The sequence below is a fragment of the Ustilaginoidea virens genome, chromosome 5, assembly GCF_000687475.1.
Source record: "Ustilaginoidea virens chromosome 5, complete sequence".
Classification (NCBI taxonomy): Eukaryota; Fungi; Ascomycota; class Sordariomycetes; order Hypocreales; family Clavicipitaceae; genus Ustilaginoidea; species Ustilaginoidea virens.
In genome coordinates this window covers 41-60988 of record NC_057320.1, presented here as the reverse complement: position 1 = coordinate 60988, position 60948 = coordinate 41, and the positions used below count along the sequence as shown (strand labels likewise).

Genomic DNA, 60948 nt, shown 5'->3' with positions numbered 1-60948 from the left:
GGTAGCTTTGCATAAAGGTGGTGTGAATACTTATTACATTTCGGTCCTAGTTATCCGGTATTGGATAAGATGACCCATTATACTCCGTACATTATGCGGGGTTAATTGACTATTTCGCTTATCAAGATTTTACATAAAGTCCTAATGGAGCCTTCAACTTGCGAGTTGGTGGCTAAGCCGGGAGCTCCTCATCATAATGAGGCAACGAAGCAAGTCGCACTCTTCGCCCTTTCGATGCAGTTGCAATGCACTTAGGTCAGTGATTCTCGTTATATCGATCCAACGACGAGTTATTGCAAATGCCATCTCTCATGCTGAATATCTACAGGTGCGCCACGTGCAATCCAGCAGTCGACTGACCGGGGAAAGATAGTAATCCCTGCTGGCCCTAGCGTGGGCCTGATTCAGAACAAAGGGCTGGCTGACTAAAGCAAATCATGGCATGTAGGCGGCTGACACAAACAGGAGCTTAAGACTTTACTTGATAATGACGACGAAAATCGGGAAAGTCGGATGCAGGCTGGGGCTTTGCACTAGACTGGAGTCAAGCCGGCTACCTTAAGGTATGACATGTGACGGGAATTCAGGGGGAAAAACGCGACCAAAACGTCAACACAATGCGTGCAAAAGGCCCCGGCCAATTTATTGTTTTGTTCTATCCAGTGGCACCGGCATCCACATTTAAGCGCGCCTGCATGTGACCAGTGGACACTGACGGCTCGGCGACAGGGGGCATGAATTGACCAATCACAGCGCTGTACTGCCTGACCTTTTCACGATCGAAGCAACCAGACTTTTTTCCATTCTGCTGCGTCATCGTCGACGCGACGCCCTACGGCAGACATCCAGACGAATTACCAGCGAACGGCGAATCAAAGCCTGGATGAGAGTCGCCGGCCTCTTTTCAGAAGAAGATTCAGCTCCTTCCCCCCCCCTTCCTGCACATGGCTTTACTTCAGTGTTGGTCACATCGCAGCTACTGCCAGCCGCCGCGTTCCGCTGGCCCGTACCACGGTTTCCACTTTGCCTCGTCTTCCCCACCGGGAACCTTTGTTTTTTTTTTTTTTCGTCCATCGCCCGAGGAGTTGAGATGGAGCAGATCAGAAGAAGCCCACTCTTACAGCCAGTCGAATCGCCTCGAAACATGAACGGTGGGGTGCCTTCTCCCATCGTATAAGATCGAGCCAGCCCCCTTCCCCCGGCGCCATCTTTCAAAGTCCGGAGTATTGTCACTCTTGCGTTTCGAGGTCCTTTGTCTCGCCATCTTCTGTGGGCTTCTCCTCCGACGTATCTGACCATGGAAATCCAGCCCACCAAAGAGGCCGACATCCAGGACGTCAAGCTCCAAGAGCCCAGTCTGGTTGAGGAGCAGGCGCAGCGTCCGAGTTTTTGGAAGGCTGCTCTTCCCGTGTTTGCTTGCGGCGCCGGTCTCTTCTCTGATGGGTACATCAACAATGTTCGTCGGGCTTTCATGGGCTGAATCATCTGCTGGCGCTGACGGGTTCACCAGGTTATTGGTTCTGTAAACACCGTGCTCGGCATTCAGTATGGCTCCCTGTACAGAGATTCCGAAGCCGCCAAGTACGTCGCCGACATTGCGTTTGCCGGCACCGTTGTCGGACAATTGGTCTTTGGGTACCTATCTGACGGCTGGTCGCGATCGAATTCCCTGGTGGCGTCGACGGTTATTCTCATCGTCTTCACAGCTCTTGCTGCGGCTTCGTACTACAAGGGCGACGCTATCGGCATGTTCAACATGCTTGCGGCGTGGAGGTTTTTTGTAGGCATCGGTATCGGAGGTACGACACCACAGCTCGACTGCTGCAGCTGCAGGTTTCAGGAACTAATCGTTTCACCAAGGCGAATACCCCGCTGGTAGTGTTGGATGCGCCGAGTCGACCAGTGGTCTCAAAAAGGGCACACGGCACAGATGGTTCATTCTGTTCACCAATACCATGATTGACGTTGGTTTTGTATTTGGAGCCTTTCTGCCCTGTGAGTCGACTTGTTCCCCGCGTTTGGCTGCTCGAGTGCTCACAGTTGGCAGATGTGATTGCCGCGGCTGCCCAAAACACAAACTACAGCACCATCTGGAGGACGAGCTTGGGCATTGGCGTCGCCTTTCCTCTGGTCCTTCTCGTGCTGCGATTTCGCCTCAAGGAACCCGAAGAATTCAGCCGCGAGGCGATGCGCAAGAAAACCCCCTACTGGCTCGTCCTAAAGTTCTACTGGTTCAGACTGCTCTGTGTCAGCATGGTCTGGTTCCTCTACAACGTGAGTCTATGGCGCGCTTGCCTTTAGCCCTCCGGTGTGGTTCTAACGACGGGTTGCCGCAGTTCTCCGTGTACGCCTTCGGTATTTATTCGTCGTCTATCCTCAGCGGCATCTACAATAACACCGCTCCTTTGACTACCGTTTTCGGATGGAACACCGTCATCAATCTGTTTTACCTTCCTGGATCCATCATCGGCTCCTTTATCAGTGACAAGCTCGGACCTAAACATACCCTCGTTCTCGGCGTCACCGCCCAGTCTGTTGTGGGATTCATCATGGCTGGGGTCTATGAAAAGATTTCCACAAATATTGCCGCCTTCGCCATCGTGTATGGCATCTTCTTGTCCTTAGGCGAACTCGGACCCGGCAACAACATTGGCCTCTTGGCTGCCAAGACGTGCGCGACGGGCGTGCGTGGCCGATACTATGGTCTTGCTGCCGCCATGGGCAAGATTGGCGCCTTTGTCGGGACTCTTGTTTTCCCATACATCAGGGCTGCTGGAGGGAACGAGGTGGAGTCGGCTCAGTACCCTTTCTGGGTTGCCTCTAGTCTCTGCATTCTTTCGGCTATTATTGTCTTCTTTTTCATCCCCAACATTGGACAGGACACGATCGCGGATGAGAATGTGCGATTCCGAGATTACTTGGAGAGCCAGGGCTGGGATACAACACAGCTCGGCATCGCAGCTCACGACGCCGAAGCTGCCGCTGCGGAAAAGAAAGCCAACGCTAGCGATAAGCAGGAGTAAAGGAGCCGTAAGTTGGGTAATACTGTAATTTTGATCTAATATAGTGATGTAAATAGCTGCTAGTATAGTCTTTTAGTAGTGGCTCTTATCTGCCTTATTTTCTGCCTTTTTTTACACCATCTTATTATACCGCAATAACACAACGCAACGCGACACAACACGCCACACCATAAAATAATAATATTTCAAATACTTAAATATTTTTAATAAAACCCTTTTTTTTATCCGGGGGCCGTCTGCGGAGAGCTTTTCGTCTACAGCGGGCTTCTGCTTAAAAGCGTGGCAGAGTTTCGGTTTCTTACCGCTTTTATAAAGCAGAATCTTTCCGCCTAGGTATATTTTATAGTGCACTATAGACTAGTAGAGTATGGCGTAGCGCTACTTTACTATTTTATTCACTAATTCCCGATCGATTTTTAACTAACCAGAAGGAAGGTAACGGTTATGTCTCCACCGTGTCGATGCAAGAGCCGCATCTCGCACATGCCCTTTGACTAAGGCGGAAGAGCTGCAGTCATCGCTATTATCTATCTCCCGGAAAGAAGGGTCTTCGTAGTTTTTCATTCAGATTTCCGACATTAGGTACATCATCTGTGTTGCGGCGTGGAATGACATAGAGAGCCTCGATGCCCGGTTGCGATGCCACACTTGCCGAATTTCATCCCCTGACACGTTTGTATCGCGCTCTTCTGGTGGACTTTTCGAGTCACTAATCGCCAGTCGTGGTGGCTTTCTTGTACTCGTTCTGCTTCTCCTCTCTTTCCTAACACGATGCCCATCGTGACGAAAAGACGAGATTCTTCCCATTCGGAACAAATAAAAGCCACTTTAGTCGGATCGCCGAATGGGATAAGAATAGCTGTTGGCTAGTAAACTGACGTCTGACTCTCTTTCTATAGAAATAGGGCTGGCGAGTTTGACAAGCCGATGGGTAACCTACTACCCCATGGTAGTTTATTTATGAACAGTACAGACAAATCATGTGAACCAAATGGCAATGTAAGTACCCCCGTGAAACAAAGGTTGGTCGAAATTGTCTGGAGGGACATTCTAAAGAAATAAAGCAGGCGCTTTGCTTGATTCGACGGCCCATCGTTTATTTCCTTCAAGTACCATACAGGTGGGAGTCAAGGGTATTATCAAGTACACCGAGAAAAAGCAGTTGGACTTACTGGTCGTTGTCGAAGGCGCCGCTGCGGCTGACGGCTAGGCCCTGCCCTGATTTGATGCGGAAAAGCCAGATCTTGAAATCTTCTGTCTGTTCATCAGCCTGTTGGCCTTTTTCCTTTTCATTTCCCTTACACACCACTTTCATCCTCGTTTTCGCCATTTTCACCACTTCCACCGTCGCAATTACCACCTGGAAAGCTTTTATCTCGAAATGACAAAGAGAATGAAGAGATGTTAACATTTCTGCCTGGATTTTGCCCGCAGAGATCCGTCGTATGATCTTGGAGGAAATCGTACGCCAGAGGCATTGCGGCTGGGCATCTCGCGCGGCTAACTGCGAAGAGTGGCAGACCACCATCGAAGCAAGCCACTTGCGCCGACTTGTATTACTGGTGTTATGCCCAGGAAAATTTGAATACACACTCTCCCAACGACTTCAGGCTGCTGACCAGTAGATTTGCCCCAGCATTGAGCTTCCAAGATATACCGGCCGCTTCTGTTAAACGCCGAATCGATGCCTTGAGTATATCGGAAAAGCTTTATTATTAGACCTTCTGTACCAAAGCTCTTTTGTATTCCTAAGCCCTGGCAACCTGCAGGTCGCTTGACGTTGGAGTTGCGCCCCTATTCACCACGCGACTCGGAACACTGGTTTAAAGGTCACCACGTTAGACTTGAATATGAAATTGTCAAAAATTTAGGCAGGCAGCGATGACATGACCCGAGGCATGGCTGGGTTGATGGCTAGAAGGTCAACACCCCTCCTGCACGAGCTGTTTGACGAATTCTCTGCTTCAACCTTCCAAAGGATATCCCGAAAGTTGATGCGGTTACGGGATTTTTAGTCTGTCGATAAGTTGGAAGTCATATTTCTTCAAAAGGAGCCTAACTCTTGCGGGAAATACTCCCTCGGCTGAAGAGTATAGCCTATGAGTCATGGGGTGTTGACAACTCGCTGTGGAACCTTGTGTTTTGAAGGGTACGTTGATATATTGCCTGTAGGTTGGGTACTTACTAGCACTTAAATAAAGTCAGTGTCTGTTGTCCAAGAACTATTGCTAAATCTCGTAAATAAAAAACCCGCTTTTGGAGGATTGATATGATCAGCCTAAATCAGCATTACTTATCGACCAAGAAAGTTCCTCAAACGAGATTTCTACATTATTACAGAAGGTTAGTTTAGCTGCACTTAATATTTCAGGGCTGGAAAGTATGGCAGTCTGGGACAGTAAAGAACAAGAATGCTATGCGAGTATCTATCAGAAGAACAGGACGAGTGTGAAAGCTGTACTTGTATGGCGTGGTACCTGGGCTATGATTTGGATGAGTCTTCGCAGTAGGTTGCCTCTACTTACTACCCCACTGTGCATATTGGGCATGAACTAATAAAAGATTCGAACATCAGGTGCCATGTCGATGCCGTCTACTATTGGCGCTTGCCAGGTGGAATTATATATTTATCATTACTGCGGCAGGTACGCTGGGAAGGGATGATGCAAGGGATGGCTAACTAGCGCATGTGCCTCTTTTGAGTTGAGTTTACGCCAGAGACGACATGCCGTCTGGCAGTCGTGTTTATTATTCTACGGCGATACAGGAGGGTAAAAGGCGTACCTGATGACACGGCCCAGGTGAAGAGCACTGACACTTGGCGACGGAGGAGAGAATATTCGGGCGATTGGGTTCACCGTACCTTTAATCACACTGCTCAGTTGCAGAATTTAATCTACATAAATGGTGGTGCGGCTTGGTATTTTGTAATGTTTACTGTCAAGGAGATTTGCTGCTGTGCCTCTCTCGTCCGATGTTGGCGGTCGGCTGCCTATGTATGTACCGCAAGCTGGACGACGGCGAAATCACGCGAAAGGTGCCGTTCTGTCTCCGTCGTCAGCATTGTTCATAATGTCTCTCGCCCTTCCTCAACCGCAAAGCTTAGGGTCCTGTTGTTTCCTTGTTGTACTAACTAAGGCGGCTGTTGAAGGAGGCCAGACATGGAGAACACGATCATTAGAACGACACGAGTGCATAGACAGGTTTTTGAACCAAAATGTGACGCCTGACTAAGTGCGGATTTATTTATTGGGCTTTATAAACTGCGACTCACCCCTACGCTTTTGACATGTGTGAGGAGCTGGGATACTTGTCCACTCGAAGGAATCTCTGTGACAGGTCATATATGTGATGTGCACACCGGTATCGGTATACCATAGGCGATAGGAAAAAGTGGAGGGGCTCTTGCTTACTTGAATATTGGTAATCCTAAGAGAAAAGAATATTTGCGCGATGTTTGCTGGCAAATGTAATGCACGGGTGATGTGGCACTGTGTGTGTGGTGCGCGGTTGTGCCGACGCTGGCAGGAATTACCGGCGTGATTTCCGCGCTGGGTAGTGAATCGGCACTACGCAACAGAGCAGCTATACCGAAGCATTTGTGTGACCATCCTTATCAAATAGGTAATGACAATCGGGCCGTGGGAATGTGGCTGCTTGAGGTATATTGAAAATGTTTGGTATCTTGAGCGATAGAATGGCCTACCGGCCAGCATACCCCAGCCTCTGGCTATGATTCTCCCTCCTTGTCTTTAATAGGAAGTAGATGAGAAAAGCCCAACTCTCACACGGGCGTTTCTTTGCGACCGTAATATGTTGCACGCCTTCAACTGTAGCTTACGATTTGCTTTTCACTGTTGGCGATCGCTGGGACAGGCAAAAGTACGCCAAATCCACAGCGAGGATTGCACTGAGAAGCCCCTTGCAGCAGAGTATATAATCAGTCATCCTCCTGGATCTTTGGGCAAATGGATGAGACACAACTCAACCCCAGTCTTTTCGACCCCCGTCTTTGAACAACTACCATTACTTTTTCCCACCTTGAAAAGCCGCCATGGTTAGAATCGAAAGTTCTACTTCTACTCTTGTCAACTCTTGCACGTGGGAATCGAAAATTAACGCCAAAGGGGAAAGAGACTTGTATCGCAGGGACTGCAAGCAGGAAAACTGCCCGTCGTCAGATTATTACAAAGGAGGCAAGGAGTGACTGAAATGGTACGCTATGTTATAATCGGTAGCATTGCATGTGATGGTAATGGTTCTAGTCGTTGATATAACTGGTGGGGGAGGTAGGGTGCGTGGTTGGACCTCTTGAGTTTTTCTCTATCTAGCCCCGAAGGATTTACAAGCGAGATATTTGTTGACGGTATGAATGGTATCGCTTGTTGACTGGTGAACCTGCTATGAATCGCGTTGGTCCTATATTTGCAAATCGGTTTCCTTTGTGGGTTAGCACTGACCACCCCTAGGGTGTTGCCCCTCTTGTCAATAGTCTCACCGCTATTGGTGGCTTTTCGTGCCCCATATCGTCTTGATCAATTACCAACACTCTTTGCTTTGACAGTTGTGCATATCTTGATTTGGGCTTGGTGAATGGCTGCGTGGATCAAAAGGTGGCACAGGGCTTTTGTTAGAGCCAACAGAGTTGACCGCTGGAATTCAGCTTTTCTGCGGCTGCTGTCTGATTGGGTGCACCCTGGCCTCTGCCCCGATTTTACAGAATATCCCGATTCCGGGGTCCGAGACATTCAAGCCAATAACTTTATCCCCAATCAAGTTGTACTCGAGTATATTGCGATCGGTCAAGGCTTTCTCCCCTTGGCTTCAATCGTTGGTTTCACTCTTTGACTTCATTCCTTTGCTAGTCGCAGCTTTACAGTCCCGCCGCCGCGCGCTATACCAACATGACACCCCAAAACCCACGCTCTATTACTGTTCTAACTGGCCAGACCTTGCCAGCGGGACAGGACCCTCGACAGTTCGACTGGCGGTCGAATCGCTACCTATGCTTCGAAGTATACGACGGCTTCGATGCTTGGTCCGGTCGACTCCAGTGGCAAGAGCATCGCAAAGACTGGCCTGAGGACGGCGTTCAAGCCGACCTATCGAAATTCGACGAACTTATTAAGCTCCTTCGCCCCATTCCTAGGGAGAAAATATACCCCGAGTTCCCAACTGAGGAGCTGACCCGGTACGAGCCTCAGCAGCAAGGGAACGGCCCAGCTCCATACCTCAAGGCGCCCAAGCCAGGCCACTACCAGGACGGCAGCGACGACCTAGCTTCGCGGCTGCTTAATGAAGCCATGATCTATGAGAAGGTTTTGAACAATCCGCACCCCAACCTAGCCAGCTATCTTGGCTGTGTTGTGGAAGAGGGCCGGATCGTGCGCCTGGCACTCAAGAGGTATAACGAGTCGATAGATGACCGTTGTCAGCGTGCGTCGCCGGACGAATTTACTCTGGGGCAGCGGATGGCTTGCATGGACCAGATTGAAGCGGCAGCCGAGCATCTGCACTCGCTGGGGCTTGCGCATAACGACATTAGTCCATCCAACATTATGTTCGACGACGATGGGCGGCCGGTTCTCATCGACTTTGACGCTTGTGCTCCGCTAGGCGATCCTCTTGCCAAGGGAGGGTTAGTCACTGGCTGGAAAGGCCCTATAGCTGGCGAGGGACTCGAGTTTAAGCAGTCGTCGGCTATATGCGACAAGCTGGCTATTCAAGAGATCCGAAAATATCTTGCCGAGGGATTAGAATAGTACATAGGTGCGGGAAGCGGTAGCGGCAAATGAGAGGAGGTACTTTGAAGCTCCCGGAGATGTCAAACAGCGGGAACGACGTGCAAGGCCACTTCTATTTGGTGGTAAATAGGTAGATCTTTGGCCTCGGCGCTAGAACTACCCCACATGCCGCTCTGATGTTGTCATGCATGACCGCATCTAGTCTCGTCATGGTGCCGTTTACGGCGTTCAATTGTGTAAGGTCGGTATCAGGAACTTCTGGACCACGGCTCGAGTCCAGGGCGGGAAAAGACATGGAGTCTTCTGCAGCAGGAGGGTTGCTGGAGACTGGTCGCTGTGGGGTGAGCGGCTGGACCAACATCCTCAAACAGCGCAGTCGTCGCTTCCGTTGCCGGAGCTACAAACGCATCTTTGTACGTCAATTCCTGCTTCATGAGGCAATCATTTTGACTGTTGCTTTAAGCTTTCCGACCACAGCTAGACTCAATATCTCGCAGTCTCCAATAGCTTTGGAGCTTGATGTTCCATCCTGGATGTGAAATACCGCCCACCGCCTTAGCAGGCCCTCCGAATTTAGATCGAAGGCCCTCTGGTAGCAATCCAAAGAGATACCTACAGTATCAGTATATCAAAACCCACCTCGCTGTTCTCACAGCCAGCCGGCCCATAGCTTGCAAAATTGACTTACCAACAGCTATATGTCAGGGAGGTCGCCTTGAAGTTTTTTGCGATATGACTGTGCGGAACGAGTATTTGGCCTGGGGAGTAAGGTTATATAGATCAGGACAGTTAAATCTGCCATCCACCACCAGAGATAACCCCAGAAAGCAGTTATACTCGAATAGACTATTACAGCGTTACGTTCGACCTCGGGTGCCGGTTGACTATCCTGAATTAGAAGTACAAATAATCATCGTCGAGATTGAGGAAGACTATATGTGGAATCTCAGGTTGGGTAGCAGAATATCAGGGAACTAATAGTCCAAGTTGTGCCGAAGTGCTGTCAGAAGAGGATGGCGCACAAGACCGTGATCAAGGCTGGGAGTGAACTCCGCTCAGTGAGATAAAGCCGCTGTGGCCTGTACTCCACAACGGCAGGTCGGATGAAGCCGCGAAGGTGGATCTAGCCGAGTAACTTCCGGCCGATACGCACTCCACTCCTTCCAGGATCTCCCTCGGCTTCCAATAGCCAGCTGCCACTATCGCGGTCATACCAGACGCCGCAAATCTGATAAGCGCAGGTCTAAACGAAAAAAAAAAAAATTAAAAAAAAAAAGAAAACAGAAAAAATGGCTCACTATCACGTGAGTCCCTGGGTAATCTAATTAAGGCTGCGTCTGCCATGATCGACCCTTATTCGCTAAGCCTTGACAACGCAAGACGATTCATCCCGTCTGACTGAGGAGCGAAGACAAACTGAGCACATTGTCTGGCATAGTGAAGCGATGGACCAGCGGATCATACCACCAGCCCCCAAAGTGTAGCAGGCCGCCGCCAAAGTCCATCAAAGAACGTACCTTCTTAAGTGGGATGGACATCGCCGCCCAGGCCCTCGGCCACGTCATCTCTTAGGAGCCCAAAATCGCCGTATTCCAGTTTCTTGGAGAGACAAGCCTCTCTACCGTCAAACACGTGCGTCGCATTCCCCTTTGTGTCTGTGAAGTGTACGCCGAGTTTGCGGACACCGCTCAGCGTAACGCCCCCAAGGAGCGCCTTTCTGACAACCTGGCCCTGCCGGTAGTATTTCTTCGGCCTTTTCGTATAAGTATCACCGTCAGCGACGCGCAGCTTCTGCTCCCTGACTCGACCTGCCTGAGCATAAGTGGACTCGAGACGAGTTTCGGGAATCGAGTCAACACCCGGTGTCATCTCTACACGACTCAAGCCTTGCCTCCCGCCGCCGTAGGCACATAGCAGACTGCGTCCGTCGTGTCCCACTCTGAGCAGGGTTCGGCTCATTGCATCATTCTCATATCTGATCTCTTCACCTGCGTGATTGATCCCAGAGATAAGTCGCCTGTTTGTGTCGTACTTGTACTACCAGCGGGGTTTCCGGTCCTTGTGCCGATTTTTGGTGCGAATTGTCCACACTTAACGATGTTGCCTTGTGAGCTATATATGCGACGCTCTACGTCCCCGGCGGCATCTACTATATGCGATCAGCCTTCCAACAGCAATGTGCTCAAAATTCTTGCGCAGGCCATTCTCTTTAGGAAAAGACATAGCTCGGTCAGCAGCCCTGAGCCACGCTTTTTACGAGCTATATATAGTGGGAGTAGGGGCTGCCGTTACAGCGGTCATAGGGGCGTAGCCGAGGCGGAATTCAGCGATTATCGCCCCAAATCCAACCAGACGATATCCCCTGCAACAATAGGCCCGATTGATGGTTGGAGCGAGACGCTGCGTGCATGTCACGTGCCGCGGCTACCAGACTCCTTGTTGACTCTGGTGTCGTGATTCTCCCAATTCCGCAGCCTTTTTGCATCCATGGAATGCCCGAGCATCATCAGCTTCATGCCTTCCCTGGTCCAATACGTCTTTCATCCGAGTTAGAGTCGAACTACGGAGTAGACTTGCCAATCGAAGCGACCAAGTGGCTGCGCCTCTTCTTTGAGTGACAAACTGGCCATGGCTACTCCGTGCATCTCCTTTTGAATACCCTTGCATGGGTCCCTTTGCGACTGACTGTCAGCTTCTCATTACCACGCTGTCACTGATACAGGGGTCGGGCGCACCTCATCGTTTCGAGCGTGTCGTCACTATTATGTGTCTTGGATGTTCTCTTACGATGAGCCCGGCTGAACGTGAAACCCAGACCACCTTTGTGCTCGGTGATGTTCCGAGCCAGTCTCGAGTCTTCGGACCTTGGAAATGTGCAGCGCCACTACATGGGGAGAACCAGGAGCATTGTGTCATCAATATCCACCATAACTGGGCTGAGGACCAGCCCGCTGATCCTTGCATGCCTCACGCCCGCTCTTCGTGATATCAGACCAGCGCACCGACTTTTCTTCTTTACTAGTCGGTCCAGGCGTACTCCGTGGTCTGCCCTCATCGTGCTAGACCTGACGAGAAGCGCCCAAACATTATCGCTCTGTGTGTCTCCCATCATCCATGCGCCCGTGCTGCAACTCGAAACCCCCATCCTGCCCGGCCGTGTTTGTCTATTGTCTCGTCACCCCCCTCGCTGCCCACCATGCCCGCACGTATTATTGGACGATCCATAGCCAGCATGCATCTGACCGGCGACTCTAATAACGGTCTGTCAGTTATCACCAGTGTTAGAAACCCGAGCAAAGGAGGACCTGGTGCCGCAGGCCTCAAGCTGCATGTGCACGTGCAACTGAGCTTAATTCGAATCATCACTCATCCCTTTCCTGCCAGCTACCGCCCCAGCTGCTAGGAACGTTTGCTCCTTTGCCAACAAGTACATAAACCTCGTTAGCCATCCGGCAGTTCGTCGTGATTAAGTCGCTTCCATCTTTGCCCTTTCGATATAATTTGCATACTAACAAGACAAACGCCCCCCTCTTTCAACCGCTCTTGTCGGAATATTCGTGAGACTTAAACGAAGAAAAATGAAGTTCCCGGCTATGCTCATTGTTGCCTTTGCCATTGGGGCTCAGTGCACTTCGTCGACCACAGGTACCTCCACTGTGACAAAAACGTCAGCAGCGACGGGAAAAGCCACGTACGTGCGGTACCGCAGAAACCTAGACTTTGCTAGACGCAACAAGGCTGATCATCGTCATAATTCTTAGAACTGGCACGACAACTGGCACCAGTGCTTCCAAGACGTCGGCCATCGCTACGACTACTACCTCCCAGGCTGGAGCTGGAACCAACGCTGCCCTTCCGATAATGGTTTTTGTGGTCGCTCTTGGTGCCTACATGGCGTAGATGGCTGTCGTTCAGATTTGCTTGAATGTCGAGTTTATAACCTTTGCTATCTTGTGTTGTCGCAAGGATTGGTATGGTCCTCATGGTCTGGTTCCAGGGACCTGGAGTGTTATTGGGCAGCAGAACTTACTAGATGCTTGTAAGCTGTGATACTCCATTGCTTACCGTACTAATATATTTAAACTTCATTTGTGATATACCCCTGTTTTGACTCTTGATGTCTTGCCTTGACCAGCATGCGCATCACACACGAACTCCTACGGCAGGCCCTTTATTTATATAGGGACTGGTACAACAGCCACAAGCCAGTAATTAGATTACACAGTTGTAGTACTGCATATGGGGGGAGGTAGAAAAACAGCTTTCACCAAGACAATAGCTATGGTTGCTGGTTATGACTTACTACTAGTGCATTTTGCCGCAGGCACTTGCAATTTCCGTGCTTCACGAAGGAGTAGTTATTCTAGACTACTACATACAGCGAGCGGAAAGAGGAGCATAGCTGACTGCAGTTTGGGTCCTGTGTCCTTGACTGGTGGATGCTCTGAACGATAAGGTGTCAACATATCTTCCCCGTCAAGCTACTTAGTAGACAATTATTGGCGGATCTGAGGAGCATTCCTCCCGCTGCAGAAAAATTAGACGCTCTCCTACCCCTTTACGTCAATCCTTAAAATACAACCGCTGCCGAAATATCGTTTGATCATGGAGACTTCACCAGAGATAATGCCTTGCCAGGTGACCGCCCGACAGTTCACGGCCTGGTAGCCTCTGCATTGCTACGCGACGGCATCTATAAGAATCAATTAGAGACCAGAATCTCCAACCTGGAGAAGAAACCTCGTTCGCGTCGCTTATAACAACCAGCTGGTCCACTTCTCCCATCGACCAGTATGGAGCGCTGGATCTTTCTATGGCCGCGGACGGACTTGCCCTTCGGTTTGGATCGTGCTATCTCCTCCTGAAATCCAGGGTTCTCGCTCGGCCAACGTTTACGTTTTGCAGGGTCGCAAGCAGATCCCAAGTACAAGGGCATTATTGACGAGTTTGACGCTATTCTTGCGGCGATTCTGGGATGGCTCGTTTACAAGGGATTCCATGCTAGAATGTACTTGTATTCGGCCGAAACAAGTCATTGGCCGTTTGTGCACATTGCACGAAACGGTTCACCATCGAATGGGTTCCATAGGTAGGAACTTGGGTCACAGGGTGGAAGCACAGATTCAAGGGGAGATCCGTCTAGACCGTGACGTGAATGCCCTTTTTGCGAATGGTTTGTTTCAGTATCTCAAAACTGGGTTGCTTCTTGAGAAACTCTGGGTTGAGAAGGTTTCCGGTCCGCTATGATAGAGGCTATAGGTCCCCTGTTGTGTCTGTTCCTGTCGATTTCAGGGGAACAAGCGTGTCTCTTTAGCGAAATGGATGGGAGTTGGGGGCCGTGTCGATACTGCGTTGATTGGATTCAAGTTCATTTGGCACTTTCTTGTAAAAAACGGATGATGATTTGGCAGAGAGCTATTTTCTTCCGTTTCAGCATATGTAACAAAGTCCTCAATGGCATGACACTGGCCACGCCGAATCGGTGTATAATGGTTGTCGATCCGTCAGCCGCCTCCTACCCGCAACACGAGGATATTCTATTGGCTATATATTGTAATACACACTTCAGCCCCCCCAATAGATACCAATTTCATGCACCTGCGGCATGATAAGGTCCCTAAAGTGGGGTGGTGCGCTGCTCGGTCGCGGCAGATATATAAGCGGACTTGACTGGGAATGTCTTGCCGGGAGTTATCATAACAAGCACGGCTTGGCTCTTGTCGTCCCTGCAACCGCCCATTCTAGCCTCAAGAATACAGCCTCAATGAATCCGAAAGGGAACGAATATTCTGGAGAAATACCCATTGGCAAGAGCAAGTATGATGAAACGAATGCTACAAAGAACGATAAAGCTCCTCTGGATATCAAGATAAATGATGCTGCGGGCGGTACCAACCACAATCTCAGGAAACCCGCATCGGTATTTGATGTCATTACGCATACGATTCATCTTCAGGATGATCCCAACTTGCCAGCCATCACTTTCCGCTCCGTTCTCATTGGTAGGCGTTTCCGCTTCCATTTTTATACATCGGCTGATTGTATTTGCTCGAGATGCAGGTCTCGTCCTATCAATATTTGGGGGTGTATTATCCGGAATATATTATTTTAAGCCCCAGTCCATCGCTATTCCACCCACCTTCCTGGCCGTCATATCCTTCATTCTGGGGCAAGCCATGTCGCTTGCTATCCCGCGCTGGGGTGGCCGGCTGGGCAGCTTTCTCAATCCCGGGTCCTTCAACATCAAGGAGCACCTTGCTATCATTATAATGGCAAGCTCGGCTAGTTCTGCGGCACTGGGCCTCGAAATCGTGGCTGCAGAGAGGCTCTACTACAACAAGAGGATGAATGCCGCGCTCGCATTCTTCATGTTGATTTCGTCGCAGTATTTGGGATACGGGATGGCTGGCCTCATGCGGCGTACCATGGTGTATCCCAGCGCCATGATATGGCCGGCAAACTTGCCGATCAATTCCATGCTTGAGAGCCTCCATCTGAAGCTACCAGAGAATAGAAAACCGCTGCGCGTTTTTCTCTATGTCTTTGCAGCGATTTTCATCTGGGAACTCTTCCCGCAGTGGGTATGTCCGTTGCTCACTGGGGTGAGCGTCTTTTGCCTGGCGAATCGCAACAGCACCGTCTTCACCAATGTCTTTGGCGGAGCCGAAGGCAATGAGGGATTGGGGCTCTTCTCTTTATCGTTCGACTGGCAATACATCTCGGGAGGCCTGTCGCCATTGTATTTCCCAGTCAGTAGCCTGATTAGTCAGGGCATCGGGGTATGTGGGTGCGTCATTCTTTTCGCGGGCATCTATTACAACAATGTCTGGGATGCAATGAGCTATCCATTTCTCTCCCAGCTCATTTTTTCCAACACTTCGAGTGCGGAGAGTCCCGTTCAATGGAACCAGACCGCCGCCATCGGCCCAGATGGCAAGATCAACATGGATGCCGTGAATTCATTGGGCTTGCCTAGCTTCTCGGCGTCCAACGTCCTCAACATTCTGTTAACTAACATGTGTATTGCGGCAGCGGTAACTCACCTGTTTCTTTGGTACCCCGCCGAGATAAAGGTTGCTTTTGCATTTCTAAAACCGAAATGTATACGCGATTCGGTACGAGGCCTTCCCGGATGGCTTTCTAACCCAGCCGCTAACCGCCGAGAGGAAATGGAGGACAATTATGATCCCCATTATGCCCTCATGAAGTGTTACAAGCCCTGCCCTGACTGGTGGTATGCTGTCGTTCTTTGCTTCTCAGTTACCTGCGGTCTTATTGTTGTCTACAAAGCTGAAAGTACACTCCCGTGGTGGGGATTCTTGGTTGCTGCCCTTGTTGGCTACTGTCTTCTTGTCATACTCGGGTCCATGCAAGGTGCTACGGGAGTTCCTTTTACCATTCAGTCGATCGTCCAGATGATTGGAGGCTACATCCGGCCGGGATACCCCGTGGCCAACATGTACTTTTCATTGTACGGGTACAACGCACTACTGCAGGGCAAACTGCTTGCGCAAGATCTTAAACTTGCCCAGTACGGCCACTTGGCGCCGCGGATCACCTTCTCAATGCAAATGCTGGGGACCTTGGTTGGTGCCATAGCCAACTACGTCATCGCCAACAGCATCATCGATAACCAGGCTGATATCCTGCGCAGCGTTCAAGGCACCAACATCTGGTCAGGTAACCAAGCCCAGCAGTTTAACGCTCAATCCGTCACGTTTGGCGGTCTGCCGCATCAGCTCTTCAGCGTCGGTAGCAAGTATCAGTGGGTTCCGCTGGCCATGTTGCCTGGCTTTCTCGCGCCTCTACCCTGGTGGCTCGCCCACCGAAAGTGGCCCAACCTGGGCCTCCATCACGTCAACACCCCCATCATTTTATTCTACATGTGCTATTTAAATGTTGGAATCAACTCTTCCCTGATGATGTTCTTCATCGTCGGATTCACGTCGCAGTGGCTTCTTCGTCGGAAATATCCTAACGTTTTTTTGCGTTATAACTACTTGATCTCGGCGGCTTTAGATGGTGGGACCTCAGTCATGGTTTTCATATTATCATTTGCTGTACTCGGTGCATCTGGTGCAGCAGTATCATTTCGTAAGTACTAATCGCACGTTCAATACTTGGTACCGCAGATAGACTGACACTCGACTCTAGCAAACTACTGGGGCAAACCCTCGAAGGGGTTTGTTGATTATTGTTACAAGTCTGGGTCATCTTGATGTCAACGGATCCAATTCCACGCTATAAAAGCCGTCTTCAACATTTTTCCCGCAGACTTGGTGTCGGCATTTAGTCAGATTACCCGACTCGTTGAATGAATTCATCTGCACCATTCCTATGGCGCGAACCACCATTGCAGATCTATTCAGCGCCCATTAGCAATCGTTGCGGTCCTCACGAACAATCACATTCCATTTTTGGTTCGTAAATATTTGACCGACAGTCAACCAGCCCTTTCTAGTTTCCGTTCTGCAAACATCGTTAATTCTCTCGGCGCCCAGCGCAATCTCCGCAAAGGTAGTCAAGTAGTGTTCGGTAAAATCCTGAGAAAAATAATGAGCGGTGAAAGTAAAGACGAAAAAGGGAAGGATGTGGCTCTTACATCTCTGTCGTTGCACCACCAGATGGAAGCCTTGTCACCACAGCTCACGCGCCCGCAGGTCCCGGGACCAGCAGGCAGATGAGGCTTTCCTTTGATGGATCGTAAGTACTTGATTCCGCCGGTGACATAGTTTGTCTTTGCCCACTGCCAGTTGTAGGGGCCGCCACCACAAATGAGGTCCCCAAAGTCCCATTGGTAGCGTTTGGAGAGAATGTCTATTTCAGGGGGATCCAGTTTGAAGGCTGTATTTCGTTTCTGGACTTCTGAAATAACGTTTTCTATGGTTCCAGTGAAATTCTGATGCTCTTGGCCGGGGAAAACCTCAATCTGCCATGTTATATCTTGAGTTTTGTATCCAGGAATGGGAGGTTTGAGCCCAACAACTTCCTATGGCAAATGTCAGCTCTACAGCTTCTTCCTATAGTGGGAGCTTTTCACAAGACCTGTATCAAAAGAGGGACAATCAGTATAGAGTTCCGACTGAACATTTTGTCGATCGTTTAGGGCGTTTGAATCTCTTCTGATCAAGTAGCGGTGCTGGTATTCGATGGGTTCCTGCCACAAGGAAGAGATGGAATGACATCTTTAAATAGAATCGACTGGGAATTGCGCTTCACCGTATTAGAGCACGGCCAGAATAGCTTGCTAAAGCGCATGGCAGAAGCGCCTCAAGCTTTGATGTCTTCCCAGCGTTTGTTTACAAGCACTGACCTACAAGCGCCCATTAAATACCAATGCCAAGGCACGAGACAATAGCGCGAGAACTCAGCAAATAAGCAGCCAAATGGAAACATCTCGTGTCTGGAGCGCCCGCCCCGCTTCTACGCCGCACTACCCCGGTATATATTTTGTTCGTAAGGGGTGAGTAATTTGCGCAAGCTGTCTAAAGCTTCCAAGTCACGGCATTGCCTTTTTTCAGGCCATTTTTTTAAACCAGGCTTTTGTTGACAACAAAACACGCAAAATAGAGGGTTGCAACAAACATCGGGTGTTCTCCATGAACATCTGGCTGCATTCCTGTTCCTTGGCTAACAGACGTAATGTATTATCGGAGTTCATTCTATGGCGACTTCTATGTGGGAGAACGACATTAGGAAGTGTTAGAATCTTAGCCAGTTAAGTATTCCGTATTCTTGAGGGGCATGCATCGTAGTTGAAATATACCAAAAGGCTTATTTATGTAAAGCTTCAAACCGTCTTTATTTGTCGCAGCTCTTCTACTACGCTGCTCGCTTTTTTTATCTGATTTCCCAAATAGCTGGGAAATTGCAAGCCTATAGACGTCCTTTTGTTCAAGTTTTATGAACTGTACATGGTTATATTTACATGACCAACTTTTGCGCGTACAACCGCAGCCGTATGGCCTTAAAACCAGGCGTATCACTTCGTTGAAACCTTGCTGAAATAAGTAATGAGTGCTTGCTCGCTTAGCAATATCGTCCTGGAGTGCTCTAACGGCAACGCCTTATAGTCGGAATCTTTCCACCACCTGGGGAAATTTAACACCGTATTTCATCAAGTGTTATTATAGTATATCCTCTACATGAGAGCCTCTTATATAGCCATTGGAAGTTATAGCTTGCTTTCCTCCTAACTTGACTTTAAGTCGCCGAACAGAGCCGATGGTCAAGGCATCTTAGGCATTTGCCTCACAAACGCAACTGACGTCCCAGTATAAAGTAGCGTAAAACTTGTGTATCCATTCGTTTAGCCAGGAAATGCTGCGTACTATAGTGAGTTTGGCAACCAAGCTTTATAGAGTCAATTCTTACGTCTCGCTGTTTATATCACCACTTGGCAAAGGATGTGCTATGATAGTTTGTGTTTCGCAAGCGACATTTGAAGGCTCCCAGACGGAGGAGTAGAAACTATGATACTTTATACGCATGCGGGCTATCGTCTTTTTTTTTCTTGAAAAAAAAAAAGAACTGTCAATGTTCCAACTTGCGTTCAATTCCGTACGCCTTTGCCGAGATCCTAGGACAAGGAGATTAAATGTTTGAACTTCAGGTGCCACAGTTACGGATTGATAAGTTATCGCGCATGTATTCAGACTTCACACAACAAGTCCTTATACAAACAAGATCGATACAGCTCTCGAAATGAATATACTTAGTGCAGTACACATCGCCTTCACCTTGAAACATTACGAATCGATGGATCTATTCTTTAATGTAAAAGCTAGAGAGACTTCTCTTCCTAATATTTATTCTCTAGACGACTTCTGCTGGAAGCGTCTTGGGTCTGGTACTGGTACCTAGTTTGGAAGCCAAATAATATTTATCTCTATTTGCATATACCTGCTGCTTTACTGCACACTTAAGTCGCCTAATCGAACCGTGTCAAGGCTTCAATTATATCTGTTTTTTATTCGAACTTGAAATCTTAGGCGGGGGCGCAACTTAGTACCCCTCGGGTAAACATTCCCCACTGCGAAAGCACCTGAGAGAAGGCAATCGTTCTTTTCTTCGAGCCATGTTATTAAGTTCGAGAGCGTGGATATTTGTATTCCCAGCAAGAGGAGCCGCTGAAGCAGCCATGGTCATGGCAAGGAAAAGAAGACTAGTTATTGTTAACTTCATTGTAAAATTGATTACTAAAGTCAAAATCTCCAATACTTGAGGCAGACGAGCCAAGTAGATTTATAGATTTGCAGCTTTATTTCACTCTGCGGGAGAATATGATGATAGTAAAAAGTAACGTGTATGGATTTTCGGTTATCGTTGAGAATAGGTGGCCATAGGCAGTCCACCTACTACTATATACCTAGCTAGCTACGCTTATTATCCTGTTTACCGAGCATGAGTCATGTAATGAGATAAAGCTACCAGTGCTCCACATAAATGCGAGTATACGTAAGTCATTATACGTAAGACATTTTGCCGTCAAATCTCGATATTAACCTTCTGCAACTCGAAGCATCGTTAGGTGCACTTTGGCAGATAACTCCATAACTTCAGCTAATTATCAGAGTGTAGCCAGGCAATACTCGAATTTTATGAGTATTCCCTAAGAGCAGTCCGACCGGATTGTATATGCATGTCTTCTTGCTGACACAATCATCTTCCCTCTTAGCACACTGTAGGTGCAGTAAGAAGATTTCATGACGCAATAGAAGCTTTAAAAGACACGTGGAAACTGTTAGATATCGGATTTATATGGTTCCGAGCCGGGATGGTCATATTTCTTTTCTCTTCCGCCTTCCGCCCGTGCTTATCTTTTTATCAGTCATCACCATCATCAATGTACAGCAAGCGTTCCTTAGGCAGCTAGCAAATTTGCATCATGAAAAGTTTCGGCTAGAGATTATTAAATCGAGATTAGTCGGATCATGCATGGATGGTAAAAGCGAGAAAAAAAAGTTCCCTATCTACTCGCGGTTTATAGCGTTAATATCGAACTATCCTTGACATAATGTGCCCTAGTTAAAGCATGTGACACAAAGAGCTTTCCTCTGTCTGGGTCCGCTGATTTAAATTAGCAACCCGCAGTAGTAACAGTCTAATCCACCCTGCGGCAAAGAGTTCACGTCTTTACGTTAAAATATGGAACCGGTGAAACTAACTCAGGAATATCCGACCTTGTTAGTATAGTATAATACCAGCTCTTGGCATAACTGGACGGGGGCAGTCCCGCATTTCCTGGCTCGCACATGGACACTTTTCATCCCTTTCCTCGGCTGCCGTACGAAATTCGGACCCTGATATAGGGGTTTGCAGTTGAACCTCGAACGGTCGATGTCAGAGCTTTGAATGGCTCAAGGGGCCCAAGAGGTTCGAATGTAAGTAAATAGAAACCTGTGCTGGACCCGTATGTGCCGGTACCTCCACCGGCCATTCTGCACGTCTGTCGGGAAGCCCGTCGTCAAAACCTATACAAGGTTTATCCTCCCTCTACACCTACCCTCACCAAGCGATAGCGTCGGCTCCAGCGTCGGCGAGATGCGAAAGCTGGAGTCGCCCAGGCAGGTTCGAAAAGCGCTACGGAACCACACGAAGAGCGATATGCGTGGGTTAACTTTGAAAAGGATATGATCGACATTGGGACGGGACACCTGAAGAGCGTCCAGCATCTCAGTTCTGTCATTCGCCGGCTTAAATTGTAACGTGTTAACGACGAATATTGGTTTCATAATTAGTCTCAAAGCCTAGTATGGTTTGAAAATGTTGCTGAATATTGTGTCGTTGCTGAGGGTGGCCCGGGGGATTGGTGGGGAGCCTGGGATGATTTTCCTTGGTCATGTAGGGAAAATAAGCCTCCTGTTTGTTGACGAGGAAACAGGGGAAACAATAAATACCTTGCAGATTGATGTGATTAAAGATAATGTAGAGAGCTGGGTCGCAGAAATAGGTGATAGAAAATATCGCAAGCTGTTTCTAATGCCTAGCTGCGCGTATACCAAGGGACGAAATGTATGCTAGGATAGTCAAGATAGTTATTATGAATGAAACATATTTTCTAGATTAAGACCTAATAGTATTTTTTTCTGAGGAAATAATGGTTCAGAGAGATTGGTAGGAAATCGGCTCCAAGCTCAAGGTCGACGTGACCGAAATTGGTCTGCTGTCTTTCTGTAGCTCTCGAGTACCGCACGTTTTTCCGTAACTTCGTGCCATCAATATCTAGCCCATAAATTCCTGGATGGTAGACTGCCCAGCCTTTCAGTGTAATTAATTCCTTTAAGTTATATTTCGATAGTGAGCAAGCGGGAAAGAGCTGCAAGTTTTACCACAAAACGAGGCAAAGCTCCGCTTTCCCTGATTATGTTGTTAGATCTAAGACTCTAAGTAGACTTTTCTTTCTAGCCTACTGATTTTCTTCATAACCATTTTTCATAAAATTACTAAATGTGATGGAATAAGCTGTATTTGCCGCGTCATCAAGCACCTTGGCTCTGGCTTCATATTGCACCCTTTGTTCATCCGTCAATGCGTCCCACCTATCGCAGGCATCAGCAAACGATACCTGTTCCTGCAGCTCATCGCGGAACACACGCAGGCCAGTCACCATCATTGGCGGCATCGGTAGCCCAGGAAGCCGTTCTCTGGGGGCTCCCGGAATTTCTAAATTATATGGCCATCGAAGGTCCTGGCCCTGTTCTCTATTACGCGGAGGAGACGGCTGGCCTATTTGTACTGCTGGCTCGGTTGTCGCAGTCTCGTGTGCGACCCAGGCCTCACGACGGGCCGTCTCGTACTGAGCACGGTAAGCCTCCTTCTGATCCTCGGAAAGGTCAAGCCACGAAGGTATGGCATTGCCCGAGAGATTGTTGGCACGTGCAAAGATGGAAACGGGATTCCGCGGTGCCGATGTGGGCGGCCAAGGGCCAGATCCACCGCAATCCTCGTCTAAGCGGCGAGCAGCAATAGCAGGGTCGGGGTCGGGAGGCAACGACGCGGAATCGGCCCTCAAGGACACTAGACAGTCTGCAGTGCGCGTCATTACCTCTTGGACCGTCATGTTGCCAAGTTGATGCTGCTCTTGGAGTGATTCCATGTTGCTGATCATCTGTTTAACCGCGGCCCTAACAAAGGGGGGATGGACAATGGCAATCCGGAGCTTCTTGAGCAATGCCCAGTTGAGAGTAATGGCATCCTGGTTTGATACCTTGCCTTTCTTATGTTGCTCAGTAAGAAAATCCATATCCAAGATGGTAAACCTTATATATCCTGGTTCAGAGGCGCTAGGGGAGGTGACACGGGACCGTATTGAGCTGAGTTTTGACCAGTCCGCGAAGTATAGTACAAACTCCCGAAAAGCGATACCATCTAATCCTAGCCGGCGGTATAGCAGAACAGTAGCTTGCCTATATCCCGGTATATGATAGGATGACATAAACGCATTCACACAGTTTGTTTTGCTATTTGGAGCATGATAACGGGACGTCGCCAGGAGAATCGCGTCTTCACTTATCATTGTTCTGAGCTGTCCGCGTTCTATAGCTTCTGTGGCTTTGGCGTGGAGCTCCGTGGGCGTGCTCAAAGTCCCTCCCGTGGCGCGTTGAATGTTCTCACGAACTACATTCGGCGGCGGCCAATGCAGACACTCATGTATCTCGTCGTCGCTAAGGGAATCAGGATAGGCGAGCACCTTGCCGACTAAGTCGCCGCGGCTGAGCAGCAGGCAGCGCTCCTCGTCAGTCAGCTGATCCTGGTGGTCCCGAGCCTTATCATAGAGACTTTCCGGGATACCAGGGTACAATGGTTGCTGGGTCCGTTTAGCAATGGCGCGATTAATGGTCGCGAGGTGAGCTGCTTCGAGCAGTTCCATCTTCTGGCGGCCTTCTTCTGTATCAGAGTCGATATCGGGATCGGGCCAGTCTTCCTCTCTGGTGCCAAAATCGGGATGTGAATAGCGCGGGTCATCCATCTTGGAGTAAGACAGGGATAATAAGATGTAAATCAGGCCAAAGTATAGAAAATTGCAACTACTGTGTATTCGCGGGTATTCACAGCTTGGGCTACGCTATAGAAATTTTTTGATGTGGCAGCTTCGCAGAAAATGTGTGCGATCGAAACGTATTTCACAACGAAGAGAGAAATTGCTAGTGTTAATCGCTGCCGCCCAATTGGCTGCATTGATTAGTCACGTGTTAGCATACTGTGTTGCTCTCAGGAAGCTTGTAGCATGTCAGAATGAAATTATTATTATTATTATTTATTTATTATTTGCGGATATCTATCGCCGACAATCTCTATACATCGCCGCGTCATCAGATTGAAAAAGATATTAAGTATTCCGTACTTATATTTATATAGAGACTGCTAGTGAAATTAAGTTCCCAGTACTGACACACATTCTCTTATACGCAATTATTAGGGAAAGCGGAGCTTTGCCTGAGATTTGCGAAGAAATCGGAAGGCAAGGCAGGAAGGGCGTAGCTCTTTCCCGCTTTCCCTCTTTAAAATACAGTAAGGCCATCCTATAGAGACATCTCCACTACCTGCTTAGTGATTCGTCAAAAAACTTTTTAGAATTCTTAATTCGAGCGGATATTAGTCAATTAAGTCGGCAAAATACTATGATATACTGCTTCCCTTAAAAAAAGTGTAAAAGAACGTAAAAGTACGGAAATTAGGCGGTAAGGTTCTGCTATATAAAAGGCGGTGAAAAGCGTAATTCTGCCATGCTTTCTAAGCAGAGGCCCGCTGCAGGCTAAAAAGCCCGCCGCAGGCGGCCCCCGGCAGGGCCCCCGGAGGGCCCCCGGAGGAGAATAATAAAAAATGCATTATGTTAAAATATTTAAGTAAAAAGAAGGTAGTATTAAGGCGGTAAAAAAGGCAGTAAAGGGCGGTAAAATACGGCAGTAAAAGAAGGTAAAATAAGGCAGTAAAAAAGGCAGTAAAAATGCAGTAAATTATGTAAGACTGTAAAAATAGCAGGGAAAAGACGGTAAAAAAGGCAGTAAAAGGCGGTGAAGTGAGGCAGTAAAAAGGCGGTAAAAAGGGTAGTAAAAACGATAGTAAAATAAGATAGTAAAAAAGGCAGGGCAAAGGCGGTAAAATACGGCAGTAAAAGATGGTAAAATAAGGCAGTAAAAAAGGCAGTAAAAGGCGGTATCAAACGGTTTTCGCCTGCTAAGATAATGCAGTATGCGAAAGATAAAGGCAGTGGAATGGTAAAATCGCTGCAAAGTGATAGCACAGATAAGATACGAGACTAAGGCGTAGGGACAATCTGATGTGCATTAATTCTGCATACTTGCTTGCGTGTATCCCTCCCTCCTTCCCACTATTTGGGTAGGAATATCTAGGGATTTAAATACATAATAGACCAATATAGAATATCCCTAGTGAAATCAATCTAACGTGAATATCGTGACCATACTGTGATATTATAGATATGTGGCGAAATGTGCAATTTGTAGTATATCGAGATTTGCGACGATAAAGTGGTATGATCAATTTGTGATGCATCATATAATTGCGCGTGAGGGAATGTGTGTAAGTAATGGGTACTAAATTTTACTAGCACTCGGCATATAAATATAAGTACTGAATACTTAATACCTTTCTCAATCTGATGATGCGGCGATGCATAGAGATTGTCGGCGATAAATATCCAAAAAATAATTAAATAAATAACAATAAATAATTTCATTCTGACAGGCGGTAAAATAAGGCAGTAAAAAAGGCAGTAAAAAAACAGTAAAAAAGCGGTAAAGGTAAATAAGGTAGTAAAAAAAACAGTAAAAAGAGTAGTAAAAAAGGCAGTAAATAAGCAGTAGCTAAGCCGGACTAATATTTACCCGCCTGGCTACTCCGCTTTCCCTGTGCCTTTAACACTAAAGAATTCGGCGGCACCCTAGTAGTAGCCCCTTTTGCCCCTATGCTCGGTAGGGTATACGGGCAGCCTAGCCCGACCGCGCCGATGCATGTAACTATAGCACGCGCATAAAAGAGGCCATATTGTGTAATTCCTCTCTTTTGCCTCTTTCCTACTTTCTTAGATAGTCATTAGCAAAGTAATAGAATACCTTTGCTTGGTGATTACCCGGTATATGACACTACGCGCGCAACCCTACGTACAACTGGGTATACCGAGTTCCTATCAATAGGCTTAGCACCCCTGGCCTCTTATTAAAGAAGCAAAGCTGGAAGGCACGCTTTACGCACTTACGTAGCGTACGCTGCATTTTCGGCACAGCTTTGCTTAATAATTGCGCGTAAAGGAATGTATATAGGTACTGGGTAACTTATTTTACTAGCAGTCGCCATATAAATATAAGTAGTAAATACTTAATACATTTTTCAATCTGATGATGCGGCAATGCATAGAGCTTGTCGGCGTGAAATAAATAATAATAAATATTTTTCATTCTGACACTCCCTCCCCAAGCTTTAGTCCAATATACCAGAATGACCCTACCTAGCCTTCCCATATCTTATAGTCGCTCTAGGGCCAGGCCTTTATATAAACTAGTTTATATCATATTCTTTGATATTTATAAATTGTTTAATAACTACTTATGTTTATATATTGATAAATGCTTTTACCATCTAATAGCTATTAGTGCTAGGAAGCTTCAAGTCAACGGCATATTTCGTTCGTTGGATTCGGGTCAAAAGTGCACGTTCTTTTGTTCACACAGTCGTTGTCCTGGCTAGCGCATCGAAGATGCAAGGACTTGGATGCCCAGCCACTCTCCCACAGCGTATGGCATTGGCCTCTACTCATATATCCGTACCCAAACCATTTGCCAGTACAACCCGGATTTTCCCAGTAACTCAGCTGGACCTGGCCGTCCGGACAGGTACCGATGGCGTCGGTGTTGACAGATCCAACCTGGCAGTTGGTATCGATGCAGAAACTATCGCCGTTGGGAAGCACCATTACGTCATTGTATACATTACCAGTGCAGTCAGCGTGAAAGAATGACTTCAGCTTAAATCCTACGGGGTCTGGCGCAGTCGATGCCGATGCCGCCACCGACGAAGACGATGTTGATGAGGTTATCGATGTCCTTGTTCGAGGTAATGGTGACATCGGCGCCTGCTCGGGACTCGTCACCAAGTCCCCCCTCGCAGCATATATATGCGTAGCCGCCGATCCGCCGCAATTCATGTTGGCACCTGTACAGGCAATATTGCAATTTGTATCCGTATCCACCGGGGTAGACGCCTTGTCTATGCCCGTACCGCAGCGACAGCTATCGCCGTTGGTGAGACCGAAATAGGGATACGCGGGGAGGCAGAAATACGAGCAGTCGCTGACGGTATTGTTGGTCGGCCAAGTGATGCTGGGGGCGGATCCTGTGATGAGGGCCGAGTTGGAGAAACATCCGACGTCCCTGAATTGGAAAGTGAGGGTTACACTGTCCGATAGACCGTAAAGAGAGAAAGCTTCGTCTTGGTCGGCAGTGCAGTCTGAGTTGGAGAGCTGGACAGAGTTCATGGCCACTTTTTCGCCGCACAGACAGGTATCGGCGCCTTTGAGGCCAGTCATGGAGTAGCCGTCAAGGAAGCAAGCTTTGGCGCAGATATCGAGGGTCACGTCGTGGCGAGTCCAGATCGGGCCGGTCAGAGGCCGCGATTTCGTGTCGAGGTTAGACCAGCACCCGAAGGGCTTGGTGGTATAGGTGCGATTAAAAGACTGAAAGTAGGAGGGATTCCAAACAGGCGCTACGCAGTACGCATAGCCCGGGACGATAGAGGCCGAGCAGTCGCCCGAGACCGTAGCGCTGATGGAGGGGTTCATGCTAGCAAAAAGGGACAGGCCAATGGAATATGACATGGTGATAAAGGCGCACGTATCGCCTGCCTGGGCAACAAGCCAGCGGCCGCAGCTCAGATGCGTCTCAGGTGCAACTGTGGCACCCGCGGGAGGCTCCACGGCAACAGAGCTATAGTTAGCCATTCCTCCTCCAGGGATACGGGAGGTATTAGTAGCCATGCCGGGAATGTAGGTGCCGCTGAGGGGCGAGGTGCAGAGCACGGAACCCATTGTGGCATTGGCCTCGTGGAGGTTATCACAGCTCGGGTCGATCCATGTGTTGTACTTTGTGATATCGTCGACACCTGCGCTGGATGAAGCGGTAAAGCAATTGTCGGTAGCCTTGAGTAGGTACGTTGTGCATTTCAGCGGCAGGCAGAATGTCAAGTTGACAGGGAGGTTGCTGCAGCCGCCAACGGCCCCGGCAGCCTCAGTCGCGTAGAATACGTCGGCGGATGAAACGCCGTTTGCCAGGGCAATGGAGTTGCACGTATCGCCGGACTTGGTGCTGTAGTACTTGTCTGAAATGCAGAAGGATCCCGGCACGGGGACCTCAATCAGTGGTGAGGGGACATTTGTCGGTCCCTGCACGTTGCACCGTGTCTGGATGACCTGGAGAGCCTGCTGGTACCAGGGGACTGTGTTAAAGATGGAGTAGGTGCTTTTCTGCATCATCTGCACCCGGCCAACGAAGCATGCTGAGCATAGCTCGCCATCGGGCATATTGGCTAGCGTCTCCGAGTCACTGAAGGCACCGATAACGTCGTTGCAGTACTGGCCGGTACTAGCATCAACCTGGCAGCTCTCGTTATATCCGTACCAAGTGTAGCCGCCCGCCATTTCCAAGGGTGCACCAGAGCTCCATCGGTAGTCGGCGCAGCGGGCGGCGACGCCCTGGTACCACGACGCTAGCGAATCGCGACAGCCTATACTGCATATCTGGCTTTGGAGAGTTGCGTTGGCCAATGAGCCGCGGTAGGCCGGCGAGGTCCACTGCATCATCAAGTCGGGGCAGACAATGGTGGCCGTCAGAGCCGTCTTACACAACTCGGAGAAGCTCTGGCTGGCTAGGTCGTCGCGGGTGTAGAGCGTGTAACCCGTCTCGTTCCTGACGCCGACGGTCTGATTTGGGCCGGCGAGCCAGGCCACAATGGACGACGCGAAGCCGTTGCGGTTATTCCTGGCCATGACAGGCTTTCCATTGAGCGGCTCGGCCATCTGGACAGCGCCAGTGGTGATAAGGGTGTAGACCCAGACACGGTAGCTCTGCTCGACATAAAACGCGCTCAGCTGGCAGTCGTTAGCCCCGCTGTTGATGCAGTTCTGCGAGTAGTCTTGGAACCAAGTATTGAGTCCAGCGCTGATGGCGTAAATGTCTGTCGACTCTATTATGCGTAGTGACCAGGTCATGTTGCACGCGGCGGAGCTGGGGCTGGCCACGCAGTCGGCAAATGTAGGATCGTCTCTGAACACGAGGCTACTTTTAAAGAGGGCCGGTGCCTTGGGGTGCAGCTGAAAGTAGGGAGCTTCAGTTTGTATCAGGCCCATAACCACGTTCTGGGCCCCGGAGAGCTGATACTGGTATAGGACGGCATGCTCGACGGCGGTGCCCCAAAGCCATGTTGGACCCCTGGACTCTATAAGGATGCCCCGTGCTGCAAACACGTTGATCTGGACTTGATCAGCATCCTCCATGTCGTGGTCAGCAACCCACATCCACACGTTTTCGAGATACCCCGATGACTTTTCCGTCATGTGCATCAACATGGATGCGGCCATGCAGCCCGTGTTCTGCGCCGTCTTGGGGCACTCGGCCTTTTGCAGATCACTGCCCTTGGCACCACCCACTCGAAAGTGAGAGTCCCAGAGACCGGCCGAGCCCTGCGTGCTCTCGTGGACGTTCCACTCGACGAGGATGGCACCGGCCGTAGGGCCCCGGACGGTAAACAACATGCATTGGATCTCCATGACGCCAACGGACCCGACAGCACCTACACGCACAGCGGCCCGCGGGTTAGCCATGTCATCAAACTTGTCGCCGGTAGCCATGATTTGCGGCCAGGCTTGACCAATGATGCGCGAGCCCACGGGCACATCGAGCGTATCTTTGATGATGTAGACGCCGTGGGGGAAGTATACGATACCCGAAACGTTGGCGGCAACGTCGAGAATATGGTTTAGAGCAGCTGTGTCGTCGGCGGAGCCATCGCCCTTGGCTCCATAATCCTTGACATTGAAGATCTGGCTGTTGCCCGGGTCCGCATAGCTGGGCCGCGTGCGATGGAAGAACTTGGCGCGTGGATGCTTGTCATCGGAGACGAGGAGCGACGCGGGATACGCGTCTGGCGTCAACACATCGGCGCCATCCCTGAAGCCCGTTTCGCCGCTTGGGTCGGCCATTTTGCCAAAGCCCCAGGACAAGACATTCGTCTTACCGGCCGCGTTGCCAGGGTAGAGCACGCGGTTTGCACGCGAGTCGATAACGATGGTGCCGCAGTTCTGAAACCCGCCGTTGCTGATGTATAGCGCCGTTGAGTTTTCGGAAAAGAGGGACGTCTCGATGGCAACAGGCACACCCCACATGTGCACATCGACAAGAGACAGAGAGCCGACGCCCTGGCCGGTACTGAAGGGCCCGCCGGCGCCGCCGACCGTGACGATGCCCTTGCGGCAGTTGTAGAACTCGGTGTCCTGCATAGTCCATCCCCAGTCCCAGTGAATTTGCAGCCCCGTGCGACAGCTATCAAAAAGCAGGCCGCTGGTGGTGAACTGCTGGTTGCCAAAGTATGCGCCAAAGTTGCCACCCACAAAGACGAGGTTGCTCATGAAGCCGCCCCTGCCGTTCTCCATGTAGATGCCCTGCTGCGTGGTGGACTCGTCGTCAGCCGGCTTGGTCGAGATGAAGGCAATGTTTTCCAGCGACGTGCCCTGGGCTACCTGCCAATGGATGCCGCACACATAGGCTCCCTGCGGCGTGGCGCGGACGTCAATGACAAAGTTGCGCACGCTGCGGAGAAAGTTGTTCTGGTTCAGATACCACGTCACATTGTCGCCGACATAGACATCGGAGGTGATGACGCCCAGGCCAACGAAGCTTGCCGATGCCCGTATTACAGGTGGGCTGAATGGGTCGCCGAGCATCTCGGTGTTATAAAACTGAATAACGGGACTGCTGACCAGATACGTGCCGGCGGGGAAGTAGACGGTGGCGGGAAACCGGGTGCTGGCGGGGCATCCGGCCCCACATCGGTCGCCATCCGAGATAGCCTTGTTGATGGCGGCCGTGTCGTCGTGGATGCCGTCTCCGATCGCGCCATAGTCTTTGACGTTGCGCCATACTTTGTAGTCGGCGCCTGCATATGGCGCGGTTCCGCGCTGTGTCATTGTCTCCATCCAGAAAGTCTCGGCCGCTCGTTTGGCAAGTTTGGCACCATCACCATTTACAAACTGGGTACGATTCAGGCCCTGGTCTGGATGCTCGGGGCCAGCCACCTGTGTGCCGTTTTGGATCGTAATAGCAAGCTCGTCTGGGGATACGTATCCGCCGAGACCAGAAGAACGCTGCGTCTTTTGCGGCATCACGTTGGTGTCATTGAAGTGGGTGTTGCGCCGTGCCAGCCTCGCGCGGACCTCGGCAAGAAGAAGAGGGTAATCAGCAGCGGGTGGTGGATTTTTTTCGGCCAAGATGCGCGCCGCCTCGACCACCTCAGAAGGAACTGTGTAGGACTGTCTGTTCGAGGTGGCAATAGTCCCGTTGCCGTGGATGCTGTCCCTGCGATAAAAAGTGCCATTGGCATGCTGTTGGAAGTTTCCCGAGTAGTCCAACGGCTCTGCCCTTGCTAAGCGAGCCGTTGTCAAGTTTAGAATCTGAGGCGAATTCTCCTTGGGGGCCGCGAGGATGGCTTGGTTGGCAACAGCCATGGCCATTTGGAATCGAGCAACAATATTCTCGGCCGACGCTGAGACATTGCCAGCAAATGATGATGAATTTCCTCTCGCATAGTGATTCTCAGCGAGTAAATTGGTTTTGCCGTAGGCGAGCAACGGTTGAATAGCATGCAATAGGCTGAAAAGAATGAATCGAAGGAGTTGCTGAAGAGCGAATGCCATGATGAGGTGGTTTAAGCCAACTTCGCAGACGCGATAGCGAGTAGAAAAAAGAGATAAAAAGAGGAAATATCAAGTGCGAGTATACATTGCTTCATACGTAGGATGTGTCGCCCACTAGCGCATTGGACACAAACAGGGTGTGGCTGAGTCCGCCCTGCGATACCATTCGGTCCTATGAACAAGAAAAATTTTATTGGAATGGAGGCATCGTAACATCTCGGTTGCGACCTTGCCCGCTTTTCTGCACAAAAGTTCAATGTCAAAGGCTCCAGATGATGAAATTCCCCGTACAACCCCCGTTCTTACTCTTTCACTCACGTTCGCTCTTGACTGTTGTACCCACATACAATCGACAGTAAAGCCTTATCAGGGGTCTTATGATTGAATCTGGTTAGACTAGGCCAAGGAGACAGAAATTTCAGTCGTTGGCCCCAACTGTGTGTTATATGTTGTAAGTATTATGGTTATCATTCTGGGAATCGCTGCATTATGGTTGGCTGTATTGACTCGTCACTGTTTTAGTGCAATGCGATGTGGTTGGCTGGAGCTCAACACAATCCCAGTACAAAGGGGAAACGAACCACACGGATCCATACGGTGACCCCTGTCGCTTGGCAACCCACCCTGTGAAGCTCATCTTCGCCGAAAGAGTGGGATCGTCGGCTTCCTCTGAGTGTAGTTGGCCGATAATATGATCCGACAATGTCCTTGCACTGCGGCAAGAAAAAAAAAGGAAACAAGGAGAAAAAATACCAGAAGATGCCTCTGTCGTTGCCTTGATCTTCTTCATCATTTTCTTCGACCCTATTCCATTAGAAACCGATCCAAAAGGTACTTGATAAAGTATACCGTAAGCAAAAGACCTCGTCAGTTAGCAACTAAAAGAAAATAACTCTATCTTGTTTACCTTGATATTTTCTTGTTTTTATTTTTTATCACACTAACTGAACAATACTAGAAGCCAGGACTCGTTTTGTGAGAAAAAGCTGGGCAACTCGACAAATAACGAAAAGCTCGTCGTTCGTTACCTTCATCTTATCCTGTGTTTTTCCACCCCACCCCATCGGGAACGGATCTATAGAGTGACCGACGAATTATAGAAGAAACTAAGACTCGATTTGGTGAGAAAACGTCAGGTTAAGGGTTGTTACCTTGATCTTCTGGCGTCTTTCTTTTTCTTTTCTTTGTCTGTTATTGAGGCTTCTGCACACACCACCTCATTACCTTCGGTAATAATGCGTTCCACCACGTTCTTTTTTACTCTCCTTTCCCTATTATATACAGTACTTCCAGTTGCAGGCCAGGAATGTAGCGCAATCAAAAAGTGCGCCACGGGCTGCTGCTCCAAGTTTGGCTTCTGTGGCACTAGCAAGGACCACTGCGGTGACGGCTGTCTCAGCACCTGTGACTTCAAGCTGGGGTGCGACGCCGACCGTCCCTGTGCTGACGAGACGTGCTGCTCCAAGTTTGGCTTCTGCGGCTTTGGCAAGGACTTTTGTTCGCCCGAGAACTGCGTGGCCGGTTGCCATGCCAAGGCGCAGTGTGACCCGGGCTCGTTCGGCGCCGACTACGTCGAGCTCAAGAAGTGCCCCCTCAACGTGTGCTGCTCCAAATGGGGCTACTGCGGCGCCACAGCCGAGTTCTGTGGCGAAAAAAAGGTTGACCGACCGTCCTGTGCTGCCCGCAGCGATGCTCCGGTCAACCGCGTGGTGGGCTACTACGAGGGCTGGGCGGCACGTCGAAGCTGCCATGCCTTTCAGCCCGAAGACGTGCCCATGGGCGTGTACACGCATCTGAACTTTGCCTTTGCCGGCATCGACCCTCTAACATATAAGATTGTCCCAGCCCAGATTGAGGATGTGGCTCTGTACTCTCGCCTGACGGATCTGAAGAAGTACGACTCGTCCCTCAAGGTCTTCATCGCCATCGGTGGATGGTCATTCAACGACCCCGGCCCGACCTTCCACACCTTTTCGGAATTGGCGGCCGATCTGGCGAAGCAAAAGGTCTTTTTCAAATCCCTTATCAGCTTCCTTAACACGTACAACTTTGACGGTGTCGATATTGACTGGGAATATCCCACAACTCCGGAACGCGGGGGCCAAGATGCCGACTATGCCAACTATCCGGACTTTATGAAAAACCTCAAGGCTGCGCTCAATGCTGGCAGTGGCGGACGTAATGGCCTTACGGCGACGCTGCCCGTGTCATTTTGGTACCTGCAGCATTTTGACATTGTCGAGCTAGAGAAATGGGTCGACTTTTTCAATATCATGTCGTACGACCTACACGGCCTTTGGGACAAGGGCAACAAGTGGCTGGGTGCCTACCTTAACTCGCATACCAATATGACCGAGATCACCGAGTATCTGGATCTATTCTGGCGCAATGAAATCAAGCCGGAAAAGATAACGCTCGGCTTAGCCTTTTACTCACGTACCTTTTTGGCCGCCGACCCTGGATGCACCCACGCCCAATGCATGTTTGACTCGGTAGGCGAGGCCGGGCCTTGCAGCCGAGATGATATTGGCGGCACGCTCACCAATGCCGAGTTGACGGATCAGATTCGTGCTGCAGGTGTGACGCCGACGCTCGACAAGGACGCCATGGTAAAGATTGCCGTGATCGGACGCAAGTGGATTACGTACGACGACGAGGACACCTTCAGGCTCAAAGTGGACGCTGCACGCAATATGTGCCTCGGCGGCGTTATGGTATGGGCCGTCAGCCAAGACTACGCCGGCAGATCCGCCAAAGTGGCCTCGACTGTCGGCAGGAAGAAGAAGCGTGGTCAATCCGGCCTTTACGACACGCGCTTCTCGCTGCAGTTACAGGCAGCCACCAGATATAAATCTCTCAAGGCTGTGACTGTCCATAAGGACACAGAACTTATTGACGAACCGTCGCCCAAAGTCGTCCGGAACCAATGCTACTGGGCCAGTTGCGGTATCAGCTGCGCCAGTGGGTATACCACAGTGCCTCGAATCGATAGCGACGCGTCCCGGGACGAGGTCATGCAGGACGGCTACCACTGCCAAGGCGGGACCCTGCGGCAGTTCTGCTGCCCGGCATCCAAGACGATTCCCAGGTGCGGCTGGTACGACTTTCGTAACGGCAAATGTGGCAAGAAAGGCGCATGCCCTGCCGGGAGCGAGAGCGTCATCGCCCCGTCCAGCAAGCAGCGAGAGGTAGGTTCGACGAAAGTCGCCTGCGGCAACGACAGAGCGCAGCTTGCATGTTGTCAAACCGCGGGAGACTCGGGCCGGGCGCTCGACTCCATGATTGGATACGACATATGTAAGTGGCATGGGACCGCTTCTGAGTCCTGCGACGATTCCAGCAGTTTAGGTCCGTGCTCGGACGACCCTGAGCGCCATTTCGACACGCTGAGCAGCTTCTGGGGTAGCGGCGCCGCGACATGCCGCAAGCACGGCTACGATCAGTACCGAACGCTATGCTGCAAGCGTCCTGTGATGGATACGCAGTGGATTGATTGCTGGGGGCAGCCTTCCGCAGACAGAAGCAGCAAGCATTGCAGTGGCTATTGCCCAGATGGAAAGATTCGAATGGCAATGGAAAAACCTAGACCCTGGGAAGGGTGCAACAGCGGCGCCAACGCCGTGTGCTGCACTCCGCGATTCCTGACTGAAGCTAACAACGTCGAAGAGATCCATCACGGTTACGTCTCCGCCCTTCAAAACGTTCTTGCTCACCCGGAAAACTGCAAATGGGACAAAGTGGCAGGGCACGAACACAACAAGCGCGGTATCGTCGACTACAGCACCGACTGCAAGGTCGCCCTTCAAGGCACCATGAACATGCTTGGTTCCCCCGATTCTGGCGTCCAACAGAGATACGTTAACGACTGGAACTTTGCTGTTAACTCAATGGGCATGTACGGTATCCCGGCATCAGCCATGCAGACCCAGCCAGAGGGCTACGCCTTTAGCACCGCCCCTTCCCGGGCCGCGCAGACAGATATTGCCATTGGTCTCATTAACGTGGCCAAAAAATTAGACACCGAAAAGAAAAAGCCTACCAAATTCGTATGGAAATGCCCCAGTCAATGGAATTGGGATGCGAGTCTTGATATTCAAGAGGATCCGGATGATGGTGGTCTAGAAGTCATCGAACCTGAGTCCCAAGGCATCCCCATTCATCACCGCCGCTCTTTCGACCCTGATTCTCTCCTGAACGCGTCAACAAAGACGATGCTAGCGACCGGTGAGCGTGTTGCTGTCGTTTTTGATGGCCAAGCGTCTTCTTCCGACGTTCCCCTGAACTCGTCCGACTATAAAGCCAGCTCGGACCCTGACAAGGACGATTCCCAGTCTGCCCCAGACTGCGGCGTCTCTAAGGGCTCTGAAGACTGGGGAAGGATTCCTACACCCGAGGAATGGCGCGAGGGTGTTAAGAGGTTACGCAAGTTTCGAATAAAGGATACTTGCTCAGCCAGATCGGGGCCTTACGACCCCAAGCGCCGCCATCGGAGCGACGAGAACTGCCTGGATAACTATGCGTGTCGCGCCAAGATGCTTGGCTACGATGTCTCCAAAAGCGAGGACAGCCAGGCGTACTATGAAGTCATGCTCCAAGAGGCCAAAGCACGCCCCAGAAAGCGCTACGCCGACATTCTCGACCAGAGAAATAACAAGACTTTGCAAGAGCGTGACTGGCAGCAGATGGGGCAGCCGAGGAAATACACAATTCCGGAACACACTTATGCGGCTGGAGATTGGCCGGGCGAGATTATCGAGTCATCGGCCTATCCCAATGGCAACCAAGGCGACGACCTTATGGAGATCAATAATGACAGGTCTCGATACGTCGTCAAGTCGGCTGGCTGTGGGCCACAGGACTACGAACTCAAGACAAGAGCAGCTAAGAACGAAGTCAACGGCATTTGGGTGACGGAACACATCCTCGAACTTAACACCATCGGTCGCTTTATGGCAGCCTCACTCGACGGCGCTTTGCCTTCCTTACAGTTTGGCATCGGCGCTTACCGACTGTCCCCCGTCACTATGCACGAGGTCCAGATGTTTGCTCACAGGTTTCAATCGTGGGATTTGCATACGGCCATCTCACCTGCCGACTCCTGTCTTGTGCAGATGGGTTCTAAGCAAAACACCAGGGGCCTGGTCGTATGTGACTCGACACTTAACATGCTGAAGACCAAAATATACAAACTCGAGAATCCCGTTGGCGAGACCACATGGGACAACTATGCCATCTTCACTGTCCCAGAAAGCCTGGAGCGAGCGCTGGCATATATCCAGGGCATCATGGCCGTTTTTGACTACTACGACGATGCCAACGTCAAAAGTCGACATGCACAGGCCTACCAATTTGTTATGCAAGAGCTGGCCCGATTTGAGGAGTCGTACCGGAAACAGTTTGGTAAGAATATCCATCGTCAGTGGCAGCAGCGGTGGAAGGAGTTTATGATAGCACACTTTTTGCGAGTCAGTACCCATACGCGTATTTGGCTTGAACAAAAGCTCCAAGGTCTTTATCGCAGTTGGGAGGAAGCATTAGAAGGGTGCGGTACATCTACAATAGATGACTGCACATATGCCATGCAGGCCGTAAGCCTCATCCAATCTCATATAAGAGCCATTGAAGAGAGCCAGAAGGTTGTTTTCGACCATGCCATCTTTACGGACTTGGTGACGCACTGATACGGTCGTACACATTACAGTAGTATTGCAAAAGGCGGCTACATCGCGAAATCAGAAGTCTTAAAATTAGAAACTACCCTGTCAACGTTAATATATGCAAACCGGGGATAGAAGTAGCTGTTACGGAAGAATGGCTCGGAGAGGTAGGGCTGTGATAACTATTGTTACATATAATCGCCGTGCCCGAGTTCGAAGCGCGCGCTTCACAATGATAAGCTCCAAGTGGAGGGTTGCAGGCCAGCCATTTCATTCGATCGGCTAGTTTCAGGGTTGAAATGGAGACCTACCTCCTACGCAATCCGATTGCGGCTAATAACGCATGTGACAAGTTCATCTAGCGCCGTCAATATGGCTAGGATGCGAGTGTGATAGGAGACGGGCGGCATACCATTCTACCCAGTTCATTCTTAAGGAGGCGATATCTTCCTGGAGTATGAAGCATTTGCGAAACGAGAACCTTGTTTTGGCAGTTGGCTGTCATTTTGGTTCCTCTCTGACCTGACTTAATTATTTTCCTGTCGCATGTACTTCATGGCTCGACACTCCACCCCTCTTTCTCCACCAGAGCTTGCTCAAGCTGTGGTGCAATTGGCCGCACACTTGGCCGAGTCGAGAGTACAATTCAGCATCAATAGTGGTGCTGCATCCATGCTCATTCGAATGCAGTATAGTCTTCCACTCGAACATATTAACAAATCGTTCTTATTTTTTTAAATATAAAGTCCGCACTTATACCTTTATATATATTGCTCTGATTCAACAGGCGAGCTGTGACTTACGTCACCAAATAGGCATGGCGTGGCTGGTGGCCTATAGTTCGCCTAGCACGTGATCAGTCGCGCTGTTGCCTCCCTCATTTCCACCCTGAGCGCACCGTAATACTTTCTCCACCTCACGCTTCCGAGCTGAATTCCTCGCATCACTGGTCGAGCATCAGCCATGGCCTTTGCACGCCAGTCCTCAGAATGACACTATCAGAGGAGGACCTCCTAATAATATCAAAGCGCCCGCTTACTGACACCCTTAATCCCCTTCGAGGTAAGCTACGCAATACTAATATAGCCGGCAAACCCCAGCAGGAAGATGTCGCCAGCCTTCTTTCGGCCCTGGTCGGGTCAACGGCGGCATTCAGCCTACCCTCTCCTGACGGACGTGGCAATGTGGCAGTCAAGCTATTTGCTATACAGCAGCACGTAAGAGGGGGCTTAGTAGACCTCGGCCAATTCCGCCCTCTTATCCGATGCGCCATTGAATCCTCCGATGCAGACATTTGGGAAGCGGCTTATATCATAATCGAAAACCTTAGCGATATCGCGCCCCCATTATCGAGCATCGCTACTACCTTTAAAGGCACACCGGTCAAAAGCAGCTATAGTCGACTTGTCAATAGCGAAACGCGCTATATTATTGAGAGAGAACTCTTCTTCGAAATTAAGGACTGCACCTTCCGCAATGTTGGCGGGTTTATGAATAGGTTCTTTAACCCTAAGAGCTGGCGCAAAGAACAGGAAATAATGCTAAAAGAAGTCATGACAGCGCATAATGGGAAGAGGTGGGCGGACTTCCCAGTCACGCCTGACGAGAAGCCAGTCTGGGACTGGTTTCGCACCCTAGAGGACCGTTTCCTATCTAATGCACCGCATAAGCTTTATACGACTAAAACCGCCAACCAGTTTAAGGAACGGAAAGGTCAGATGGACCTCTTTTTTCAAATACCAGCTAAGAAACCAGGCAGCACGCCGATGTATAAGGATGTCTTTGTCATTGGAGAGCACAAAAAGTCTTACGATAAGAGCCGATTTAAGGAGGACTTCCTCCAGCTTACGCGATACATCCGAAGCGTCTTCACTGACCAGCCGACCCGCCGATACGTTCACGCATTCTTGCTCTGCGCTTCTATGATGGAGCTGTGGGTCTTCGATCGGTCTGGACCGTATAGCTCGGGTACATTCGATATCCACGAAGAGCCGGATAAGTTTGCTCGGGCGCTTGTCGGGTATGCCACGATGGATGATGCTACATTGGGTCTCGATGTGTTTATTGAGCGAAAGCATGGGCATCAGTGTGTAAATTTGAACGATGCAAGCGGCCGAGAAACAAGTATCAGGCTGGGAAGGCCGATCGTCCGGCAGAAGGCTGTGGTGTGTCGTGGCACTACCTGTTTTGAGACGCGAGGCGGTAACGTCGCAAAGTTTTCATGGGTATCAGATAAGCGGAAGCTGGAGGTAGAGCAGCTGAAGCTAGCCGAAGAGAGAGGCGTTGAAGGGGTGGCGAGAGTCGTTGCGCACCGTCGAATCACTACCATCGCAGAGCTTCGGGAGGGTTTGGAATTTGGGGAACATCATCGATTCCGGAGTGAGACCGTTCAATTTGACGATTTGCCGTCGACTAGCAGTGGAGGCAAGCGCAAGTCTTCTTCCGATCACACCTCCGATGGCGCGTCGGGATCGAAAAAACTGCGGTCCAGCAGCCAGAGGCCAAAGGTGTCTCAAAAGGTGACCAATACCCTGTCGAAGCACACGAGGCCAAGCCTGTACACCTCCGGCGAGGACTTGTGGGAGAATAGGATATACTCCTGTCTCGTCATCTCACCAGCTGGGCGGGTGATCAGCGACTTCCGGTCGATCGAAGAGCTGCTTGCGGCGATGCGCGACGCAATTAAGGCACATAAGTCTCTTTACACAGTGGGTAATATTTTGCATCGCGACATCTCATCAAACAATATCATCATCACGAAACCCGAAGCAGCAGACGGGTTTGAAGGTATGCTGATTGATCTAGATCTGGCAAAGGAGAGGGATAGCGGTCCCAGTGGAGCCCGACACCAGACCGGCACGATGCAGTTCATGGCAGTGGAGGTGCTGCGGAGGGTCGATCACACATACCGCCACGACCTGGAGTCTTTTTTTTATGTGCTGCTTTGGATGTGCGCGCGCCAGTCATGGCGGAACGGGTTCGCGAATCAAGAAACACCACCGCAGGAGAGTCGTCTTCGGAAGTGGGAGATTGGAAGATTCCAAGATATTGCAGATGTGAAAAGAGGGCACATGACTGTAGATGGGCTGGAAGACATCATGGGCGAGTTCCCAAAGGCTTTTGCCATTGTGAAACCACTTTGTTTGAAGATCAGGAAGATTCTTTTCGGAGACACCGCGAGGCTGTTTATGGGGACTCCAACCGGAGAGCCTGATCAACTCTATAGACCAGTGATTGCCGCCTATGATGAGGTCATTAATAACCTTGGGCACTGCGGCGTTTCCTAACACATTTTGCACCAGCTCGTTGTACCTATCGTTGAGTAGCATGCATTCATGGCTTAAGCCTTCTTCTAAAGCAAATGAAGATCCCAGTTTAGACCCAGCTTCCCCATGCCATCAGACCCCGAGGCCAAGGTCGGCCGCACTTTAGGAGGCTCCTGGCCCCCATGCCCTTATTGTCCTCAAATCTTGACTCATCACAAGCGCCAAGACTTGTGGAGTTGTGCGAAACTGCCTCTTATTCAGTAGCTTGTGCCGTGGATCCGCATTTGGACACTTCACCTACCTTCTATAGTTCAATTTCGTTTCACGCGGTTGTTTGGAAGCTAACGAGATCTATTCGTGGAACGGACACCTTCGTCCAGCCAATTATTAGGTCTCGACCTTGTTCTCGCGACCCTGAAGTCACGCCGTTCGATTCGATCGTTCTTCTTAAAATACTTGCATATTCTAGCGATACCCTGCTTTAATCTCTATTCTTTGGCAGTCGCTCGTAACCGGACTAGTAGGGCATACACTGATTATCAAGATAATAGGAGAAGGAAATAGAAATTAGTAAGTTGTCTTCTGCATACTGAAAGAGAGTACTTAGTCTATACAGCCTCTGCAAAGATGGTTTGCACACAGGCTCGCGTAGTATTGAGGGATCCGAAACAAACTGCTATTCACAAGACCTGCAACTATAAAATAACAGAGTATATCTTGATAATATGTCAGTCAGTTAATAAAGTGCGTGCATATAACAGATACAGTCGTATAGCAGCCCGCGAACATGGATTGCACACCAATTCCTATGTAGCTGCCTATTCGGCCTGCAGCTTCCTCACTTCCGTAACACATTCTGTGCAGTGGCGTAAAGTCGCTTTACCGAGCTAATGCGGAAGGAGCTGGATATTAACAACGACTTGTCATCTCAAGCTGGCTGATATCGCAACTCTTATCTATTTGCGGCGTGCTCCGAGGGGCCAGTTACTATATAAATAGCTCTACTCTCTGCTGTTCGAAGGAAAAAGAACCATCCGCGTCCAATCAGATCATCAACTTCAAGATTTTCCATAAGTTTATCCCGCAGTCGGCTTTAGTCACTTGCCATTATGCCCTCTTCACGCAACCAAGTTCAATGCCCAACTTGAAAGGCGGTTTACGCACAAGGCACCTCACACACCTGCAAGACGACTTAAAATGGTGTTGATCTGTAAGACCTACCGAGAATATCGAGTTGATGCAGGTCAAGATTAAGAGAATCAGGTCTTTGAGTTGATGTGGTGGGTAGTAGATGGGAAGGGAGGACTGTCAGATAGGGAGGACGTGCGCACAGATCCAGACCCATTTAAAGTTGATTAGCTTATCTGTATTTAATCCGAAGCTCTACTAGGGTGCCGCCGAATTCTTCGGTCTCAAAGGCATAGGGAAAGCGGAGGAGCCCTATAAGTGTGATTATAGATCGGGATTAATTTTTTTGCGGCCCCACTTTTCTCCAAAAATTCACAATCTAATTAGTCAGGTTATCTTTATTGTGGCCCCATTTTTTATAAAAAAAATCGTATGCGCGGGATTCGAATGCACGACCTTAATGTGCACAGAAGTGCTAAGACTCGTAAGTGTGCTTACTTTCTTTCCCTATATGCAATTAAATGGGCGATATTTTGCGTTATATTCTCACTTAGGAATATACCTCCCTTGCCACTGGAAGATATCGCGTATAATATCGCGTAAATATCTAAGATATCGCGTAATATATCCTATATACTAAAAAATGGGGGTTACCCTTACTAGATTGGAGAGGTATTAATTGGGCGGCTAGCTAGGACTTGACGCTGTATAAACAACCCAGCCGCCTTAGGCACTAGTCTGACAACCTGAGGTAATACATCACAACCTAGATCACTAAGTAACTGAAGCCCCCGATACGCATAAAACAGTAATTAGGTTAGTATAATAATCTTAATTATTTCGGTCGGTCAGTCGGTCGGTTGTTCGACGTAGGTCGGTATGGGTTATTAGTAGTCGATAGTTATTAGTGGTTATTATCGGTCGTCGGTCGTCGGTTGTCGGTTATCAATCATCAGTCGTATCCTATTATATATTAGTATTACGGTAGAAGGTATATTCAATTACTATCTAAGCTAATCTATTTATATATAATACCCTACTATTACCAATCTAACCTACTATCCTTAACTTCTAACTATAGCGGGGGGGGTTTCTTCTTTTTAAACTAGGCAAGGAAGCAGCCTTAATGCCCGTATACTTATAACGAGGTCTACTATATAAGGGCCGGTCTTATGCAGTATTTATTAGCGAATTGGTAATGCCGGCCTTACTACTAATTGCATTAAAATACGACCTTTTTGCTCATAGCTTAGGTTGAATACTAATTTACGAATTCTAGTATATAACACTTTGATATTAATTAGAATAGAGGGGCAGGGCAAAGGAGGGGGGGATATAAGTAAGGTTATCGCGATGCCATATAATGCATATAGAACGATATATTAAGAAATAATGACTATATATCAGATAAAAGGGAGTATATCTATATTTAATATAACTTATATAATTTATTATCCTAATCCTTATTTTAATTATTATCCTCGTCCTCTCCTAAATAGTCGTCTTTACTATCGTAAAATAAGTAAATAATATACCGATCCTTCTATTAAAGAAGAAATAATATATTAATCCTTTTGTTGAAGAAGAAATAATATACCAATCCTTTTATTAAAGAAGAAATAATATACCGATCCTTCTATTGAAGAAGAAATAATATACCGCTCCTTCTATTGAAGAAGAAATAATATACCGCCTAGATAGCGGCTACAGGCTAGATATAGTTAATAAGAATAATATTAGCATAAGTGTATCTAGCCTATATATCGAGTCTAGCCTGACTATAGGCTAGATGCGCTTAATATTTAATAATCTTATTTCTTTTGTATTGATTGATTTATTAGGATAGGGGAGCGTATCCAGCCTATAGATCGAGTCTAGGCTGACTATAGGCCGGACGCGCTTAATAGTGTTAATATATTTAAGTACATTTAGCCTATGGATTGAGTCTAGGCTGACTATAGGCTGGATGCGCTTAATAGTATTGATATATTATTTTGTAAGCGTATCTAGCCTATTAAAGTCTAGGCCGACTATAAGCAAGATGCGCCTAAGGGCGCATTTTACCTATAGTAATAGGGTTGATTAAGCGGCGTAAATAGTCTAGGCTTCTCTTCGCCGAGTATTAATCGCCTTAGGAGTAGAATCTAGGTTAGTTTGCAATACTAAAGTACTAAAATTAAAGGGCGCATTAAATATAATGCCCTTAAGGGTCTTGATGCGCGAGATAGCTATATATGTTAGCCCTGTTGTAAACTCCTTTGTAGAGATATTAGTTATAGCTTTATTAAGCGTAATTCCTTAGGACTTATGAACCGTAATGCTATATGCTATAGTTAGAGGAAATTGGTGATAGTCGTATAAATAACTACCCTTAATAAACTCGCGATAAAAATAGAAGATTAGAACGACTGTAGCTATATCAGGCGATAGGAAGAATGGGGGTCCTGAGTATTTATCTAGCTATATAAAAAGAATCTTTAGGGCTTTCTTACGAGGATTAGTGATATTATAATCCTAATAGATATCTTCTATACTGCCTATTATACTATTAATTAGGCTAATATCGGTCTAGATATTCTCTATTAATATAACTTTTGCCCCGATGTATATTAGTAAGGTTTTATAAAGATTCCTAATAGTCTAAGAGTTAGTATTATAGCTAAGACTGCTTATATAAGAGGCATTAATTTGAATAATCGCAGTCGATAGTTTCTCTATATAGTTACGGTTATAATCGCGGACTTTCTGGTTTGTACTATAGATACGAATAGTATTAATAAAGGAATTTACTTCTATAGGAGAGAGTTGCACTTAAATTCGTATATAAAGAAGCCGCTAATTCTTAATAGTCGGATGACCTTAATGAAGCCCTTAAAGAGCTTTACGAAATAGTGCTTAATTATCTCCCTATTAGCGTACTATCTATTTAAGTATGATAGTCTAATTAAATGCATAATATGTATTGCGGCCCGTAAGATCTATACTATTAGTAAGTAGATTAATACTAAATAAAGGCTTTTCGAAAACAGGCGGAAGCTAGTAGAAATCTCTAAATAGAATAACGCTATAGCTACTAAAGTATTTATTATTAGTAAAGATTTAATGGAGGTGCCGATCGATAGAATAAAAAGTCTTTAGGCTAATTATAGACTTTTTATTAATAATAATATACTTAATAGGTTGCAGTTTAGCTTGAAGGTCTACTAGCTTATTTATTGATAGATTAGGCAATACCGTAATTTGCTGAGAAACGGGAAGATGAAGTAATAAATGTAAAGTCGTACTATTTATCCTATTCGCAGTAATCTTAATAGGGGCGGTACGAATAATATATCCTGGAAGTTGTTCTTTTAACTTAATTAATAGAGTGTAGATAATAAAGGACTTTCTAGTGCCTCCCTGACTATTAACCTAAAGTAATAGCGGCAATAGGGTTAGAAGATTCCGATTAAAAGTGTTATTAAGATGCTTTATGAATATATCGTAGATAAGGCGTTGCTTAGTATTTAAGCTTAAAATAATATAGTCGCTAAGTGGCCCTCTAGAAATAATAGGGTTAAAGGCCTCCTTTTAATTCTTTTAATATTCCCTCTTTTAAACTAAAAGATTTAGATACTTACTAATATAAGACAACCAATTAAAACCTAAATCTAGATCGCAATTACTAAATAGGGGAACCTCATTATTATTAAGTTCTATATGTAGTATTTGCCTAGCTAATTTTTGCTATCCCTCTCGTAGGACTTTATCTTCCTAGTTTAGGTCCTCTTTAAATTAATCTAGTAAAAAGGGGGGAAATTCTCTATAGTAGTTATTTTTATGAGTATCTCTATAAATATCCCTATAATATTGGTATGCTTTATAAAAGGTAGCGAATATCTTATCTTTAATAGTTTTCAGCTGGTTGAAGTCTATATATAGATGATAAAGTATAAGTTTAACCCGATAGAAATCCTTAAAGGTTTTAGAGTTGGGATTTACTTTATATCGAGGAAAGTAGTTAAGTATACGATTTACTGTATTTAGGAACTCTCTCTAATTCTTAGGCTTTTTAGAAAAGTTATATCGAGTTAAGAACCGGAAGAAAGTAATATCTACTAGGTTATTAAGACGATTAAGATATTTCTAGTACTAATTTGCAGTTAATTGAATGCGATTGTCCCCCTTAGTAGGAAGATAATTAGCATTCTAATATTTATTAGGGGGACGGTAGTTAATAGTACAAATTATACGAGATCTATCTTAAAGTCTAAGATTTAATAATAAATGTATTACCTTTTGCATAGACCAGTCTCTTTTAGCAATTAGACGATTTAGAAGTTTGGCTATAAAGCCGATAAGCCTATAGCTAGAATTGATTTATAGAAGGATTTCTTTTGCCATCTATTTATAACTAATCGATTTCTTTTCTGATTTACTATAGTATTTCGTAATATAGTTAATAGTGGCCTATGAGCTTGTATATAGCATAAAGTCGATATTGGCTAGCCATAAGAGCATAATTATTAGATTATAATTATTTATATAAGAGTCATTTCGCACTCTATCGAATACCATATATTAGGGGTTTAATTGTATGGTAATAATTAGCTCTGAATGATACGGCTAAGGGAAAAAGAACCGGCAGTAAGTTTCATTAGATAACTTTCTATTTAGAAGTCGTTTACATCGCTGATAGTATGCATTACTATATCTATAATGCTGCATACGGTTGATAATATTAACTAAATCGTTAAATATTAGATTGAAGACTAGCGATATTAAGGGATTGTTCCCTTAATGCTATAGTCTAGTACGCGCTAGATTGGCATTAAATGTAAGAATATGATAACCCTAGAAGTCGATAAATACTTGCTTTAGTTTATTAATATTTAGATCAGGTTTTAGGGCATCTTTAATCTAAAATAGGCAGTGAGCATAAGGGCTGCCCTTCGCCTACTATTTATACCGAAACTAATATTCTATAATGCCGAATTTTAGCTTTAAAATGTATGTAAGAAATATCTAGAACCGAAACTCGAAATATTATGCCAATATATGAGGGTTTTCCTGGAGATTCTTAGCTGCAATTTTAGCTTTGCTTTGGTTATCTGCTTATAACTATTCCTTATACCGCGGCATATGCCTTTAAAGATCTTGCTAATGCAGATTAGTAGCAGAAAGGGTAATAAATATACTTAGGCAACCGAGAGTATAGATATAAGCTTTAAGCTGGTGTCTTCGGCCTCCCTAATATGCTTTTATGCCCCTAAGACTGCCTATAAATCTTACGATAGAATTAAGTAATGCCTTAGCTTCTGCCATATTAGAGTTAAAGGTAAGGCGAAGCTGGTTAATATCGATTAGGTTATAGCGGTTATCTCTCTTTATAAAGTAAGCACTTCGCTTATTTACCTATTAGTATATAAGCGTATTGAAGGCAATATATAGGAAGCGAGGGTAACGCGCAAAACGGCTATTATAATACTTAAGAAGCCGATTGATGTAATTAGAGTAAGTGATATTACGCTCCTAAGGCTTGATAAAATCTGTTTTACTATTTAGAAAGAGCTTAGGAAAGGCTTCTGATAGTAGTGGCTGCGAGCGGTTAAATTTATTAAGAGGAGTATTACGCATCTATAGTATATTAAAATATGTCTGTTGAATTGTTTGAAGGGGAATCTGCTCTATAGGAATTGGAGGATTATTCTAATTGCCTTAAATCTGATTGCGTAGCCTAGTAAGTTTTTATTATTCGGCAATAAAGTTAGGCACTACTGCTGCCTCGTATTGTGTAGTCACCTGGTTATCTTTATTATCATTAAAGACTTCTTTAATTTCTGTAGTATTGGCATTCTTAATAGTTAGCTGATCTATAATATCGCTATCTTAAAGGAGACGATTAATATTTTCCTTAATAATCTTAATATGGCGGTAACCGGTATAATTCTAGCGAAGATGTATAAGCTAAGCCTGAATAATATTCTGACGTACCCGAAATTGATTATAAAACTATCTAATTATATGAGGCTGGCTTATTTGATTAGAAGGATGCAGAATAATAATATTAAGATCTTTTGGCAAAAGGGGTAGCTAATTGTAGACCTGGCTAATATTCTTTATAAAGTTAATAATATAACCTTTGTATCTATATTGTTGATTGCAATACGTTATGACTATAATATGAATATGAACCTTAGCGATAAGTATCTCTTCTACCTAGGTTAGCTTAAGCAAATAGCTAGGAACTTCGCTAGGATTAAGCTTATTTTCACTAAACTAAAAGAAAGGTTAATTAATATAATACTAAGTCTATATTCCTCGACTAGATAGAATAGTATTGCGATAGTTATAAGAGCTGTAGATTCTATTCTTTAGTTTAAAGTCGAACCATCGCATCTTATAATATAGGCAAAACTCTATGATATTGGAATTCAGACTATTAACTTACTGCTGAATTAAAGTATAGTCGCGCCTAATTAGGCAATTTTTATTAATATCGCTATTAAAAATAGGGTTAGGGAGAATAGGCTCTGCTTTAGGTACTACAATAGGACCAAGAGAGTAAAGTCTTAATATAATACCTAAAATAGTAGATACTAGAGATGCGGATAGATTTATATCCGACTCCCTAGTTATTAAAGGAGTATTTGCCTAATTACGATAATATCTTCTACAGTAAATATACTCAATGCCATTAATGCCGATAAACTCTTATCGAGGATAGATATACTAGTAGAGGTTATAAACCTTCTCCTCGACTAGTAACTATACATTTAGCCTAGTAGTATAGTAAATGTAAGTATCTATTCTATTATAACGAGCACTAATAGGGCGAGTTATACTGTAGATATCGCAGTTAAAAACGTGACTATCCCTAGGGTTATTTGAAGTATTCGCTAATACCCTAGGAATAATATCGAGTTGACTACTAAAGAGGTTTTATAGCTAAGGCCTCTAAGGGATAGAGCTTTAAGGGAGATTACCTTATATTAATTCGTTAATTGATAGTATTAGGTTTAGAACCTCGCCGGCATAATGTATAGCGCGATATTTACGTCGAATGATAGCCTGTTTTAATTAGCTAGGTAGGTATCTATTCTATAGAGCTAGATTATACCTATTGAGCCTGAGCTCTTGCTTACTGTAGATTATCTTAAGAAGACTGCCTTTAACGAAGAAACCTTATCGAATGAGTAGTATTTCTAACCATATTAGAGAAACGAGCAGCTAGTAGCTCGTACTGTAGTATATCTGCATTATGTTCCCGCGGCAGTAATGTAGTATATCGTTGAGTAGGCTGCTCTTCTACAGATAGTATACTACTAATAGGTCGTTTATTGCTTCTTATTATTATAGAAATGCCTTTAGTAAATCGATTCTATACTCGTTCCTATAGAAATATAAATTAGTAAGTTATAAATAATAGCACATATATAATATACCGGAGCATTCTGCTTATTGCGATATTCTAAATATTTTTGTGTAAACTTGCTTAAGTTCTTAAGATTGATGAATTGATTAATAGGCTTCTCCTGCTTGCAATCTCTGTATTAATGCGTTTGATCCCCTGGAATATCTGGATTTAGATTAGTAGGTATATTAGGGCTAGGGCTAGGGCTAGGGCTAGGAGAGCCAGGAGGTTGAGGAGGCAGAGACTGAATAGAAGTTATTCTATAGGATATTATAGAGAGGAATATGATAAAAAGAGAGAAATCTTATCTGAATAGTAGAAAGAAGAGGAATTATGAGGGGTTGAAAGGGTAGAAAAGTAGTAGGAAGAGTGAGGTATGTAGGAAGCTGCATATATTGTAGGAAGGAGCGCCCTGCATTTAAGCAATTGTGCATTATGCTGTGAATTGTAGCTTGCGACCCTCTTTTTAATCCTGCCCTATATGCAATCAACGCAATATATATAGGAATATTTAAGATATTTAAATATTCTTATATGATGTATTTTGAATTATTCCCTCCGGGGGCCCTCCGGGGGCCCTGCCGGGGGCCGCCTGCGGCGAGCTTCCGCCTGTGGCGGGCTTTTTTGCCTGTAGCGAGCCTTTGCTTAGAAAGTATGGCAGAATCTGTCTTCTTACCGCCTTTTATATAGTAGAATCTCACCGCCTCTTTTGTAGACTAAGGTATTTAATACCATTTTTTAGTAGAACAAAACATCGCAGTACTTTGATGGCAGAATCTGTCTCTTTACCGCCTTTTATATAGTAGAATCTCACCGCCTTTTTTTGTAGATGTATGTTCTTTAACACTAAGGCTAGCAGAAGTAGAATATTGTAGTACTTTACCCGCTTTTTTCGTCTAATCCCCGGACGATTTGAAAAAATGTCTCTATAGGACGGCCTTACTGTATTTTAAAGAGGGAAAGCGGGAAAGAGCTACGCCCTTCCTGCCTTGCCTTCCGATTTCTTCGTAAATCTCAGGCAAAGCTCCGCTTTCCCTGAATATATTACGCTAGCTAGTCTAACTAGGCTGTTCCTATTTAAACTAGTATCTAAAATCTCATTACTAATCTATATAGGAAACCCGAGGTCCGGGGGAAAAACCTGTATATAGTCGTGGTATTAGTGGTAACCCCGCGTTTCCGCTCGGGTAGGTTGCCAGTGCATGGAAAATCCGATGCTTTATTGTGGTGATAAATAACCCGAGAGAATGCGATTGGCCGTAATTTCGACCAAGTGTATCCAATGAAACGTGATTACCTAATTTAATTAAGGTGCCGAAGGAATGTGTGCCTGCTCGCTTGAAGGTCAATCCTCCTCCTAAAGCCTACACATAAAATCCACCATATTCATGTATCTACCATAGCGATGAATAGATACAATAATCTGCCGAGCGAGCGATGGACCTCGTACGATGGCTGGGAATATAATGGCATGAGGGAGCGCCTAGAAGCTGCCATCAGCAATACTAGATCCGACGTGCCGGTTTTATCGGCAACGTAAGAGACGCAAAGCTATAGTAGCCCTATACAAGAAATGATTGGTCGGCCTAGCCCTACTTAAAAAAAAAAAAAAATATAGGGCATACATAGGATTCGAATGCACAACCTTTTAAAGTGCATAAACTACTAACGCGCAATAGTAATAGATTCCTCATTTCACATACGATATATTAGAGATATTTTGCACTTATATTCGCAATAGAGAATCTATTCTCTATAGACTATCTATTTAGTCATTATTGAATACCGACCGTATAATTAAAAGGTTACTATATATTATAAAAAAAAAGTGGCTACTAATCTAGGTTGTATAATATATTAATTAGGCGGCTAGCTAGGACTTAATACTATATTGCTATAACCGCCTTAGGCATTAGTCTGACGACCCGAAGGCAATATATCATACAACCTAAATTACCATATAACCGAAACCCCTAGTATGTATAAAATATTAATTAGATTAATAGAATAGTCTTAATTATTTTAATTAGTTAATTCGGTCGGTTCGGTCGGTTGATCGGTCGGTTAATTAATATTAGTCGGTATAAGGCATTAGGCGTTAATTATCGTCGGTCGTTATTAGTTATTATCGGTTATTATCGGTTATTATCAATCGTTATTAGTTATTATCGGTCGTTATCGGTTATATTCTATTATATATTAGTATTACGGTAGAAGGTATATTTAATTACTATTTAAGCTAATCTAGTTATATATAACACCCTATTATTACTAATTTAATCTATTATCTTTAACTTCTAACTATAGTAGGGGGGGTTTTTTCTTTTTAAATTAGGTAAAGAAGCAGCCTTAATCCCTATATACTTATAAAAAGGTCTACTATATAAAAGCCGGTCTTATATAGCATTTATTAGTAAATTGGTAATACCGGCCTTACTACTAATTGCGTTAAAATACGACCTCTTTACTTATGGCTTAAGTTAAATACTAATTTACTAATTCTAGTATATAATATATTAATACCAATTGAAATAGAGGGAGGGGAAAAAAGGGGGGGATGCAAATAAGGTTATCGCAATACTATACCACACTATATATATATCACGATATATCGAGATATAATAATAATTAAGCACTCTATAATTGACTATATAGCTTAATCCTATATTGATTTTAACCGTCTCTTAGATACCTATTATCTACCCCTTCTATTAAAGAAGAAATAATATACCGCCTAATATCTCTTCTATTAAAGAAGAAATAATATACCACCTAAATAGTACAATCGCTTATTAATATAATGCCTAAGCGATATACTACCTCTTTTATTAAAGAAGAAATAATATACCGCCTAAATAGTATAATCGCTTATTAATATAACGCTTAAGCGAGATACTACCTCTTCTATTAAAGAAGAAGTAATATACTGCCTAGATAGCGCAATCGCTTACTATAATATCTAATCAATATGATACTTATAATCCTTTTGCCTATCGCTACTATAGGCGCTTCCCCTAATATTAGAATAATCAAAAATAGTATTAAATATAATGCCTTAAAGAGATATAATGCATAAAATAGCGATATATAAAAGTCCGGCTTAGAAGTCCTACTATAAGATATCGATTATTACTCTCTTAAGTATAGTATCTTATAATTTATATATAGTGATACTATATATAATAGTTAAAGGGAACTATAAGCGTGAATATAGTATTATACCCTTAAGGAAATCGCAAGTAAAATAAAAGATAGTGTCACGGACTCGGGCTATACCCGTGTCATAGATTGACTGAGGCTCGGGCTGCGCCCGTGCCTAGTCCGGAACGGATAATATTAGGTAGACGCGCGGGCCCATAGGGCAATATTAGGGCTCTAGCCCGCGCCACATACGGATGTATATAGACTGCGGAAGGGACCCGATTCGGGCTCTTCTCCCTTCCTCCTTAGTTTTATTAATATATCCGATTAATGCCTATTCGCAGTCGCCCTAGGGCCAATCCGTCATAATTAATAAAACTCTCTTAACCCTTATTATTATACTATATACAACCGCCGATAATGGATATAGGGCCCTTATAGAATACTACGGGCTTAGATAATGCCCGACGCGCCTCCGCTTATTAATAGGCCGCTTAATAGGAGTCAATTACTAATACTATAGAAATCCTTAATATGAGGTTCTAAAAATAGCTATCCTAAAGCCAGGAGAGTGAGCATTAGATATACGCTTAGGCCGAACAGACTAAGTATCGGATACTAGCCCTTATCGACTAAATGCAATAATAACTATCGCCAGCCCCTATAATAACCCCTAACCGGTCTTAGATTAATTCTATCCTAACCCTAAAGGAAACCCAACCTAGGCGTAAACCGATACCGGTTGGGGAACCCTTTAATAGTAAAAAGGCTATATTTACTATATAAAAGACCTTTATAGAGCATAAGTTAGAGATCGATTGGGACTTTATTAGTAATAATAAGACCTAATAGATATTTATTTATTAGAACCTTTCGGCTATAGTCTAATCTTAAGTCGCGGCATTCTTTAAGAATAGTGCGGCCCTCTATTACCGCTCTATAGCTTTCTTTAACTACTTATAGCGACTCTTTGAGGACCTATATTAAAAGGAATATATGATTAGTAAGCTTAAGTATACCCTCTATTAGGCGCCAAAAGAACCCTTTTCTACCTTTTTTATATATTTTAAAGAGAAATTAGTATTAGCGGGGGGGCTTAAGTAGCCTAAGTCGGTTAAGCTAAAAATACTCTAATCTGCCTTTAACCCTTATATATTGGATAAGATTATTAGCCTAGGGGTCTCCCATAAGGACTATAAGGCGGCTATCGTATGGTACTATAAAATCGCTATCGACCTAGAGATAAGTCTTACTATAAAGCGCTATATAAACCCTTCTTAGGATCACGACGATAACGCCCGGGATCCGCAGATAACTACTTAAGATAAAAATAGTAATACGCCTATAATAGGCATCTATAAGCTAGGTTTGAAAGGCAAGTAAAGGTTTCCTAATAAAAAGGCGCTATAGGTTTCGAGGGAAGTCCTTAAGGAGTGCTACTAGAAATCACTTTATACCTAATATAGGAATACCAGCTATAAAATGCTAGAGTATAAGCTAAGGCCGGCCTAGCCCCTACTAGAGATAACTATAGCTTCTATAGACCTAAAGGCTATAAAAGCCTCGCGAATCGCTAAGCTTAGAGATAGCGATAATAGCGATTCCTAGGGAAAAGACTAGCCCTTAAGCTAAATCTTGCGAGAGGGCTTAAAAAATATACCTAGCCCTTAGCTAGGTTATAATAGGAATACTATATAAAAGAGATCAATAATATTAAAGACCGTATAGATAGATACCCCTTTTTAGTCCTAATATTATATAATAATTCTACCTTTATTGATACCCTAATTAATTCTAGTTATAATTACTATAATACGATAAGCAAAAGAACGGTCTAAAAGCTAAGACTTTAGCTTATCTGCCTACCGTCTTATAAAAAACTTAGGATTATAGTAGATATAAAGAGTCGATTAGAAGAGCAATAGGCTACCCCCTTAATTACCTATATCGTCTATATCGATATCGATATCGATAGATAGCTATTAGCTATAATACTATATATCGTCCCGGGCCTTACCTGCGATATAATTCTAGGGTTGCTTTAGATAGAGTACTATAATATCGAACTATAGGCAAAATAGCGCTAACTAAAAATTAGAGCTGCTAGCGGCCTCTTTATAAAGGAATCGACCACTCGATCCTTTAGGCCTACCGCGATTAATATCCTTAGATTAATCTTTTATAGTATACTATAACGCGCGGTATATACCTAAGATAATTTAACCTCCTTTTTCTCTACGAGCCTATAAAAGCTTATATATATCCTTTATATTATGCTCCCGCCTTATTAGAATTTAATTCCCCCCCTAGCCTAGCTATAGACTTTACCGCTTAAGCTTTAGGATTTCGCTAACCTCTTTAATAAGATAAAGGCCTTTAGCCTCCTACTATACTAAGGCATACTTAATTACTATAATAAGCTTAAACCGACCCTAGATAGGGGGCTACCCGACCTCCTATAGGGACTGCTATATAATATACCGCGGGATTAATTATTTAAGGTTTGGAGATAGGTAACTAACCTTATAGATAAAGGATAGATTTATATAAGCTCCTTATTGGTAGCGGCATTAGTCCTACTCGCGAAAAAAGCGAACGGTAAATAGCATTTTTATATAAATTACTAGGCCCTAAATAAAGTTACAGCATAAGACTGGTACCCCCTTCTTTTAATTAAAAAGACGCTATATTCCCTATCTTAGGCGATATAGTTTATAAAGGTAGATATCCGCGCTATATTCTATAAAATCTATATCGCTAAAGGCGATAAATACCTGACTATATTCCGGACCCGCTTTAGCCTCTTTAAGTGGTTAGTAACCCCTTTTAGCCTAATTAGGGCCCCTATAATATTCTAGCGATATATTAATAGGGCCTTAGGGGACTCATTAGGGGATTTTACTATTACTTACCTAAATAATATTTTAGTTTATATTAGAGGCTTACGGTAGGAATATATAGACCGCATTAGGGTTATCTTTAGGCGCCTATAAAATACTAGCCTAAATCTAGATCTTAATAAATATAACTTTGTAGTAAAGGAGATATACTATTTTAGCTTTATCGTAGCGGTAGGGAAGGAGATCCGATTAGATCTTAAGAAGATTAAAGTAATCTAAAAATAGGAAGCCCCTACGAAATTATAAAGTATTTAGAGCTTTCTAAGGTTTATAAATTTCTACTGCGATTTTATCTTAAACTTCTTTTACTTAATAAAGCCCTTAGTTCGATTAATATAGAAGGGTATCCCCTTTTAATAGCTTAAAAAGGAAGAAAAGGCTTTCTAAACGCTTAAGTAATACTTTATTTTATATTTAGTCTTTACCTAATAAGACCCTAAGAAGGAAACGATCCTTAAGGTAGATAGCTTTAGTATAGCTCTTAGTAGCTACCTCTCCTAGATTAGGGAGGATAAGGCGCTTTACCTAATTATATATCACTCGGTATAGCTTATAAAAGCTGAATAGAACTATATTATCTACGATAAAGAGCTATTTGCTATTATCTTATATCTTAAGGTATAATCGGCAGAATTCTATTCTATTGCCACTCTATTTATAATCCTTATAGACTATAAGAACCTTAAGTATTTCGCTCGACTAAAGGAGATATTAGAATATTAGGCGCAATAGGCCGAGACTTTAGCCCTCTTTAACTTCTATCTTCGATACCAGCCTAGCTTATAAGCCTAATGCCCTAATGCCTTTTCGCAATAGGAGCAAGAGGCAGATAGTATAGCCCTAAGATTTAGCTAAATCTTTTAATTACTATCTATCTCTACTATAGAGGCAGACCTAATAGAGGTCTAGCCGGACCTAATGGAAGATTGACTAATTATAGACCTAGGTATAATAGGGGATATACCGCTAATAGCTTTATCGATTAGCATCTCTTTGCCTAGCAGCTCTTAGGTCTTTACTAATATATACCTATAGGCGCTTTAAGACTAGGCTATAGCTAAAGATAAACTATATCGGGCTTAGTGGAAGGCTATAGCAAATAGAGAATGATAATTCCCTATAAAGGCAAAGACTAAAGAGCAGATTGCAGATTATACCCTAAATGCCTATAGAGTGCTACTCTACCGGGGCTAGATTTAGCTCCCTTCGTTTAAGCTATTAATAACTATAGTAATCTAATAATACTATAACTCCCCTACTATAGGGCACCTAGGGAAGAATACAACCTTCTAACTCCTATAATAGGACTACTATTTTAATAGTATATTATCTAAGGTAGCTCGGTTCGTTCGGAATTGCTAATACTATAGGGCGTATAAGAGTTGCTAATTGCAATAGGGCCTACTCTAGCCCTTACTAATCCTAAATCGGTTTTAGTCTTAAATCTCTATTAATTTTATAACTAACCTCCTAGCCTATAATGCCTCTAACCCGTATTACCTAATAGTTATTACCGACTGCCTATTTAAGTATATTTAGCTTAAGGCGATATACTTAATGCAAGCGGAGGATTACGCAAAATAGTTTCTCGATTACTAATAGTAATACTATAGGTTCCCCGCCTAGATTATTAGCGATAGAGGTTCGGACTAAATAGGCTAATTCTAGACTATAATATATAAGGCTATTGGGACTGATTAACTCCTTTCGACTATATACTACCTATAGACTAATGGTAGTATAGAGCGTATAAACCAGGAGGTCTAGGCTATCTTATGCATTAAGGTAGCGTTCGACCAATACGATTAGCCCCAATATCTTATAACTTATTAATATATTCTAAATAACTGTACTTCTTTAGTTACTAGATATAATCTAAACTATCTCCTAAATAGCTTCGACTCTCCTATTGTAATACCTCCCCCCGATATTACGCTAAATTTAATAACCCCTAAGGGGCGCATAGCGCGCTTCCTGGCTATAATATAAGAGGGGGGTAAACTCGCTTAGGCTGCTATTGCCTTTGCTTAATAGTAGTAGTAGGATGCGATAAATTGTTCCCAACGCCTAGCGGAATGCTACTAAGTTAGGGACTAAATCTAGCTAAGCCTATAGAGTATTAAGATTAACCGGCCTTATAAGAAGCTCGACTAGATATCTACTAAGTATACTATTGTAGCTATTCTATCCCTACTTAATGTCCGACTCAATATTCCCGATAGTATCTACCCGGTTTTTTATGTTGATCTTATAGAATATACCGCTTCTAACCTACTGCTAAGCTAAATACTTATAGATATTAGACCTAGTCCCCTACTAGTCTTACTAGAGGACTCTAATACCCTATATAAGGAATTCGAGGTTAAGGAGATATTAGCTGCTAAAAACGCTTAGGGTCGTAGCGGCAAATATAATATGCTAGTAAAATAGAAGGGGTACGATTCGCCGACTTAGGAACCGCTAAAGAACTTCGAGGATACTATAATGCGGGAGGCATTTGAGGCTAAATAGGGGGATATTCGGATATATAATAGACCCGGTCAAACCTTATAGTAATCCTAATATAGAACGGATGAAATTTTTCCTAGAGAAGGGGGGTATATCACGGACTCAGGCTATGCCTATGTTATAGATTAACTAAGGCTCGGGCTGCGCCTATGCCTAGTCTAGAATAGATAACATTAGGTAGACGCGCGGGCCTATAGGGCAATATTAGGGCTCTAGCCCGCGCCATATATGGATGTATATAGACTGCGGAAGGGACCCGATTCGGGCTCTTCTCCCTTCCTCTTTAGTTTTATTAATACATCCGATTGACGCCTATTCGCAGTCGCCCTAGGGCCAGTCCGTCACAGATAGGAACTATATTAGTAAAACCTAGGTCTTTAAAGTATTAGGGTCTAATATATCGCTTAAATTAGACTAATATAAATATAGGCTACTCTATATATGGATCGGTAACTATAGCATCCTATATAATATCGTAAATAGTACTAATTGCTCTATTAATAAGACTGATAGCAGTCTAAATATTCTCTATTAATATAATATAAGCTTTAATATATAAAGGAATACATTAATATAAATTGCCAGCAGTTATTAAATCAATATCGGCCGCACCTAGGCTAATATTAGTTGCTATAGCTAGTATATATAGAACGTATAGTCGCTCTATATATTTAAGGTTATATTCCTTGACCTATATATTTATTAGATAGATGCGTATAGCCTTATTAAATTTAGCGATCTTATTATCTAAAAGAAGAGCTTAAATATAAATATAGAGTAGCTTCTAATCTTTAGTAGTTAGACTATTATATTAGAGTCTTTCTAAGGCTTAATAAAAAGCAGCCTATTCTTCTCCCTATTGCTAAATAACTTAATCTAGAATAATAGTCTTATTAAAGGCGCGATAAATATTATGCCCTAGAAGCTTAGTCGGGCTCTTAAGTGCAATTATATTATAAAATAGCTTTTCTATAATAGGCAGAAGCTAGTAAAAGTCGCTAAAAAGTAATATACTAAGGCTACTAAAATAACGGTCTTAATAGTATAAAAAGACCTAATACAATCGTAAATTAATATAGCTAAGAGTCTTAAGGCCGATTATTAACTTCTTATTAAGAATTAGATATTAAATACGGCGAAACTTAGCCTAAAGGTTAGATAGATTACTACCTTATAGGGGCGATATAGTTAAAATATTTTTTAAGACTAGCAAATAAAGAAGAGTATATATTATAAACCTATTAATAGCATTTGCAGCTATACTAGTTAGTACTACTCGAATAATATACTCTAGCTTTAGTTATTTTAGTTATTAATATAGAGTATAAATTATAAATAACTTTCCAATCCCTCCTTATCTATTAACCTATACTAATAGTTAAGTAAGAGTTAGTATTATTTTATTTAAGGCATCTATAAGATAATCAATAAAAAGATTAAATACTAAGCGCTATTTTATATTCAATCGATTATAAATATTATTAATTAAGTTATATTCTAAAATATCGATATAGTCTCGCTTTATAATACACTAAAACTTACGGCTAGTTAATATAATATTTAGATACCTTTTAATATAAGTAACCTAGGACGCTTATAGGTCAATATTATAATTTCCTAGTAGCTTAATATCTTTAGTTTTAGGACTATACTAGGAAAGCTATATAGTAAGCTCTTCCCACTTAGTATTCGTAATACTATAGTTATTATAAGGGCTATCTTTAAATTTATCTAACTCTACCTTAGGAAGGTCTTAATAGTAATCATTAGGATAAAAACTATTATGCATAGTATAATAGTAACTATACGTATTAGCATACGTATTAAATTTAGTGCCTTTAACCTCCTTTAGCTTATTTAGATATCGATATTTATAGTAGAGGAGTAGTTTTATGCAATAAAAGTTTTTATAGTCTATATAACTAGGAATAGCCTTATACCGAGGGAAGTAGGCTAGCACCTAATTAGGCGCATTATTAAAATATTACTAAGTTAAAAGAGTAAAATTAACTTTAGTTAAGAACTTAAAGTATATTAGATCCTCTTATTTAGTACCGCAATATAGATACTTCTAATATAGGTTTTTTATTGCTTAAACCTTATCGCTATCGATCTTTATACTATAAAACTATTTATTAAGAGGGCAATAGTTAATATTACATATAGTTCGAGTATTAACTTATAAAGGTAAATTAAGTAGTAAATAATATACTTCTATTGCTAGCTAATCTCTCTTAGTTATAAGCTTATTTATAAAGTATACTATAAAACCTTAAAGTCCTTACGATTAATTAACTAAAGGAAGTAATTCTTAAATAATAGCTTAATAACTTTAACTCTAGGTTTCCGCCTTACTATAATACTTCGTAATGTACTAAATAACTATATGTATTAAGGTGTAAAGTGATATATTATAATTAGCAAGCCAGCTAATAGCCAATATATTATTATAGTTATTTAAATGCGAGTTATTACGCGTACTATTAAAGGTATAATAATTGGTATTAAATAATCGATAAACTTAAGGGCTAAAATAATACTAATACAGGAAATAAAAGCGGCATTTAGGCTGGGCATTAGGACTAGCACTATAGCGTTTTTATAAGCAATAAGTTAAATTACATTAATAGTATTAAATGCGATTAATAATATTAGAGAGAACCTTATATATTAGACCCTTAATATAAAAGGATATTAATAGATCTCTATCGCCTTAATAACCGATTTATAAAGCTTAGGATTAAAGGCTATTATAAACTAACCCTAAAAATCTATAAAAGCCTAGATTCTCTTAATATTAAATAGATTAAGTAATAGATTATCCTTTATCTAAAAGATACTATAAATATATATACTTTTATAGGCCTACTATTTATATCGAAACCAGCTATTATTAAAGTGGAACTTTTTAATTAGTATTTTCTTTAAGAATATAGTAAATCAATAGTAGAAATAATAGGCAGTAATATAAGGGTTATCGCATAAGTTTATACTTAAGATATTAAGCTTACGATAAGAGTCTGCCTTTAGCCAATCCTAATATAGCGGGAAGTATTTATAAAGACTTACCTAGTGTAAATCCGCAGTAGAAAAAGTTAGGAAAAGTACTAGATATTTAAAAGTATATACTTAAGCCTCTAATTAATATTATTTATTACCCTAGAAAGCATAAGTTCCCTATAAGCTCCTAGAGAATTATATAATAGAGTTTAATAATATATAAGACTTAGGTATATCTTAGGGTAGGGTTAGGGTTAGGGTTAG

At 44.8% G+C, this 60948-nt stretch overlaps 10 protein-coding genes across 10 annotated transcripts; 6 read left to right on the top strand and 4 right to left on the bottom strand.

The window, feature by feature from the left end:
- Positions 1–1297: 1297 nt before the first annotated feature.
- UV8b_06043 (uncharacterized protein) lies at positions 1298–3023 on the top strand (the record flags this gene model as incomplete). Its single annotated transcript, XM_043143540.1, has 5 exons — positions 1298–1456; positions 1511–1799; positions 1861–1995; positions 2048–2274; positions 2337–3023. The coding sequence occupies 5 exons, from the start codon at positions 1298–1300 to the stop codon at positions 3021–3023; spliced, it is 1497 nt and encodes a 498-aa protein (XP_042999475.1).
- Positions 3024–7927: 4904 nt separating this feature from the next.
- On the top strand, positions 7928–8785 carry UV8b_06042 (uncharacterized protein; the record flags this gene model as incomplete). The annotated part of the gene is made up of 1 exon (XM_043143539.1): positions 7928–8785. One exon carries the CDS (start codon positions 7928–7930, stop codon positions 8783–8785), a length of 858 nt encoding a protein of 285 aa, XP_042999474.1.
- Positions 8786–10288: 1503 nt separating this feature from the next.
- Positions 10289–10726, bottom strand: UV8b_06041 (uncharacterized protein; the record flags this gene model as incomplete). The annotated part of the gene is made up of 1 exon (XM_043143538.1): positions 10289–10726. The coding sequence occupies one exon, from the start codon at positions 10724–10726 to the stop codon at positions 10289–10291; it is 438 nt and encodes a 145-aa protein (XP_042999473.1).
- Positions 10727–12345: 1619 nt separating this feature from the next.
- Positions 12346–12667, top strand: UV8b_06040 (uncharacterized protein; the record flags this gene model as incomplete). The annotated part of the gene is made up of 2 exons (XM_043143537.1): positions 12346–12458; positions 12529–12667. The coding sequence occupies 2 exons, from the start codon at positions 12346–12348 to the stop codon at positions 12665–12667; spliced, it is 252 nt and encodes an 83-aa protein (XP_042999472.1).
- A 1864-nt stretch (positions 12668–14531) lies between these two features.
- UV8b_06039 (uncharacterized protein) lies at positions 14532–16986 on the top strand (the record flags this gene model as incomplete). The annotated part of the gene is made up of 3 exons (XM_043143536.1): positions 14532–14769; positions 14828–16861; positions 16922–16986. 3 exons carry the CDS (start codon positions 14532–14534, stop codon positions 16984–16986), a joined length of 2337 nt encoding a protein of 778 aa, XP_042999471.1.
- A 156-nt stretch (positions 16987–17142) lies between these two features.
- Positions 17143–17857, bottom strand: UV8b_06038 (uncharacterized protein; the record flags this gene model as incomplete). Its single annotated transcript, XM_043143535.1, has 3 exons — positions 17143–17310; positions 17370–17756; positions 17813–17857. The coding sequence occupies 3 exons, from the start codon at positions 17855–17857 to the stop codon at positions 17143–17145; spliced, it is 600 nt and encodes a 199-aa protein (XP_042999470.1).
- A 4318-nt stretch (positions 17858–22175) lies between these two features.
- On the bottom strand, positions 22176–23738 carry UV8b_06037 (uncharacterized protein; the record flags this gene model as incomplete). The annotated part of the gene is made up of 1 exon (XM_043143534.1): positions 22176–23738. One exon carries the CDS (start codon positions 23736–23738, stop codon positions 22176–22178), a length of 1563 nt encoding a protein of 520 aa, XP_042999469.1.
- A 3016-nt stretch (positions 23739–26754) lies between these two features.
- Positions 26755–31691, bottom strand: UV8b_06036 (uncharacterized protein; the record flags this gene model as incomplete). Its single annotated transcript, XM_043143533.1, has 2 exons — positions 26755–26861; positions 27008–31691. 2 exons carry the CDS (start codon positions 31689–31691, stop codon positions 26755–26757), a joined length of 4791 nt encoding a protein of 1596 aa, XP_042999468.1.
- A 1235-nt stretch (positions 31692–32926) lies between these two features.
- UV8b_06035 (uncharacterized protein) lies at positions 32927–37229 on the top strand (the record flags this gene model as incomplete). Its single annotated transcript, XM_043143532.1, has 2 exons — positions 32927–37091; positions 37162–37229. 2 exons carry the CDS (start codon positions 32927–32929, stop codon positions 37227–37229), a joined length of 4233 nt encoding a protein of 1410 aa, XP_042999467.1.
- Positions 37230–39114: 1885 nt separating this feature from the next.
- Positions 39115–40635, top strand: UV8b_06034 (uncharacterized protein; the record flags this gene model as incomplete). Its single annotated transcript, XM_043143531.1, has 1 exon — positions 39115–40635. The coding sequence occupies one exon, from the start codon at positions 39115–39117 to the stop codon at positions 40633–40635; it is 1521 nt and encodes a 506-aa protein (XP_042999466.1).
- Positions 40636–60948: the final 20313 nt, after the last annotated feature.